Here is a 72,089-nt window from a genome sequence, read left to right on the forward strand (position 1 = left end):
CGTATATAATCGACTCTGGACCAGACAATCCAGTGATGAACAGCATAAGCATCAATCTATGCACTTGGGAACCGATGACATGTGTGAAACAGGTAAGCGAGCCTGACCACCCGATCCCGTTAGTCACCTCTTAGGACAAGCATAGTTTGCCCTACGAGGCGACTGGCGGGATCGGGTAGTCAGACTCACTAACCTGGTAAACACATGTCATCGGTTCCCAATTGCGCAGATCGAAGTTGATCACTGGATTGTCTGGTCCAGACTCGAATATTTACAGATCGCCACCATACGGCTGGAATATTGCTGAGTGCGACGTTAAACTAAACTCACTCACTCACTCACGTTGTACTTGAGCCTGATTCAAGCAACCAATATTCTGTTCCTGTGGCTACATGTACAATTAATGCAATACTGAAAGTCATGGGTCATATAAGGTGAGGTACCAAACCGCCAGTACACAATGTTTATGATCTAACCCACACGACCACCGCTTCTTACGCTAAACTAGTAGCCAAGATTCTCTGTGTAGCCTTCTATTACGTGTAAATTGGCTCTTTCATACCTGTAGAGTAAAGAAACTGAAGCCGAAAATTATTCATGTCCAGGTGACGAAAGAGTGGACGAACACATGTCTCTGGCAAGTATGCACACCATCTGGCTGCGGGAACACAACAGAGTAGCCAGGAAGCTTGCACGTATCAACCCTCACTGGGACGATGAGCGGCTGTTCCAGGAAACCAGAAGGATTGTTGGAGCCATGATACAGCACATCACGTTCGTCGACTTCCTTTCACTCGTCCTCTCACCCAAGTTTCTCGTCAAGTTTGGGCTCCTTCCATCGACTGGTCCGGTTAATATTTACAATGACAGTGTTGATGCAAGTATTCACAATGCCTTTGCTACAGCAGCCTACCGCTTTGGACACTCCATGATAAGATCCTTCTTTAGTCGTCCAAACAGGGGATTCAAGGGTGGAGAAGATCTTCAACTAAGAGACTCATTTGGAAATACGTCCATTATTATTTCATCGGATGGTGATGCTATAAACCAGTTAACAAGAGGATTGCTGATTGATAGAGCCAATTCCGTTGATAGACACGTCAGCCCTGAACTTACAGACTTCCTCTTCCCAGATGATGAAGGCAACAGTCTCGATCTGATGTCCTTAAACATTCAGCGTGGCCGTGATCATGGTCTACCAGGGTACAATGATTGGCGGAGGTGGTGTGGACTTCCGGAAGCTGCAAACTTCTCGACAGGTCTTGGAGGTCTTGTGGATCATCCTGAAGACGCAGCCTCTTCTCTGGAAACGTTGTACAGGTACGAGTGTGTCCCCATGGTATTTTTCCATGCGTTTGCATGAGTTTAAAACGGCACCCACCTGTTAGGTAGCATACGCCCTCCCACCTGCTGTGATCACTGTTTGAAAGTATTCAAAACCTCATGCTTATGCTGTTCGCAATCCATTGAACTTCATGGTCAATATCATGAGCACCGATCTACGCAAGTGGGATACAATGAACCTGACCATCTGATCCCGTTAGCGGCCTTTTAGATTGAGAAGACATTAGAGATGAGAACTGAAGGAAAAGACAAGTTTCACGATTGATGGCGGTCTCTTTGTAAAACTGAACAATTCTCAATCTGTTTCTGTATATGGTATTAATTTATTAAACTGAACACTGTTCCCTCGTCACACCAAAGACCTCAGTTCGATATTTCCCACATGGGTGCTATGTGTGAAGCCCATTTCTGATACTCCAACAGTTAATAGTTAAGTAACTGGGTTTCAGAACTCCCGATGACATCGATCTATTCTCCGGAGGCGTGTCTGAACGCCCTGTTGATGGAGGTCTCTTGGGGGAAACTTTCTCGTGTATTGTCGGCAGTCAGTTCGAATTGCTGAAGATTGGTGATAGATTCTGGTATGAAACTGATGATGCAGCGGTCGGGTTTACAGTAGGTATGTATTTGTCATGTTCACAATATTATTTTGGCCTTGATGACCCAATGAAGAAGTCATTTTTCAACTGTAGCTCACTTAAAAGTGTAACGGTTCTACCCTCCCAGAACAACTTGCCGAGATCCGGAAGACGTCTCTCTCCCGTGTGGTCTGCGACAACACCGATACCGTCATAATCCAGCCTAACGCCTTCAAGAAGGCTGGACCAAGGTGGGTAAAGGAGGCCCAATTTCTGAGTACAATGTGTGAAGCCAATGTCTGATGTTCCCCGCCGTGATATTGCTGTTATAATGCTAAAAGCGGCGTAAAACTAAAATCGTTCCCACAAAACTGTAATGTAGATTCCGCTGCCAATAAGTGATGTATTCTTTCAAAATTGTGTTTCAAGGTAGTGGGGTAGCCTAGTGGTTAAAGAGGCTTCCGAAAGTCGGAGTGTGATTGCTACCATGGTCATAGAGTAACACATTAAAGCCATTTCTGGTGTAGGGGCGTTGGGATGGCCCAGTGGTTAAAGCGTCCATTCGTCACACTGAAGTTCGATTCCCTACATGGTTACATTGTGTGAAACCAATTTTCTGATGTTCCCTCCCGTGATATTGCTGGAATATTGCTAAAAGCGGCGTAAAACTGTACTTACTCACGCACTCATTTCTGGTGTCCCATGCATTGAAAGTGCTGATTTTGCGCTAAAACAAGTGCTGCTTTTGTGCTAAAACACACTCACACATTGCGTGTTACAGAAACAGAATCAGATTATGCCGACAGCTGCCAGAGGTAGATCTGTGGGCTTGGCAAGATTCGCAAGGCAAGTGTGGGTCGGAATGTGGGTTTCGGCAGTGGGGACCCTGGGGTCACTGTGTGCTTGGATGTCGCTTCAGAAGACGAGTGCGCCGCTGTAGAGCCTGCGCTTACGGAAGCCTTTTCCAGTCACAAAGGTGTCGCCCGTATGTCGGGTACAGATACAGAGGAAGATGCAACCGGCTGTATAGCTACTTGAAACTCTGGTACTGAAACGTGGCCTCGTACCAGTCTCACGATATCTTGCAGCTAAATAAAGCAGCTATGTCTTAAATCTAGTTGTTACATTTTTTCTTTAGACAGTGGGGAGCCTCGGGCTTAAAGCGTTCGTTGGTCACGCTCCAGACACGAGTACGATTGCATATGTGAAACGTATGTGTCCCCTTTCGTGGTATACATGCAGGATATAACATGACCTGCTGTCATTATTGAAAAGTAAGCCCGCTTCCCATATATGAAATGCCTAAGGCCCGAAGGCGATCCTCCGTAGGCCAGTGGATGAAACCGCCGAGCATGTAAGCGAAGGGTAATGGGTTCGAAACCCGGTTTCGTCACTGTCATAGTTTACGATCATATTCAGTGATGGCAAGACAAAGTCGTATCAGTCTTCAAAACAAGTAATTATTCAAAGTTCCGGAGCACAGGGACGTTATTAAGATAATGCTCGGGACACAGGGACATTATTAAGATAATGTCCGGGTCAGAGGAAACATTATGAAGCTAATTGCCCGAGAAAACGATATTGTATCAGTTTTGAGGGATATTACGAAAAGAAGTGTCCTCTGAAAACAATAGAGTGACGTCATTATAGGTCCATAATGCGGCATTATAAGTGACAAGGAATTTGTAAAAGGTGACTGAAAAGAACATGGGCTAAAGGGACGAAACCCATTCCATACATGGGAATGTATGGACCATATCGACACCGATGATAACGCCTGTCATAAACATATGCAAATGCTAGTGAACTGCTAACTTATCAATATCTCATTGGTGGAATGCAAAACTGAATTTGTGAAAACATATGGAAACAAATTAGAATGGCCCCATTCTAGCACAGATAACTGTCAAACAAAGTCGCATGAAAGGGTATTGTTCCCAATGACAAAGACTCGGTGCTGTTTCCAGGATGACAATAGACAATTAACCTGTGAAGATCCGGGTTGGAATTGATCTTCAGTTACCCATTCTTGTCGGAAGAGGCGACTAACGGGATCGGGTGGTCAGGCTTGCTGACTGAGTAGACACTTGTCATCGTCTCCCAGTTGCGTAGATCCACGCTCATGCTGTTGGTCACTAGATTGTCTGGTCCAGATCCGAATACTTATAGACCACCGTCATATAGCTGGAATATTGCTGTACGACGTTATAATATAATATAATATAATATAATAAGGGTATTTATAAAGCGCTAGTTCCACATCACTCAGGGACATGCTCAAAGCGCGTATGACATCTGTGCATATGCACAGGGCGGACAACAGTGGATACAGTTAGTGATAGCGTTGGAAGAGATACGTTTTTAGTCCAGATTTAAACAAAGATAGCGTAGGTGCACTCGAGGTTAAATGGGGTTGCTGCATGTGAGAAGGATCGAGCCCCAATAGATTTCAGTTTATATACTGGTACAGTCAAGAGCAGTTGGTCAGCTGATCGGCTTGTAGTGGGCAAACATGTCCTGAAGATAGACAGGGGCAGTGTTTTGAAAAGACTTGTTGACTAAAGAAAGGATCTTAAAGTCAATCCTTTCACGGATCCTGAGCCAGTGCAGTGACTTTAGAGCTGGGGAGATGTGAGAATGGAGCTTAGTCCTGGTTATTATACGGGCAGCCCTGTTCTGTATCCTCTGCAGTCTGTTCAGCTGATCTCCTGATATTCTCACGAGTAAGCTGTTACAGTAATCCAGACGAGAAAGTATGAGCGATCTAGCCAGAGTGGCTGTGGTTTCAGTAGTAAGAAGATGACGGATTGATCCTATGTTTCTCAAATGAAAGTGACATACTTTGCAGAGATGGTTCACTTGCATATCCATAGTAAGAGAAGAGTCAATAAAAACACCAAGATTTTTTACATGAGGCGAGAAAGGTATGAGAGATTGTCCAATTTGCAGCCGGGATTTTTGCTGTCTAGAAGGTGGAGCGATGATGATAGCCTCTGGCTTTTTGTCATTTCATTTAAGCATGTTGGTTGACATCCAGGATTTGACATTGTTGAGACAACTTGCCATGTTATGCAAAGATTCCATCTGACTTGCTAAGGTGGGTCTGAAACTGTCTACCAGCTTCGAGTCATCGGCATAGAAATGATGAGCCACATGCTGCTCTGATATCAAGTGTCCCAGAGGTCTTGTGTACATGGTGAAAAGGATCGGACCTAGCACGGACCCTTGAGGGACACCACAGGCCAGAACTTCACTGCGGGACATAGCTTTATTTATTTGGACAAACTGTTTCCTATCTGTAAGGTATGATGAACACCACTCCAGGACAGTGCCGTTCAAGCCATAGTCATGCTCCAAACGACTCAGCAGCATTGCGTGGTCGATGGTGTCGAAAGCGGCTGATAAGTCTAACAGGACTAACATGGCGATGTCTCAAGAATCAACAGACATTTTTATGTTATTCATAACACAGTTTAGAGCCGTCTCAGTGCTATGTGCCACTCTATATGCGGACTGATAGTTGTCCATCAGATTAGACTTTTGAAGATGTTCCACGAGCTGTGCTTTAACAACTTTTTCTAGAATCTTTGTCATGAATGTCAAGTTGGATACCGGGCGGTAGTCTCTCGGGTGGACGTAAAACTAAACTCACTCTCACATAGACCAATATATGTCAGTATCACTACTAAGGTTTGTGATGAGGTCCAGGTCCACTCCTTGAGATGTATCTGTGCCAAATCCTTTCTTGTCCCATACACCTATTCTCCATACAAAAGACGACCAAGCATTGAGGGGTTCAGAAAATGTAACACAAAATCCCTGTTTCAAAGATTAACCATAATCTGTAGTAAATCAATGGAGAACAGTCAAATATATTTTATTCAGTGATTATATAAGGCAAGCTTAATAAATCTCAACATTGATTTCCACTTCTTGATATTTAGCAACTTGAGTTAAGCCATATTAAACTCCAGTCTATTCACACTGCAGTCTGTACTTAAGAAAACACCATGGGGCCCCATGATCCCAGGTAAGATGGTATAGTTTTGGTTGCTAATAATCTATGTTCGACTTTCATTTATGCTAAGTAAACCTAACCTGTGATACCTTACTTAACGTTTCACAGTCTTTTGTCAGGTATTAAAAATAAATAGCTACTTCACATTGCAATACAGCTACAATGTTATTAATAATATGCAGTATTTTAACTCAATCGTCACTTGATCCTTGGGGCATTTGTTACGCAAACAGAAATTCATCATAGTTTACGACAAATTGTCAAAAATGAAACTAAAGCAAACTGCATCAAAAATGCTTGAAAGTACGTAAGCCTAATGCTGACACTTTTGTAGCATAAAATATTTTTTTTCGCCACAATCCTCGTTACTTTCGATGATGTACTCTGTGCTTCGAGCATTTTCTCCTTATTTCAAGTTTATTTCAAAAATTTGAAATTTCGACTATTTTCTCGCTACTTCAAGTTTCTTTCAAAAACTTTAAATTCCGAATATTTTCCCCTTATTTCAAATATTTTTTCGTTGCTTCGATTAATTTCTTGTTACTTCGAAGATGTACTCATTCACTTTTAAATATATGCATACTTATCTTTCTTCAGACGTTAGGGTCAAGTTGCTAAAATGAAAGCATATGTCATAATCTATTAACCGAGAAAACAATATTTGAAAAACTATAGTTCCTCACTCCAACTTTGTAAAATGTTGGAGTGTACAATATATGTATGTATGTATGTATGTATGTGTGTGTGTGTGTGTGTGTGTGTGTGTGTGTGTGTGTGTGTGTGTTTTGGTTTTTAATATATATGTATGTATGTATGTGTGTGTGTTTTGGTTTTTAATATGTATGTATGTATGTGTGTGTGTGTGTGTGTGTGTGTGTGTGTGTATATGTATATATATATATGTATATATATCACCATCCTCTTGAGTACCAGCTGTTCCCTTCTCCTTACTGACGTGTTTCTCTATGCATATCAATCGGAATTTTGCTCTCGGATTGACAAAAAAAACCAATCTGGCCAAGTTTATTCTAAGCTTCTACTATATCGATGATCAAAATTCGTTCAATAACCAATAAGTAGCCAATTCCCTTTCATCAATTTACCCTCTGAACTTAAAATTAAGGAGAGAATGATATTTTTTCATAGTCAGATCTATCCTTAAAGATTTAGAAAATATATTAAACAATCTCCACAAGGCTGTGTAACAAAACTTTTCAATGGTCAGCATACAGGCGCGTAGCAAGCCATATTTCTGTGTAAGCCGGAAAGGTTCCAAAGCGTTTACTTATATTTAGATGGCAGTAAGCATTGGTTTTTAAGTAATGGCATGCCATCTCTATTTGTTAACATTTCTTTTGGCCGAAGGCCTCAGAAAGTCCCTATTACTTGAACCAATCGTCCAGATTCACGGATAGAGTTATAAATGAATTGTGTTGATGGATATAAAAAACTGTCCAATCCAAATTCGTCAAAAGGAGCCTAATCATGCTCGTATTTGAGTATAGCCTCGAAGCAAAGAATTTTGAGCGAGAACGGCGATGTAGCGGCGATTGAAGGGCGCTTCTGGCGGTTTAAGTATTTTTCTTGCTTCTCTCTAAATGTTTTGTTCTTTATTCTTCTCTTGTTTCAGATGTGCATCCATTGTTAGCGACACGACGAATACTGACGTTCAGCTCATTTTAGTTTAGTTTAAGCACATTTGTTTTCATGGCAGAAATAGATGGGTATAAGAAAAGTCTGTTGAAGGAGCAATCATAAGCTCCGAAACTTTGTGTTATCCACAATAAAGACATTGACATCTATAAATCTGACTTTCTTACGCTTTCCACTTCTAAATGCCCTTCAAAGATTTGATTGGTCATAAGTTGTCCAACCTCCCAGGCCTTTCCCATCAGTTACATATTAGCGGTATACATGACCAGAATGCGAGGAATATACATATAGAAAAACTTTACAATCACTTTACAATCAAATTCGTTTAGTACTGCTTATATAGGTATGGACACATTTTGAAATATTCTGAATCTCACTAACAGAGAGACCTGCATTGCTATTATAAATTGAGATTAAGTATATCGGTACTCAGATGTGTGAGATCAATTATTCTTCAGTTATATATTACTTAGTTTGCCAAACAGATCCTGCAGTAAACATATTCAAGAAAGCCCATGCAAGTCTAGATTATGTAGCAAGTCTTTCAAGAAAGACCCTGGGCTTCTCTGTATTATGGTAATATAATTTAGGAACCGTTTCTGTACAACATGTTCATATCAGTGACTAGATGCCATTTCATCATTTCTGAGAATTAAACTCGTGTGCTCACGGACTCATTGGTACACGTGAAGGACGGGTTACAATATCTTCAGTAACACATGCTTATCAGAAGAGGCGACTATCGGGATCGCGTGGTCAGGATTGCTGACTTGGTTGCTACATGTCACAGGTTCCTAATTGCGCAGATTGATGCTCATGCTGTCGAACACTGGATTGTCTGGTCCATACTGGATCATATGCAGCATGTAGCTGGAATACTGCTGAGTGCGGCGTAAAACTATACGCACTCATGCATTCATTAACCTGCGTAATATATTGTAAGTTTGAAACATTACAGCTTCCATTACAATAATGGAGGTTGGTACATTTTTGGGTGGCGGGCGGTCATCAGGAGATAACGGTGATCCTGTTATCCCAGTCGGCAAAGTGTCGATAAATGGCTTTAACTACTAGGCTACTCCACCGCTCTCCTTTAATTCGAGTCAAATCATACCATATGCAGTAGAGCTGGAACGGGTCCAAATCTTCTACCCATGTACCCCATCCCTATTACCCTACCCGGATACCAGTTATGTTAATTCTTGACATCAAACTTCTAAGAAAAGGCAATACATTGTTCAGTTCGGAGGCTAAAATTTCGAGTTTTTCAGTTTCTTAATCATAAATTATATTCAAAAGAGGTGAATATAAATACCGTGTAAATCTTAAAAGACAACACAGGTAACCTTTTAATCATTAAAGAATAATACTGTTTAATCTATTAGGCGCATGATCATAACGGGTGGGGGTAATTCAAACTAGCACCCGGGTCCAACTTTCTACCCACTCGTCCCGGGTATCCGTGTTACCCGTCCCAGCCCTAATATGCAGATGGACAAAAATAGTTTCCAATACCTTTCTGAGCTTTCATTTTAGCTATCACAAACCGGTCAGCCTGTTCAAACAAGCACCATGTTCTCCTATTTTCCCGCCTGGACATACTAAAATCTACAGGGGGGGACTTTGCTCTGAAGCCATACTCTGTAAGTGGCGGGTGTTACGGTTTGCTGGGCATGATTTTTGCGAACACCTGGTGTCATTAGTGCCCTTTATTGATCCAATCAAACATACCCATACCTATTTTACCGTGACACTACAAGCAATATGTTTCGGAATAGGTTTCTCATGTCAAATTATGTACAAGCTTGTCACTGACGGTGGGATAGCCCAGTGCTTAAAGTGTTCGCTCGTCACGCCGAAGACACGGGTTCGAATACCACATGGGTACAATGTCTGAAGCCCATTTCTAGTGTCCTTCACGTGATATTGCCGGAATATACTTAAACGTCGTAAACTGTACTCACTCACTCACTCGCGATCGTGTCGAATTACCACATCGTGCTGTTAATGCTGACCCAAGCGTTATTATTATGCAAACACTACGAAATCTAGCTATTTTATTAGTTGCGAGGTAATCCGACGCATTGTGGGCTAACTGCAAGCTGAGACCATCCCATCGCTGTTCGTCATCATTAATCATTTCACGCTTTAATACCTCCATTCTTTGACCTGAAAGTGCATGTTATAAATCTATGTACTTCTTCTCGAAATGGACTGCTTACCAAGCACTGTCTTAAAGTAGTGAGTAATTGATGACGCAGAAGGAAAGACAATATTACAGTGAAGGTACATTGTCGCTAATTTGTTTGTCGCACAGATGTCAATAAGAGATTGTTACGATAACGTGCCACTGAGGTTATCCCACTGGTGGAGAATTCTGTACTCTGTGGTAGGTTGGCAGAGTGTGATCCACAAAGGTTCGAATCTCTATTTGGATAATAATTTTCAAAAATATAAATCTAGACTTTTGCAATCGTATAATGTTTTAGATGCTATAATTTGCATATATTTCACATTTGAACGAAGTCGGTGAAGAAATGGGTTTTTTTAAGGCAATTCTGTCGCTACACTCATTACATTGGTCAATGACGCTCTGACAAGTTTTTGTGTCATCCCTCGCAGAAGGGTGACAACTGGAAAAAATATTACCCGCTGCTACGGTAGCCTCCGAACTCTCCGCTGAGAAGCTGCATCGGTAACAATCTTATGGCGTCATAATATGACGCATGCGATTAACAGTTTTTCAGTCTAGTATGTACACATATATTTTATTTAAACTATTTTATACATACCCTTATACAACAGATAGTACATTCAACATTCTACACTTCCTACATGCAATATTTGTTAAACACACAGTGTGTACATCCGGATAGAATGTTTGTCAACACGTAGTATCTACAACATTCGTTGACAGAGAGTATGTGCAACATTCTTGAACATTTTTGCGTGCAGTATTCGTTAACATATAGCATCTACAGCATTCGATAACACACAGTTTATACAACATTCGTGAACACATATAGTTTATGCAAAATTTGTCAACACATAGTTTATACAACGTTCTTGAACATAACACGAGTCACTAAATTGTATACGTGACATCCGTAAACCTATTGTATATGTGACATCCGTCAACCAATTGTATATATCACATCCGTCAGCCAATTATATATGTTACATTAGTCAACAAATTGTACATGTGACATCCGTGAACCAGTTGTATATGTGTCATCCGTCAACCAATTGTATATGTTATATGTGTCAATAAACTGTAATGTAACACCACTCAAGACATTTTACATGTAACATCAGTCAAAAATTGTACATGTAACATCAATCAGCAAATTGTACATGTAACATCAATCAGCAAATTGTACATATAACATCAGTCAACGCATCGTCACCTGCCATCCCGCCGATGTGATTCAAATTACTTGATCATCTAGAACACGATTCGGAAAAGAGGATGAAGCTGCCAGATGCAGGGTTGGAGTAATGCCATTCGGCTAATGCTAATTCAGTCAGAGTAAGCGTTGCATGGGGTTGTACGAGGTGTACAGACGCGTAACAGCTGTATAACGTGGCAGCGATAGCGCATATCCACGCTGCACTCCATCAGCTATTGAATTAATTAAACACTTTCTGGTGATGCTTGTCTTAGATTCAGTCAACTTGTTATGTATCTTCTGAAGATCTCCGAGTATGTGGATGTTTTATAGCGAAGTGTTCTCCTGCTTTGTTGCTGTTAGCTTGAACTGTGGTAATGGATTCTGATCTGAGACGAAAGATGGGGTCACCAGGTTTACCACAGCCATGGTGGTTATTGCGAAAAACAGGTGAACATTTCTGATGTATACAGTGATGTCATCTGTTGCAATTGTTATGTGGTGGCATGTATTAGGTATTCTTTTGAAAGGTAATAATCTGGAAGGAGTACGTACAGTCAAAAGCAAACAGTAGTGCTCAGGAACACAGATCTTGATTAGCCTCAGAAACAGACTACTTTTGGTGTAAAGGGGTTAGCGCCCCTCTCAACTTTCCCGCGTGATCTGAGACAGCAACGGCATCAACAGTATCACCCTAACACCTTCAGGAATGCAGACACATGGTGAGTTAGGTGATCCAGTTCTTCTTTGTCCTAGACATTCCCCCCAAACCCCACATACCTCCAAGACCTAATATGTATAACACACAGACTGGACATAAATGGTTCCTTGTTAGCGAGCGTATGATGTACGCAGTATGTATGTGGTGCGGATGTAGTAATGGCGTAGTGAAGATGCACTGTGGATGTTTGGAAGCAAAATGTATGCATTTACTGTGGACTTAGTGGTGGGTATAGTGCTTGCAGTGAGGGTGTAGTGACAGGTGCACTGTGCATGTGGTGTGTATACCGTGATGGTTGTAGTGTGTATGTGGGGATGGATGTGGGGATACATGTAGTGTTAACATACTGTGGATAATAGTGTTGATATAGTGTGTGTATGGTGTTGAAATAGTGTGGACATAGAATGGATGAAGTGAGGATGTAGTGGTGGCCGTAACTATGGCTGTAGTGGATGTGGAGGCGAATACAGTGTGGATGTGGAGTGGATGTAGTGAGGATGTAGTGTGAATGTAGTGATGGCTGTAGCCATGGCTATAGCTTTGGATATCGTTGATACGGATGGAGTGAAGGTTGCTGTATGTATACCGAGCATATGTGGAGTAGATGTAGTGTGGGTGTAGTGTGGAAGACGTGTGGATATCGTGTAAATGTATGTGGATGTAGTGTGGATGCAGTGTGTATGTAGTGTGTATGCAGTGTACGTGTATGCAGTGTGTATGTAGTGTGGATGCAGTGTGTCTAACCTGTGGATAAGGTGTGCATGCAGTGTGTATGTTGTTTGTAGTGCGACCTGTTAATGAATGTCCCTGAATAAGTGCTATCAGAACGCAGGTTGCAGGCTCCAATACGGCATCGGAAGTGTTGCCAAATCCCATCAGACTGCAGGCATCTATTGGAAATAACAAATATGTCATATTTCTACTCATCTGATTAATTAAGCTTTTTTCAAAGTAAACGATGAATACGTATTTCGTGGGGTTTTTTTTCAGAAAGAAATACCATCCTTCTCCACAGCTGTATGATGCAAACCTTAAAAATATCACGGACATAAACTGATGTACGGACACCCGAACCTGTAAAAACTAAGTAAGGTTCACCAGTTAGAGGTATCGTGCACCGGTTTTGTGTAATTAAACCCTACCTACATTTATTGGGGAACCATATGTTGCCCAACCCAGGTACTGTTGGCAGTCAGTGAAACAGTACATATTCAATGCGTTCACTTCCTGGACCTAGATTTCGAAGTTCTTTCGTTTTAAGATGGTCGTTAATGCTATACATTAACTTAAGACTATCTCAGCGCGGAGAGAGTTCCGAAAATCTCGATCGTGGTCATGTAATGTAAGGATTGGTAGCGCCACTACATTGACGTGGACAATACAGGATATTAAAGGAACATAATGTGAGTGAAAATAAAATCAGATTTTTCATTTCATTTCAACTTTTAAAGAAACATTTGCCGTCATCAGGTATAGCGATTGAATGCAATGACGTCATAAGCTGATGACACATAACCTGATGGAATTGCACCGCCACTTTATACTGCACCACGTTACACCGCACCGCACCGCACGTCATACCGCACCGCACCACGTTATACCGCACCACGTTACACCGCACCACGTTACACCGCACCACGTTACACCGTATCACGTTACACCGCACCACGTTACACCGTATCACGTTACACCGCACCACGTTATACCGCAACACGTTACACCCCAACACGCCACGTTACACGGCACCACGTTACACGGCACCACGTTACACAGCACCACGACACGTTATACCACACCATGTTACACCGCACCACTCCACGTTACACCGCACCACGTTACACCGACCACATTATACCCCACCGCACCACGTTATACCGCACCGCACCACGCCACGTTATACTACACCACGTTACACCGACCACGTAACACAACACCACTTTACAAGGCACCGCACACCACACTATACCGCACCACACCACGTTACACCGCACCTCACCATGTTACACCGCACCGCACCATGTTACACTGCATCGCACCGCACCATGTTATATCGCACTGCATCACGTTATGCCGCACCACGTCACACCGCACCACGCTACACCGCACCGCACTGCACCACGATATACCGCACGCAACCGCATTACACCGCACCACACCACGTTACACTGCACCGCACCATGTTACACAGCACCGCACCACGTTATACCACACCACGTTACACCGCACCACTTTATACTGCACCATGTTAAACCGCACCACGTTACACTGTATCGCACTATGTTACACCGAACCGCACCACGTTATACCACACCACGTTACACCTTACCACGTTACACCGAACCGAACCGCACCGCACCGCACCGCATGTAACTTCATATAAGTGTACACTAAAACACCTTAAAGAAGATATACTTTAATCCAGAATCAGATTATAACGATACGGTTGTCTCCTGGTGTTTGTTTGTGCGTGTGTCGAAGAGTTTCAAAGCGTGGGTGTTTAGGGAGTGGTTTAATTAATACTTTCGATTGTAAACACTTGATAATCTCACTTAACATTGTATTTGGGACATTTAAAAGCGGCCGTTTCAAACTCAAATAAATCAAGGTGTGGCTGAATTGACTCATTGCAATGTAATACACTTGTACAGGTGTACAGCCTGGGACTGAAAGATGGAAACGTGTACTTATACAACAGGTAAACGTTAAATATCCACTTCCTGGTCCACAACCGATGTAGAACAACGAAGAACAAATAACTGGCTCTCTAGAAGTTGACGCCTTCATCGCATCTACCAATAACATTTCGTAGCTTCAGTTACGTCTTGTTCGTACGTACTGGATATACGCAATTAAACATGAATCTATATGGTAAGGCGGAGATGCTTGATTGAAATTTTAGCTGACCCGGTCGCCTGTTTAACATAAAGGTAGGGATTGTTCTATATAAGTACCCTACGCAAGCGCAAAAGAACGTCATAATTTTTGAAATAATCGGGTATTTCCTTAAGTTTCGCTGTGATGCTAATACCCGGGCTTAACAGCTGAGGATACAGGTCGATGGTGACGTCGATAGTAATTTTTAAAGCATTGTCACACTTGAATATGTTCATTTTATTACAATACATGTAGTACATATTTGTTGCTCAGTACATAAGAATGGGGGGCTGTGGGGTAGCCCAGAGGTCAAAGCGTTCGCTTGTCACGCAGAAGACACGGGTTCCATTCCTTCCATATGAAAACCATGTCTGGTATCCCACTCCGTGATGCTGCTGGAATATTGTTAAAAGCGACATAAAACCATACTCACTCACTCACATCAGCAAGATTTTAATTATTGAGGAAGTTGATGATAACAGGTGGAATTTAATGATTTTGCTTCTCATGTTTCTGTATGAAACACTGTTCTACTTTTAGTTTCTCTCTTTCTTGTCACTCTCCTATGTTTCATGGGGCTCTTCGGTTTGTTTAAACAAATGATGAGATTTTCTATAATTCTTCCTGTCTCAAAGAAATACTGTGACGTGGTTTCGTGGTCAGCTGATCGACAGTGTTAGCTCGTAAATGCACCCAGTGTTTTCAGTCAGCTGTTCTTTTCACACAGTCGTTTTATTTCATACACTATTGATAATATGATCCAGTTTATGGTTGTGGAAGAAATTGGTATGTATTTTGAAACCGTTATACTATTTTAGCCAACCGGCGGCGTGAGTTCTTCAGGAAAGACTTGACCCACCTCAACCCACATCATGGCGTAATATAGAATGTAAATGTAAAAAGGTGAAGGGTTATAAGTAAGAACTATTTATTTTCGCTGTCATTGCGCCATACATCGCGATTGATCAGGGGCGGATTGTCTGTCGTCTGCCATTCGGGGCCAAAATGGACCAACACGGACGTGCTGAAAACGAACTATTCGACGTTTCTCATAGAGGTGTAACACAAATTGCATGTAACGAATCAGAATTCTACAGCCACATTAATTCCTTTTGTATCATGAAAACCCGGCAAACTAAAGCATCCCATCAGCGAACGTAACGAATAGTGGGAGTGAGCCTAAACCAGGATAAATATACCATTTAAAAAGTAGGGAATTTTCCATTTTGCGAGCATCATGCCAGTGACAATACATATGGGAAAAGTAATATTCATACAGATGAAACGTTTCCAAAGGAATGAAATATATTGCCCCATTTCCCTTAATTTCTCTTCTTCATCTGTTTCCTTGGTAACAGCATCAGTATTTTATAGTCTTATAAAACCAATATCCCCTATTTTTCATGATAAAGTAGGCTGAAGGTTAAAGGGGGTTTACTGACGGTCTTTTTTTTATACTCGTGTTTATTTACGCAAACCTTGGTTTACATAATAAACCATTTACATAATAAACTCAGTTTTTCGTAACATGATGATATTAAATGTAGATTTTCTGATGGATCTGTGGATCCATCAAATTTCCACAGACTCGCTCAATTCTTCTCTTCATGAATGTCACGCTCTATACATGTGCCTCATGTGACGTATGCGTGACTGTGTGACACGTATCGAGCGTATGTCGATTAGCCCACTCATTATGAACCTTGCTGGGCTGGATGGTAGGTAGTCAACGTTGCATGCAATACCAAGATGACGAGTTAAGCTGTTCATTATGGTGCATGAAAAACGACCACTCTTCTGGAAATCCCACTTCGTCATAATACCCTATGAGCTGATGATTTCCCATGATAAATATCCTATCATTTCATACACAGTGCGTCCACTGGATTTAGTCAACTTTACTAAATACGGTAGTAAATGTATACTCTTCAAAAACGAAACTATACATGTTGTTTGGGTGTTTACTTACTGAGTAGATATAAATGATTCAAACATGACGTCATTGCTCAGTTATAGTAAACTCGTTACTTTACAAATTTCCAAAACATGATTATCCAGAAAGTGAGAGAGTGAGTTTAGTTCCGCCACTCTTTCCATTCTTGTCGTCTGCAGCGGCTAAGACAATGCATATGGAGTATCTTGATGTGTTTTTGTCAGCTCAAGGTCATACACAATTACATGATGCACGTGCATTACATGTAGGGTGCATTTTACCGATTCCTTACGGATGGGAGCTTAACGTTACTTTTTTGTTCAGTTTTTCAAACGTTTTGTCGTCTGCAATCATTCCCCACTTGTTGGGATTCAGTGTGGGTTGGGTTGTGTCAAATTTTTTCCTAAAATTCAAATTTGTCCTATGGATAGCTTCGTTTTTTGGAAGAGTATATGATCCAAATGGTGCATTTTAATCTTGAAAACTGTCAAGTGAAATACAAGTGTTAAATACATTTGTTTCAAATGTGAAAGAAATATTTCCCTATTTCCTTCCATGCCGTCAAGTATCCATTACATTATGGAATTCAAGACCAACTATTCACACAGAAGGTATGCGCTAATCTATATTTTAAGCCGTTTAATAACTGACGTGGCACCCACGATATATTCTGCCCATCCCATGTGCAGTCATTAATCATTTTTCAAGGGACACAATTGTTTTGTTATTTACGGACTATATCCGTCATGTCGGCTGTGCTCCATGCGAACATATGTTCAAGCACAACCGACCTCTGTGCTCTGTATTCTGTGTTCTGTGCTCTGTGCAGATACCAGGAACTAGTATTGGTTACGTCGAGTCAGAGAGGTTATCCACCTCACGTGTTTGTATAATTATACGATGTGGAGGAGTGTTCATCCAATCACAGACTGGCACGTCCAGGTAGATAATTCCCCTACATCAGGTATAAATGTGTGAGTTACGTGTTTGATCAGGCAGCCTGGAAGGAATTTTAAGAAGGTAATGTATCGTTTTAATTTTGCTCTCGTTGTAAAGTAAGTTGAATGGTTCTGTATCCTTGTGGTTTTAAAGAGAGTTGATTGGTTCAGAAGCCTTGTGGTTGAAGAGTTTGCTCTTCACTCGGAAGGTCCGGGTTCTAATCCCCTCACGGGTACAAATGTAGGGAACCTAGGTATTGTTTTAATTTTGCACTCCCTCTAAAGCGAGTTGAGGAGTAGTTCTCTAGCATAGTGGCTAAAGCGTTCACACACACACACACACACACACACACACACACAGTGAGAGAGAGAGAGTGTGTGAGAGAGTGAGAGAGAGAGTGAGTGAGAGGGAGAGAGAGAGCAAGATCTTTATTCTAAAAACACACGTCACACGTAGATCCATGTAACGAAGTCCATCCAGGGATAATTTCACGAATGAAGATGAAAAATTCTAAACCTCGTGCATGAATACCTTCAACTCAAACGGATAACTGTCAGTTTAAGATATGGTTAGTTTCAAATTCCTTTGTTTGTCTCCAGATATGGACTCAAGGTTCCTTGTCCTCGTCGCGGCTGTCGTGGCCATGAAACAGTCTGTGGAAGCCCAAGATAGAGCTTCGTTGGCGGATTTTGTCGAACAACAAAAAGATCAGCAGTACCTTGAGGCTGGTAAGTAAACGCTGTTCTCTAAATATATGTCCACCGTGAACGGTTCTTTCTACCATTACTCCGCAAACATTTTCGCGAAGATCCGGGTTAGAATTGAACTCGTGACAATCTGGATTAGAATACATCTGCAACAACTCATACTTGTCGTAAGATGCGACGAACGGAATCGGGTGGTCAGGCTAGCTGACTTGGCTGACACATGTCATTTTATCCCAGTTGCATCGATCGATGCTCATGTTGTTGATCTCTGGATTGTCTTGTCCAGACTCGACCATGCACAGACAACCATCATGTATAGCTTGCCTATTGCTGAGGTCGGTGTCAGCAGCAACCAAAGACAAAAGGTTGTCTCTCGTAACTTTAGTGTTTAGAAATATAGAGCGAGTGAGTTTAGTTTTAGCAATATTCCAGCTATATCACGGTGGGGTACACTATATATCTGTCTATCTGTCTATCTATCTATCTATCTATCTATCTATCTATCTATCTATCTTACAGTCAGACAGTGAAAACAGTCGGTTCCTGAAATGACAAAGAGGGACAGCTATTTCGCTTAATTTAGTGTAACAACAATCAATATGCTACAGTCATTTCATGAAATTTCATTTAATGTTTTGAGGTGTGACTGCTGTGGACACATCAAGTGTCAAGAAAACAGGTGTAAATGCTTCAAAGCCAAGCTTAAATGCAACAGTCGCTGCCAAAAAAGTTTCAAATAAGTAATGTTGAATTTGTGATCCAGTTTTTAAGATTAAGGTATTAAGTGAAATTTCATGAAACTGAAATCTCATGACTGAAATATTCACGAAATATTCACGAATATTTCACGAAATGACTGCTTTTACAATGTTTCACGATAACTATTGAAAGAAACATCTACCGTAGCTGTACTGTTTAGTAACTAACATTGTGAGCATCGAATCTACGCAGTTGGGATACGATGACATGTGCCTTAAGTCAATTAGCTTGATCACCCGATCCCGTTAGTCGCGTCTTACGACAAGCAGACCCGTGAAGGTCCATGGTTGAATAGGCCTTCAGCAACCCATGTTTGCCATAAAAGGCGATCATGCTTGTCGTAAGAGGCGACTAAGGAGATCGGGTGGTCAGGTTCGCTGACTCTGTTGATCGATGCTCATGTTGTTGGTCACTGGATTGTCTGGTCCAGACTCGATTATTGACAGACGGCCGCCACATAGCTGGAATATTGCTGAACTACGATTGCGGTGTAAAACTAAACTCACTCACTCACTTACGACAAGTATGGGTTGCTGAAGATCAGTTCTAACAAATAGCTTCGCGGTGTTGTTTTGCCAATTAGACAAATTTAAGGACTGAGATTTAGGGAATGATTCATAAGCAGCCAGGATGTATTCCCAAAGGTAGTTATCTCGGCAGGGACCATGCATCTTTTCAAGTATACTTATTACCGTCTATTCAAACCCACCATGCATATCTTATGTATATCATCCTATGACCCGTGAAAAGTCGGATTAGAATACATATTCAGCAACTCATGCTGGTCGTAAGAGGCGTCATTTTGTGTACCAACAATCAGTACAATTCAGTCTTTTCATGAAATAAAATTTCATGTATATGAACGGAGGACGGGGGCTTGTGAGGTGTGGCTGCTCTGTGCAGGAAGATGCAATTTTGATTCAGTTCTGCAGATTAAGTTATTGAGTGAAATTCCATGAAAATGAAATTTCATTTAATAGAATGTTTTTAGTCATTTCACGAAATAACTGATTTCACCATCTTTCAACATAACTATTGAAAGAAGCATACATAGCTGTACTATTTAGGAAATAGCTTACAATGTAAATACACAGAATGATCATTATGAACTGTATAGTGATTATTCGCCTGTATTCAAATTATGTTTTCACATATTCACACAGGGAATAACGATTATTTCGAAGGAGATTACAGGTGTAAAAGGAAGATGGTTGTTAGTGAGCGAGTGAGTTTAGTTTTACACCACTTTTAGCAATATTCTAGCAATATTCAGAAATAGGATTCACACATTGTACCCATGTGTGGATCACTGAAAGATCAGTGATGAGGACAGGTACCAGGTGTTCACAAATGGTGCAGGGTGTTCGCAGCTGTACAGTTCAGCAAAGAAGATCTACCATTAGAATGAAGGCGAATAATTGATACTATCTCTCATTCATGTGTCTAACAACTACATGTCTCAGTTTACAGTATATGATATGCTAAGTGCTTACACAACCATTGTCAATACAAAACATAATTAACATTGCCATACTAGTGAAAATCACTTAGGATACCTTCCAAAACGTAGGGTGTACTTGACGTATTTTGTTCTGACAGTCATCGCTTTTGAAGAGCCTAATATCAATGATTAAAATAAGTCTGATAATTGTCTGACGTGGACTTAAATTTGAATATCGCGCTTCAATACCTTCGACTTAAAACCAGGAAGAGATGTCTAAAAGGTGTTTCCCCATGTCTCGCATCAACGCATCTTAAAAATCTGAAACAGCATATCAAAGGACTTCTGACTTATGTCTAAATACCAACGCTGCGGTGTGGTAGCCTAGTGGTTAAAGGGTTAGCTCTTCACGTCGAATGTCCGGGTTTGCCTCCAGACATTGGTTCAACGTATGGAATTGGTTTCTGGTGAATCGGTTTCCACCGTAATTAATAATGCTAGAATATTGCTGAAAGCTCTTAATGTGAACAGGGCAGCCTAGTACTTAATGCGTTCGCTGGTCACGCCGATAGCCCAGGTTCGATTCCCCACATGGGTGCAATGTGTGAAACCCATTCTTGGTGTCCTCCGCTGTGATATTGTTGGAATGTTGGTAAAGATGGCGTAAAACTAAACTCAATCACTCAAAAATTTGACCAGCCAACAATTTAACTAATCACATAAAGTCATAGAAACAAATAGAGGAACGCATGAGATTGCAGGTGTTTATATATTTCCAGAATTTCACACACAGTGCAAAGCATAACTTGTGAAGAAACCTAGAAAGGAAGAAAGGAACAATTGTACTATGTGTTCTCTGATTTGGTTCCATGAGTATATTTCACGGATGAGCGTTGCATATCAGCATGATTTTAGGGCAGTCTATGATTGTTTTACATTTCGATGACACCATAGCGTTGCATATTACATAGTATGATAATGTTTTCTACTGTCTTTCGTTAACATTTCCTTTTGATCTGAATGTATTCATTGCGTATTCAAAACGTGTTTTAGGCACGATGTGGCTAAAATACTGACATCTGGGTTCGATTCCCATGTGGGTATAATGTGTAAAGCCCATTTCTGGAGACTCTCGCTGAGATATTGCTGGTGTAAAACCGTACTCACTCACTCGCTCACTCGATGAGATTCTGTCGGTGTCACTTTAAGTTTTAATTCGCTCACTTCATAACTGACATTGTAAATATTGTCTCGGAGCCATTCAGTACGTCTGAGTAACACAGAGTAGCGTTTTATTGCAGGCACGTTTTTGTAGGAAATTTCTATCAAGACTTTTAAGATGTCTCGTCAGCATGTTGCCTTCCAGCCATTGTTTTGTAACATAATATTTAGTTAACGAGCGATGAATTTACTCAGCGAGGTGGTTCCTGGTCTTTAATAATTATTGAGAGAGTACGTTTGTAAGATACACAAAGGGCACACTTATCGTTTTATGAAAATGTCAAAGTGACTGGCGTCCTCAAGCTGCTACCCACATTCACTGGGTGAAGATCCGGGTTAGAATTCTTCTACAGCAACCCACGCTTGTAGAGGTGACTAACCGGATCGGGTGTTCAGACTTGCTGACATGGTTGACACATGTCATCGTATCCCAACTGCGTAAATCGATGTTCATGATATCGGTGACTAGAATTTCTGGTTCACACTCGATTACCTACAGACCGACACTATATACAGTAGCTGGAATATTGCCAATCGCGGCTTTAATCAACCAACAACAACGCCAACGATTAACTCTTGCCGTTGTAGCGTTTAGCAAAATAGAGTGAGTGAATGTTCGTTTACGCCGCCTTTAGGATATTGTTTGTATTTGTATTTGTGTAATTACTCTTGCAGTATTTTATTCACAACGTGAACAACCGATACATTGATAACACAGTATGTGCATTAGAGAACCTTTCGGAAAAGATCACAGGACGAACTAGAATATTACAAATATAGAATTAAAACTAACATTACGATGTATTAGTATGAGTACTAGTATTATCAATATTTATCTCCTTGTACCTACTGCGCCTTGAAGATACGGGTTAGAATTGATCTACAGTAACCCAAGCCTCTAAAGAGGCGGCTAACAGGATCGGGTGGCTCTGCTCGTTGACGCATGTAATCATATTCCAAATGCTATGGTCGATGTTCATGCTGTTGATCACTGGATCGCTTAAATGTTGATTAAGCTGATGCTTGCACAAGTCTTCCAAGCTAATGTATCTTTTTCGTACATAATGAACCTGTTACATTAAGGATTAGAATATTGATTTTCAGCAAACCACGCTTGTCGTGTGAGGCGACTCATGGGATTCGGTGGTCAACTTGCTGACTTGGTTGACACATGTCATCGGTTCCCAATTGCGCAGATCGATGCTGTTAATCACTGGGTTGTCTGGTCCAGACTCGACCATGTACAGACTGAAGTCATATATCTTGAATATTGAAGAGTGTGGCCTTATTCAACCAGCAAAACAATATTATCAAAAATTACACAAGCAAACTTGCGAAATTCTCCTCTAACCATTTCTGCCGCTGTGTTTCAGGGGTTGACCGACTAGGTGGAAAATCTACGTCGGAACAACATGCTGCGTTCATCGCCACAAAACCAAAGGCAACAGAGCTCGGTCAGATATACAGAAAAAAGCTTTTGGCGACACTTGCTGCCTCCACTGCTTCGAGACCCACCCAAGTGTAAGTTCATCACAAAGGACATAACATTTATGCGCAAAACAGTCAACGGTGTTCTTACTGTTACCTTCTCATGAATGTAATGCAGTTAAAAAATTGTTATTATTCAGGACAAAAAAATAAAGTTAGGGATATTGGTATTTTTATGAGTGATATTTTATCAGTATATTAATGAATAAATGCATCATCTTTCATAATTTCAAAATTACAAATATCTCTAAATATTTAGTATATATTATAGTGAGCGAGAGAGTTTAGTTTTACGCCGCTTTTAGCAATATTCTAGCAATATCAACGCGGGGGACTCAAGAAATCTGCTTCACATTTTTGTGGGGAATCAAATTTTCGGAGTGACCTGCAAAGACCTTAACCGACAAGCTATTCTGCCGGTGACTGAAGGAATCTTTACATCTAAATATACAGTACGTCTCTTTCGTCTCTACTATAGTCGTTTACCTTTAGCCAGCCACTGTGTGCATTGTATTGTCTTGAACAGTGAAAGAAAGGAAAGGTTTTATGCCAGTTTTATGCCTTGTAGGTATGGTATTCGAGTTCTATTACTGCCCTTTGCCGACATGTCTCATGTTTAGGAGATAAACACACTGTGTTGGAAAATCAGAGGTATATAACGAACTTATAATAGCTCCAAATTCGATTGACATCCGAACGCGTAGTCTGAGGTTTTAATTAAAAAGATACAGATATAAATGTCCTACAGATATAAATGACTTACATGTATAAATGACCTATCAGTCATACTATACGATTAGCATGGTGACATATGAGCTTTGAGGTTTGGGTGTGGCCAATTGACTTTGAGCAAAACTTTTTAAAAACTCTTTATTATCTATCGATTCAGCTGGTTTCATTTTCTTTTCTTTTCTTTTTTTTTTGATAGTTTAAGCTCTTTGTTTCCACATTTAGGAATCGTAATTCAAAATCAACGACTCTTATTTTGTTGATGGCACTGGGATGGTGAGGTAGTGCAGTGGTTAAGGGGTTCGCTCGTCACGCCTAAGACCACGGTTTGGATCCCCACACGTATACAATGTGTAAAGCCCGCTTCTGGGGTGTTGATACACGCGGCGTAAAACTCACTCACTCAGTCATACTCCTTCGTAGAATCCTCTAACCCTTTTCTGTTTAGTTTTAAACATTTTCCAAACGATTTAGTCACTCTTTTATAACTGATGTCAATCCAGCAGTAACAACTGCACCAACTCCATCACGTGCAACATAACCGGCAAGTTCCGGACAGCCGACGGCAGCTGTAACAACATCCGACATCCTGACTGGGGACAGAGCTTCATCCCAATGAGGAGGTTTCTTTCATCACAATATGGCGATGGTGAGCGGCGTGCATGGTGTTGTTACATAGTGTACCTAGTTTGTGTGCAGGGGGCCGTGAAGATCTGAATGCGAAGTGATCTTCGGTAATCCATGCTTGTCGTAGGAGGCACCTTACGGGATCGGGTGGACAGGCTCGCTGACTTGGTTGACACATGTCGTAGTATACCAGTTGCGTAGAATGATGTTCAGGCTGTTGGTCACTGGATTGTCTGGTTCAGATTCGATTATTTACAGACACCCGCCATATGGCTGGAATATTGTTGAGTGTTGTTCAAGATTAAACTGACTCAAGCACACAAGTGGATATCGTCGGTGATCTGCATTACTTCGGACGTTCCTCCCACATAAAATTATCTGTACTAAAAGTGTCACATGTTATTGCAGGTATATCATTGCCCCGAACTACCGGAAGTGACGGGAGCCCGCTTGTAAGTCCACGTCTTGTGAGCACCACCCTTCACACCCCGGACGTCGACGCCACGTCACAGAGTGACGTGACACACATGGTCATGCAGTGGGGTCAGTTCCTGGACCATGACGTCACCAATACCCCTATTGAGCGAGGTCAGCAGATATTGCAGCTATTGGTTTGTTAGACGTTCGGTTATGATGCATTTTACATATCTTGTTCAGAACTGTACACACGTGCTTTCCTCACAATCGGACTTTCAAATTCACAATCATGTTCACTCGCTTCTCTAGAATTGCTGGGGGAGTTTGGTACAAGATTCCCGTTGGCATTATCAGAATAAAGGTCTTTTATTTAGGAGATAAACAGGAGATACTCAATAACACCCGGAAATTGGTCAACACATGATGTTTATCGACAATGTGAACAAAAAAGTAAACCAAAGGGTTTTACTGTCTGCACTCATTTACATCGAGTACGGGTACAGCATGTGAAGTGTCATCAGCTGGCCGTTTCAGCTGGTTCCCATAGTAGCATCTGGAGCTGCTCATTTGATTTGAATGACGTCACCACTGTTGATGACACAACAAAACAATTGTTTGCGATGTTTCTACGTGTCAGTACGCAGCAAACAGTCTTGCAGTTTCAGGGAATCAAATACCATTTGATCATGCTTTTCAACCAATCAGATTACAGAACACAGTGACTTTTGGTTTATATTTTGAGTATGAACTGTTTTCTTGATATTTTTTATCTGGTTGACTCCCATTTGCCCACCCTATTTGGCCAGGAGCAGCATCCAACGAATATGACAAACAAGCATCCTGAAAATGTATATCCACTAAATGATTCTACCGGAAGTATAATTACACTGAACAGCAAAACAAAAGCAACGCTGGCGTTTTGTCAAGATTTTTAGTAGAAGGCATAAATATCAACGCTTACTTTTATGACATTTCATTTTTTTCGAAAATTGCGTTTAGTATCTCTAAAGAAATGGCCATAAAGTGTTTTATGGCGATGCGATTATAGAAAACGTTTGCCACTAAATTATGTAGCTATTTTACCACCATGTTTACCTTATTCCGCCAATATTTGATTCGTTTGATAATCTTAGGGTTAGGTTTGGGCTGGCTGGGTTGGGGTGAGGATTAGGTTAGGGTGGAGAACGTATGCTATAGCGACTCCCTTTTATGGACTAATACACGTAAAATCAGATGAAAACGTACATTACAATAACAACGGGTTGGGGGACACCATTGCCAACGCAAAACATATCCAAAAATGCAGAAGACCATCTATGAACTTCCCCTTAACCTCACAAAAAATCACATGCCATTGGCTTGACAAGAACGTTTGTCATCATCCGTTGGGAAATATATTGGTAAATATAACAGTATACTGACAGGAGAAAACGACAAAGGTTTGGAGACATCTTCTACTTTCCAGAAAAGCAGGTCTTTATAATGAACCTTTAAGTCTAGTAATGAATCAAATAACAATATACAATTTTCTTATGTACAGGCACTGATGGAGCTGCCATAATCTGTTGTGAGGATGACGTTCAAGACGGAGCCTCTTCCGCTGCCTTGAATCTCGCTGAGAGGTACTTGTAACTTTGAATTCCCTTTGATAATCATTCGTAGCCTTGAATCTCACCAGCAGGTACATATTACCTTGACTCTTACTGTGAGGTACCTATGACACTAAATACCCCAAACAGGCACCTGTAACCTTGATTCTTACAGACAGATACCCTGTAGCCTTGAATCCCCTGTTTAAATAATGTAAATATTATGATTTCTAGGGATGTATAAACGTACGATGGAAAACGATACAATATACAGAAGAAGAATAAGCTTGGAGGATCAGCTTCATTTCTATGTTCAGCTACGCATGTCGGTGTGACGATATGGGTTATGATAGTACACTTTTCGTTAAAATATCCGCCAGACATCAGTGCTTCAACATTGCTGTACCGCCAGGAGATCGACGGTTCAACCGCACATGTCTCAACTTTGTCCGGTCAGTGCAGGTTGCCAACGCAAACTGTGAAACAGGTGAGTCAAAGTCAGGGCGTCAGAGAGAATAATGCGTTCAGGGTGCCAGGTAGAGGAGTAGAATGTTCAGGTATTGATGGAGGCGGAGGAGTAACAGATTCAGGTATTGATTGAGGTGGAGGAGAATAAGGTTCAGCTATTCACGGAGGTGGAGGAGGAGAAGGTTATGGTATTGGTGGAGATGGAGGAGTAGAAGAGTCAGGCATTCATGGAGGTGGGGGAGTAGAAGGTTCGGATATTCATGGAGGTAGTGGAGTAGAAGGTGTAGAGTATTCATGGAGGTGGTGGAGTTGAAGGTGTAGAGTATTCATGGAGGGTTAACGGTTCAGGTGTGCATGGAGGTGGGAGTGTCATAGACTCTACTGCCGAAGTATATTAGCTGAATATGTGGAATGTGACCATGAAGTACATGGATTTCGTCCCTGAAGGTTAGAGAGGGGAGAGAAATAGGCTCAAAGCCTCGTGGACGGTGGAAATATAATATGCTCAAAGATTCAAAAGCGATTTGGGTGTACCATGTTCAAATATGGTGGGAGCATATGTTAAAAATGACAAGGGTGGTTGGATGTTATAGGTAAAGTGCATTTAAGGATCTCACCTGTCGCCAAATCGTGTTATGAAATCCACATCTTCTACCAATATGGGTTCCACAAAATCAGGCTAAGCGATCTGCGGTGTAATGTCTAGTTGGAGATGGAATGTCCTCGATATCCCAATCTCTTGTGGATGTTTCTGATCAGACCCAACAACGTCATCGGCTTGTAGTTCCAGGAGAGCAACTGAACCAGCTGACGGCTTACATAGATGCGTCGCAAGTGTATGGTTCCACCGAGGAGGAACAGGATGATCTCCGTGCTCACACTGGGGGTAAGTCATACGACAACCATAGCCGACAGTTGATATTTTTACAAAGACCTGGTGTCATCAATTTTAATTGATCCACCTATACACTTTTCTCTAGTTGATTTGTCTCAGCCAAACGGTTTCATTTTACTGATATCATAATACACTGGAGGTGCGTCCTACAAGCATAGCCGATGGTTTGGTCTTTCCCGAACACCTGGTTCATGACTGACTGTCTTCTACTAAATACAGTGTATGTCAGTGTGTCTTTGGATTGCAGATGCAAGGACTCCTTTCAATAATTCCACACTTTCAGGTTTGTTGAGAACGTCATCTGAAAATCCGGAACTGCTTCCAAGAAACTCGGTTACGGAATGTGTTACTTCCACTGAACCCAACTTTTGTTTCAAGGCAGGTATGTATCTGACCTCTTCTGACTAAGCATCTCGTCACCTGGGTGAAAACCACAGCTGCAATGTTGCATGATTAAGTCGGATCTTGATTAGAATCATACATTTGTATCGTGCCCAAAGGACACAACTCTGCAAAGCGAATTGTGCCACATTACGACTGAGCCCAACGTGGCCCCTTCGTCTGTGAATATGAGGTGGTTGAATAGGCCTTAAGCAACTCATGCTTGCCACAAAAGGTGACTATGCTTATCGTAAGAGGCGACTAATGGGATCGGGTGGTTAGATTCGCTGACTTGGTTGACACATGTCATCGGTTCCCAATTGCGCAGATCATGCTGTTGATCATTGGATTGTCTGGTCCAGACTCGATTATGTGCAGACCGCCGCCATATACCTGAAATATTGCTGAGTGCGGCGTGAAACTAAAATCAGTCACTACATCACTCACTCATGATATGTTCACTATAGACCTATACTATCCTGTTACCCTTACAGTCTGACCTGCTTTAGATCGTGTGCCAATGATTTCTACAATGGTGGGTATTTTTGAAAGGTTAATAATGCTATGCAATAAAAACAGGAAAGCCTAAAAAGCCTCGCCTGAGTCTTCAATTATCCATGTCCAGGTGACGAAAGAGTGGACGAACACATGTCTCTGACGAGTATGCACACCATCTGGCTACGGGAACACAACAGAGTAGCCAGGAAGCTTGCACGTATCAACAAGCACTGGGACGATGAGCGGCTGTTCCAGGAAGCCAGGAGGATTGTTGGAGCCATGATGCAGCACATCACCTATGCCGAATTTCTTCCACTCGTCCTCTCCCCCAAGTTTTACAACAAATTTAAACTCCGTCCATCGAAAGGTCCTGTTAAGATTTATGATGACAGTGTTGATGCAAGTGTTCGCAATGCCTTTGCTACTGCTGCCTACCGCTTTGGACACTCCATGCTTAGATCCTTCTTTAGTCGTCCGAACAGGAGATTCAAGGGTGGAGAAGATCTTCAACTAAGAGACTCATTTGGAAATACGTCCATTATTATTTCATCCAATGGTGATGCTATAAACCAATTAACAAGAGGGCTGCTGGTTGATAGAGCCAATTCCGTTGATAGACATGTCAGCCCTGAAGTTTCTGACTTCCTCTTCCCAGATTCTGAGGGCAACAGCCTTGACCTTATGTCTTTAAACATTCAGCGTGGCCGTGATCATGGTCTACCAGGGTACAATGATTGGCGGAGGTGGTGTGGATTTCCAGAAGCTAAAGATTTCAAAACACGCCGTGGAGGACTTGCTGAACATTCTGTAGAGGCGGCGGAGGCTCTAAAATCGTTGTACAGGTGCGTGCTCGGACCATTGGAGATTGAATCATAATTTTAGCGTAATATTATCACTACTTCTACATAGTAACAAGGACCATGAAAAGAACAGGAATATGAAGGTGCAGAGATTCTATGTCCATCCTCATGTCAAATTTCAATTCATGATGTAAGATGTGCCCCTATTGTAGATCTCCCAGCGACATTGATCTGTTCTCTGGAGGCATATCAGAACGCCCAGTTCCTGGAGGCCTGTTGGGGAACACCTTTTCTTGCATTGTCGGCCGTCAGTTCGAGCTGTTCAAGATCGGCGACAGGTTCTGGTATGAGACGGATGACAAGGAAGTGGGGTTCACATCAGGTACGCAAAATATAAGTTATCATATTCAGTGGGGGTTGACATTTGGAATAATCAGACCAGCGTTAGGTCTGTCCCAAGAAGGGTCTGTTAATTCCCAATGTTAACTTCCAAAATGTGATGACGCATTTTAAAATGTGATGACGCATTTTAAAATGTGATGACGCATTTATCTTACCGAACGTTCCAAGCTATCATCAATAAAACGGCTGATCGAGCGCAATCAGTGGGACGTGAATCGCTTAGAAACAGTGTTAGAAAGACATATAGGAGTATTAACCCTCCCTTAGTGCCATATAAAAGGAAAGGAATATAACGACGAAATCAACCCTCTCCTCGATCAAGATTTCCCCACGTCAAATATATTTAATTGTGTCAATAATTGTGCGTTCCAAGTGTCATAACTCATAACTCAGTGGAGGAGAATGTTGACAGGAAATGATATTCAGCCAATCGGAGGAGCTAGAGTCGGTTTAATGCAACGTTGCATTAGTTCATTCGATCATTCGATATAATTATAACCAAATACGTGAATTGTGATAATTTATGATAGCTTACCTGTGGGTTGATAGTTATCATTACTGAGAGAGGTGCATTAAGTTTCTTTTTAGAAAAATTAGGTGTGACTTTGTGTCTTTAACTATATGCTGCCTCGCAATGGTTGTCCTCCATTAGATCAGTTGACGGAACTCCACCACGCGTCTCTCTCCCGCGTGGTGTGCGACAACACCGACACCAAGAAAATCCAGCCGAACGCTTTCAAGAAGACTGGAAAAGGGTGAGTTTTACGGGCACACCCAAACTATGAACGAACCAGAAAAATAAAACCATAATAACATTCAAAGATTATGCAAACATTTGATTTTACTGATGCATTGACATGGTTTATTATGATGCAGACTTTGCTGGAAGGTGGTATCATTTAAATTGTTAGTGAATGAGAACGGTTTGGGGCTGTAGCGATGGTCAAGCAGCATCACTGTTGGGTCAAGGATGAGAGGCGCGTATGGTAACCATGTAGGGAATAGCGAACGCATTAACAACTAGATTCCCCCTGGGGTATTAGAGTACTTGGATTCCAGTTCTAATTTTAGAGTGAAAAGTGCATGCAAAGCTACCAACATACATATTTTTCGCGTGTTAACATGTTGGCAATTGAACCGAGATTTCTGTGCGTACCGAACGCATGATCAACTAGATTTCCCTTGCTGTTTCCTAGTACCTATGTTGGCTGTCAGCTCTAATTTAGGACTGACAAAGGCATGGCTTAACAGCAAAGCTACGTATGTCGGGGGTCTCATGTGGGAATAAACCCCAGATTTTCGGTTCAACAAGCAAACGTTCTAACAACTGCCCTAGCCAACAGTGCTCATACAACCTTAGCGCTAAAAATACCTCAAGTCTGTGTTAATGTATGGGAGTTACGATCACCTTAGCGCTTAGATTACCTCAAGTTTATGTTAATGTATGGGAGTTACGATCACCTTAGCGCTTAGATTACCTCAAGTCTATGTTAGTGTATAGGAGTTACGATCACCTTAGCGCTTAGATTACTTCAAGTCTTTGTTAATGTATGGGAGTTACGATCACCTTGGCGCTTAGATTACCTCAAGGCTATGTTAGTGTATGGGAGTTACGATCACCTTAGCGCTTAGATTACCACAAGTCTTTGTTAATGTATGGGAGTTACGATCACCTTAGCGCTTAGATTACCTCAAGTCTATGTTAGTGTATAGGAGTTACGATCACCTTAGCGCTTAGATTACTTCAAGTCTTTCTTAATGTATGGGAGTTACGATCACCTTAGCGCTTAGATTACCTCAAGGCTATGTTAGTGTATGGGAGTTACGATCACCTTAGCGCTTAGATTACTTCAAGTCTTTGTTAATGTATGGGAGTTACGATCACCTTAGCGCTTAGATTACCTCAAGGCTATGTTAGTGTATGGGAGTTACGATCACCTCAGCGCTTAGATTACTTCAAGTCTTTGTTAATGTATGGGAGTTACGATCACCTTAGCGCTTAGATTACCTCAAGGCTATGTTAGTGTATGGGAGTTACGATCACCTCAGCGCTTAGATTACCTCAAGTCTATGTTAATGTATGGGAGTTACGATCACCTGAGAACTTAGATTACCTCAAGTCTATGTTAGTGTATGGGAGTTACGATCACCTTAGCGCTTAGATTACCTCAAGTCTTTGTTAATGTATGGGAGTTACGATCACCTTAGCGTCCAGAACGTCTTCACCGTGAATGCATACTGAAAATGATTTTGGTCGTAATTATTACAGGAACAACCTGACGAAATGCGGTCAGCTACCCACAGTGAATCTTCGTGCCTGGCGAGAGATTCAACAAGGGGTATGGTCCTCCTGGTCAGCTTGGTCAGCCTGTAAACGCGGACGGAGAACTCGGGTCCGGTCATGTATGAAGAGAGGTCGGAAATGTACTGGGTCGAAGAGACAGAAAGAGGCGTGCGGCTCAGACTGTTCGTTCCAGCAGTGGGGTGGATGGGGCAACTGTGTGAAGGGATGTCGCTACCGGAGACGGGTCTGTGACTGTAGTAGCTGCGGCCACGGCAAAGACTTCGACACCGGCACTTGTAGGATAAAAGGGAAGCGTGTTCCCAAACGTACGTGTGTACAATTGTATGGATACGTGAAATTGTGGTACTTCCACACATATTTGTCGAAATAAAGACTATTCGATTTCCATTCATGTATTGAGGTGTCGGGTCTCGTCATTGCCACACACGTCCGTGTGATGAAAGGAGGGGTGGGAGCGATGGGGTAGCTTAGAGGGGAAAGAGCTGGCTAATAAGGCCGAAGGTATGGGTTCTGTTCTTGATATGGACAAAAAATGTGAAGCCCATTTCTGATGTCTCTCGTAGTTTTACTGCTAGAATGTTGGGATGGGGATTACGTCAGGGTCGGGGCTCGAGGGTAGGGGTTCTGGGTTCTGGTTCTGGTTCTGGTTCGGGGTTCGGGGTTCGGGGTTCGGGGTTCGGGGTTCGGGGTTCGGGTTCGGGTTCAGGTTCGGTGTTCGGATTTCGGGGTTCGGGGTTAGGATTTCGGGGTTCGGGATCGGGTTCCGGGATTCGGGGTTCGGGGTTCGGGGTTCGGGGTCGGGGTCGGGGTCGGGTTCGGGGTCGGGGTCGGGGTCGGGGTCGGGGTCGAGGTCGGGGTCGGGATGGGGGTCAGGGGTTGTTGGTTGAGTAGACAGTAGGACAGGGCGCGTGTGTGTTGTATATGGTTCTTTTATGTAGGTCGTGTCGAAATAAAGCAGATAGCTAATGTTTCTTGATATTATGGGGTGTGTTGGTTTTATTGTTTGATTCCGAATGTATCTATATTCATTTATGAATTGTTTGCCAGTGATTGTCCACCGTCACAAACACATACAATCCAGCCATATATTTACATGACTAATATGTTAAATAATACATTTCTGGTGTACCTTGCCGTCTTGTTGCCGGAATATCGCTTAAAGCGGCGTAAAACAAAACTAAGTAAACAGTATATTTGGAACATATGCTTACAAATACCTACTCTATCATACAAACCGAGTGTATAGTGGATGTACGGCAGAAAATATATCCCTTATTTCCAGCACCCGGTGTCTTCTTTGATTCAGTCATGTACACTTGTATTGTATACCTTCAGTTTTGTCCTGCAGCTCAATCTCTTCCAAGACTGTTTTTCTCTAGAGTTCTTGATATGCATTTAGAAGTTGGAAACATGAATACATTCCACGTTTTCATAGATAACTTCTTCTGTTCATTCATTATACGACATTTAAAGACACGTTCTTGCTGATGCCTCGCATGATGAATAAATAGCAGTTATAAACCATAACAACATTAATTATTATTATTAATGTTTTTCTCCGGTACGGTATTTTGACGTTGAATGCTTTCATATGACCGCCTTTAAGGTAACTGTAGAAATACACATGTTTAGATCTACATGGTGTTTAATTCATGTAAGTAAATCTGAAAACAAAATCACAATAGTGAAGACAACAGTTGGCTTACCCATGTGCCAATGTTGTTGTTTTTTTGTTTTGTTTTTTAAGCGAATGCATTTCCTTGTGTACTGCGCGTCTCTGGAATAAATCATGCATATTTTAGTAGTGCTTCTTTAATATTTTCTCCGAAGACTGGCTGACGAGTTTGATTTTACGCCGCTTTTAGCAATCTTCCCGCAACATCACAGCGGCGTACGCCAGAAATGGTTTTCTCCGAAGGCTTGGTTCACTCTGTAAAATATCCATTTAGCAGTTATCGTCAGTGTGGGTGTGAAACTCCAGTGGCTGTTTCCTTTGGGTTGCCTGCGTGTTTTTAACAGCGTTGAAATCCTCACTCATCAATACCCCAGCTACATGGCGGCGATCTGTAAATAATCAAGACTGGACCAGACAATCCGGTGATCAGCAGCATGAGCATCGATCTAAGCAAATGCGATAAGATGACATGCGTCAACCAAGTCAGCAAGCCTGACCAGCCGATCCCATCAGTCGCCTCGAACGACAAGCATGGGTTACTGAAGACCCGTTCTAATCCGGATCCTCACGGGCCCAGTAGAAAGTGTGGACAAACACTCACAGAAACGATCTTTCATATATTTCTGTCAACATGACTAACTGCCCGCAGGATTCGTATAATTTCTGTAACGTTAGTACGTTCTAAGCTCATTGATATGTCCGCTTTCAGCAATATTCCAGCAACATCACTGCGGGGGACACCAGAAATGGGCTTCAAACATTGTACCCATGTGGGGAATCGAACCCAGGTCGTCAGCGTAAAACTGTAACCATTAGACTGCCCCACCGAATCCACATCTGAGATGTATCGCTATTTCTGAGATGTATCACTATTTCTGAGATGTATCACTATTTCTGACAGGGATCACTGCATTGCTGGTATGGTGTAACTGTATTGTACAGATCCGACTTCCGTGGTGTATAGACGGGAACCAGCCTCCGTATTATCAAAGGCTTATGCTAGGCGTTATAACTTATGTCTCGACGTGGAAGGAGGAGATATTGACTGAAGCGCCATTCAATGACCACTGTGTGGACGTTGATCACATCGATTCTGCTGTTTTCTTATCCAAATGTGTGGCGGCAATACTGTTTGTCTGGGTTAAGTCTGTTCATATTTTCACAACTCGGATACCTGAGTTGACAGACTTAGTAATTTACAAGTTTCAACCAAAAAATCCTCGATTGCGAAACACGTTAAATACATTTATTGTGTTCTAAATCAACTGACACGTATTTAGGAGGTTTAAATGAGAGAGTTTAGTTTTACGCCGCACTCAACAATATTCCAGGCCTGTGGCGGCGTTAGGATGTTTAAACGGTCACACACTACAGATATGTGTTACACTAATTACTTTGAAGCGAGTGAGTGAGTTTAGTATTACGACCCACTCGCCATTATTCTAGCTATGTGCACTGTAAATAATCGAATGTATAACAGGCAATCCAGTGATCAACAGCATGAGCAACGACCTTCATAACTGCAATACGATGACGTGTCAACTAAGTCAGCGAGTCTGACGACAAGCATAGATCACTGAAGATCAATTTTAACGCTCCTCATCGGTAATTCTTCCGCCCGTATCCCCCTAAATTGTCCCGTCTGGCATTTTTCCGTCTTACTGAAGAGACCCGTGAAGGTCCGGGATAGAATAGGTCTTCAGCAACCCATACTTGCCACAAAAGGCGACTGTGCTTGTCGTAAGAGGCGACTAACGGGATCGGGTGGTCAGGCTTGCTGACACATGTCATCGGTTCCCAAATGCGCAGATCGAAGCTCACGTTGTTGATCACTGGATTGTCTGGTCCAGACTCGATTATTTACAGACCGCCGCCATATAGCTGGAATATCACTGAGTGCGGCGTAAAACTAAACTCACTCACTCTTGCTGAAGTGGTGTTTAACCCTTGTCTCTAAACTGGTGTGGGTGTTTCACCTTGTCTCTAGATTAGTTCAGGTAATTCACCTTGTTTCCAGACTGGCGCAGGTATTTTACCTTGTCTCCAAACTGGTGCGGTTCACTAGCAATCACAGCTGACAACAAAAACATGCTGCACAGACATTTCATGCAGCGCTTTCTTGTTGGTCAAGCTTCTTTTCAACTCGTGCATACTGCGCGGGATCTTTGTGCGATTTATTGTAGCCAGAACAATCAAAATACAGCTGATTCAAAGTCACATACGAGCCTAAACAAGCACCACAGAAGGTAAGAAAACGCTTAGAAGAAAATAGATTACAACTCGTAACCGAAAACCCATAACAAATACATCTCAATTAAATTATCAACCCGTATTGTGCTCGTAAGTAGGTCATTGCACACCTTACTTTGTTTATTACTTCCGGCAACAAAATTTATTTCGTACCTTTTCGAATGGTCTCATGATTGTCAGTTGACATTAAGGAATACGGTAAGACTGCCGCCCGTATCCCCCTAAATTTTAACGTTGAGGAACAAATTGTTTGAGGGAAAAATTTCCACCCGTAAGCCCGTTTTGTTTTATCATTCCATAATAAAGGACAAATGTTTATTTATCAAAATTCCTTAACACTAACCATTACTCTAACCCCTCCTCTTTTTACAAAGAATTTGTCCACCTGCCACGGTGTAATATTCCAACACCGAAATAAGTCCATTGATTGTCTTTTAATACCTGTTCCAGTTTATTGAATGTATATTTAGGGTGAGGTATGCATGTCAGGTTTTAAATTTGGCTTTTGATTGGCGTAGGGGATACGGGCGGAACTCGAATAGTGATGTTGATACTTTGAATTGTACATTTGAAACAGGTACATGCCAATGATTGGTGTTGGTCTTCAGGAACAGGTGATTGATTTGGCAGCTAACGTCATCCAGTGGTCAGACTCGCTGACTCGTTTGTCATCGATGATTACACGATGCCATAGAAAGTGGTCAAATGCAACATATGTCATATTTGGGATTTCACTTTCTTAGTAAAGTACAAATTCTAGTACAGCTGTGGCTGTGGCTGAGTGGGCTAGGTGGCTGACTTTGTGTGCTGGCGATTAGGTGCCTGACTCTGAGGGTGCGGGTTCGAATCCCGGATGGGACTCAACCAAAAAAAAAGTACTAGAATTTGTACTTTACTAAGAAAGTGAAATCCCAAATATGACATATGTCGTTTGTCATCGTAGATTGATAATTCAAACATATATGTTCTGTTGACCATTCTGGTGTCCCTGTCTGTGTGTCATTATATAATTGTCTCTGTTCGAGTGATAGATGTAATTTTCGTTCGACGATACCTGTATGGACCATCTCCTCCACAACAAACCATGAGCGAATGAGTATGATTTTACGCCGCTTTCAACAACGGTCCAGCTTCACACATTGTATCCATATGCGGTCTAAGACAAGAGATGGATCATATCTTGACTTCAAGCATGAATGCTGTGAACCCTGAGTTGGGTAGATGGGTAAACCTGAACTCACACACATACCCGACCATATATATGTAAATATACACACACATATATACATACACACACACACAGACACAGACACAGACACACACAGACACACACAGACACACACATACACACACACACACGTCATATATATATATATATATATGACGTGTGCTCAGCTTTGTATTCCAGTACTTCGTCTCCAGACATGGAATTGAGGTCCCACCTCCTCCTCGTGGTAGGCGTGGCGTCCTTCATTTCAACCGCTGCGGCTAAACGTAAGGATGTGTTCACGGTTATAGGCGAAATAAAGCGAGACCTGAAGTTCCTGGAGTTTGGTAAGCAAACATTATAACCTTTATGTACGTCTCACACAGGTTCTTTTCAACATTACGTTATCGGAAAGAGTTCCGCCCAATACGCCCCTCTATTTTAACATAGAATATTCCCGTCTTCCCCGGTATAATATGTCAACACTGAAAAAAGTTCACTTATTGGTTTATATACGTGTTCTAGTTCATTGAATGTAGATTTAGGCTGAAGTATGCACGTAAGTTTGTAATTTTGGCTTTTCATTGGGGGGTGGGGGTGGGGTGTACAGTCGGAACTCTTACTACGTTCTCAACAGCATTCAACATTCACCAGATCATGCTAAACAAACAACCCTGGAATCTGTATTTTCAACATAATATCCTCAACGAATAACTCTTGAACCTGTTTTTTTCAAACATTCTGAACTAATTTGTTTTCACCATAACATTCTGAACTAATAACTCTCGTTCATTTGGTTTCCCCATAACATTCTCAAAGACTAACGCTCGTTCATGCATATGTTCATCATAGCTAGAGGTGGGTATTTCAGAAAATTTTCATTTTGCGATATATTGCGATGCAAAAGCATATATTGCGATATGTACCGCAATATTTTGCAAGACGTTTTTAAAGCAAGAAAACTGCTTATAATCGAGTTAATGCTTGATTTAGAAAGTGAAAACACAGAATCACCGTTTGATTAAGCTTCTAATAATACAAACTTCTAATAATGACGAATCTGAATGTAGATAATATTTGGCACAAATGAAATGTGGAAGAGAATAATTAAATATGGGACATACCCTGTTTAACTAAGTTCGGCCTAACTACAGTTCCAGTTGTAGGGAGGTAGGAAACACGAATAAAGGACTTTACTGAAGATAGATAAGTCCAAAGCGACTTATTTGGAACAGGCTATAGCTTTATGCAAATTAGTGTGCGTTGATATTTTATTGCAAAAAGCACTTTGTAAATGTCCATTTTGAAATTAGAGTCAGGTTCATTGTAAAGGACTGAAAAAAATAGCTGAAAAAAATAACTTTCATGCTGAAACTATGAAGGATGGAACGACCAGGGAGCCTCATTATCGCTATGAAACTATAAGTAGAAACAGGCAGGAGGGGGACGTCCTCAAAAGAAAACCAAGAAGCAGAGGTGAAGCAGACGATGGTTGTGATCGAACAAGATATCGGCCAAGATATGATAATTCTACAGAGAAATTAAAATAGGGAAGTACACGCCACGTCCTAACATACATATAGCATTATTCAGCCCTTATCAAGACACATGAAAAGGCAAACAATATTTTTGAGAGGACCCTTGTGGTAGGCAACGCATTCATTTCATGTCAGGTGATTCCACCGTCATACCCGCCTGAGAGGCCTAATTGTCATCTAAAGTATGATCTATTTTTTTTCAGAGCTATTCGATCCCGTAAGTCGTCTCTTGCGACAAAGAATAGTCGCCGTTTATGACAAGCATGGTTCGCTGAAAGCCTATTCTACCCCGGATCTTCACTTGTCAACACTGATATCAGATCATTATAAGGAGTACCAAAAATTGGCCATTATATCCAGTACCGAAAAGGTACTACTAAAACTATGCACGAAATGAAACTATAAAAAAGAAAATGTTACGTCTTTTATGTATGTTGAATAATTACCATCAGTGAAGATCGGGGTTAGAATAGACCACCAACATATTCTTGTTAGAGGCAATGTGTGCGATGACCAGGATCATATAGTCATTGCTTATTTTGATGTTCATAATATCGATTACTGGTTCATTTGATGTGGTAATGTAGTCTAGTGATTAAAGAGTTCGCTCGTCGCGTCGAAGGCAAGACATGGGTACAATGTGTTAAGCCCATTCTGGCGTCCCCCACTGTGATATTGCTCAAATGTTTCAAAAAGCGCCGTAAAACTAAACTCACTCACTGCCTCATCTGGTCCGGACTACACTTTTACAGACCTAGAATCTGAGCGCCGCGTTTTACAGCAGAGCTAAATATTTCTGTGTGCGTGTGCATGTACGTGCGCATGCGTGATCACACCTCTGCAGCTGCCATTTTGCAGGCATCGACAAACTCGGTGGAAAGACAGCAAGAGAACAACACGCGATGTTCATCGCAACAAAACCGAAGGCAATAAAGCTCGCTCGGAAATACAGGAAGAAGCTTTTGGATGAATTACACATCCATTCCGTTGAGAAAGAAGTTCTTAGGTAGGTCCATGACAAGATTCCTTTACTGGCTGGCTGGCTGGCGGGCTGGCTGGTTGTTGATTGATCATCACACTATGCAGACGGTGACATATGCTGACATATGTCAACCAAGTCAGCAAGCCTGACCACCCTATCCCTTTAGACAGGCCACAGTGTGATATTGCTGGAATGTTGCTAAAACGGTGTAAAACTAAACTCGCTCACTTTTGATCGGTTTGGTTTACTTAAGACCATTGCTAATCCGGACCTTCAAGGGTCCTCCATCTCATGAAGATAAACATTTAATAATGTTAGTTCTGAACTAACACGGCTTAATGTTAGTTTCAATTTCATGTCTGTGGTATTCTAGTTCTTTCGTTGTTCTTTGTCTACAGGTTTTAGAATCCATCTTTCTGTATTATCAGTGTATAACTGACCCGTGACGATCAGGTCTTCAGCAACCCATGATCCTCACAAAAGGTTGGACTTGTCGTAAGGGGCGACTAACGGGCTCGGTGGTCAGGCTTGCCGACTTGGTTGACATTAGTCATCGGTTGCCTACTGCGCATATCCATGCTCTAGCTGTTGATCACTGGATTTCTGGTTCAGACTCGATTATTTACAGACCCACCGCCATATAGCTGGAATATTGCTGAGTGCAGCGTAAACTTAAGCTCACTCACTCACTCATCAGAGTCATGACTTGTTTCATTATGGCTGATATACTGCCGATGTGACCTCAGTTAACAAATGGGACCTACAAAAGATATGTGCGTGTCTGTTTATTAACATGTATTGATACGCCGAGTTTAAAAATCAACACGTTCCACCCACCGAGGCCTTTTATGGACACTGGTTTGTATACATCCTTGTTCAAATTTCAAGTCCAAATAAAGAACCGACATGTTCACTATACAAATATATTCCGAGGTAGCTACAAGTATTCACACAGAACCTTCAATGTTGAAGAACGTTTATTATATTACATATTCATCTTGAAGTTGAAGTTTGACTTGAAGTTTGAAGAAAAATCAGACGTACAGAAGTCAAAGAATAGTCAGAGAGTTAGCCTAGTGGTTTAAGCGTTCGCTCGCCACGCTGAAGACCCGTGTTCGAGTCCCCAAATGGGTACAATGTGTGAAGACCATGTCTGGTGTCCCCCTTCGTAATATTGCTCGAATGTTGAAAACTTAACTCACTCACTCTACAACTGACCGATGCCAATGTTTCCAGTGCAAAATGTGGCAGCAACTTGACTTGCACCAAGACTGACAAGTACCGGACAGCCGACGGCAGCTGTAACAACATCCGACATCCTGACTGGGGACAGAGCTTCATCCCAATGAGGAGGTTCCTTCCATCACAATATGGCGATGGTGAATAATGCTTTGGTGCATAGTTTTGTTTGATTGTTTATATATGTTTATACTTTGTGTTAAGAATGCCGAAACGTATTTGTGTTGCATTTACTAAAGCCAAACACTGTCAGTGTCGTAAAATGTCCAATTGAGTAATTCAGTTTGCCTGGTTTTTCGTTCGAAGCTTCAACTCCTCTGTTTCGTAATCTCGATTTTCTCGTCATTTCAAGTTGGATTAAAACAACTCAATTTCGAACCTTTTTATTGCTTCGATTGTTTTCCCTTTAGATCATATTTATTTCAAACCAGTAACACGAAAAAAAGAAAGTTCGGTAAAAAGAAAATAGTCGAAATAATGAAAATAGTACTTTGCTACCAAAGTGGTACCTTAAGGTACTCTTGCATATCCAGTCTCGTTAATACACAGGGTAAGTTTGCATCTGCCATTGTTGGGATACCTTCCCCCCAATAAGGGTACTCAGTCAGGTGCAGTGCCTACGTCAGGAGTGATTCACCTCATACTAAAAACATCCCCTCAAACTGTTCTGAATCTGAGTCACTGATGTCTTTTCAACATGGAATCTGATTATATGAGCGAGCGTGCAATGGGAAAACCGTAATGCCCTTGATCTTCTCATGCCAATGTTCTTGATAAAAAATGCGTGTCTTTACTCCTCAAAACGGTTGTGCACTTTTGATGTGCATGACATTTACGATTAGTCCTGAAATAAAGGTTTTGGCATCTATGGACCTTATTTTGGGTCGTTCAATCGCATGGCAATAATGTATAAATATTTTTACATTCATGACTTACCCCCCACACCCACACCCACCCCCCACCCCTTCTCCCCTCCACACGCACGCACGCACGCACGCACGCACGCACAGGTGAGTAACAAGAGATGCCAGGTGAAAAACAACTTGCTTACATATGATTGCAGGTATATCATCGCCCCGAACTTCCGGACTTTATGGAATCCCGCTGGCTAGTCCGCGTCTTATATGCACCACTCTCCACACCTCTGACGCCAACATTAAGTCAGAAAATGACGTCACACACATGGTCATGCAGTGGGGTCAGTTCCTGGACCATGACATCACCAATACCCCTATTGAAAGAGGTCAGCAGATATTGCACCTATTGGTTTGTTAGCATTTTACACAATGTCATCTGGTATGTTGTTAAGGATTGAATCTACATTCGCAAAAGAGTGTTTGAGGTGGGATTAATACAATGTGGATTCTTGAAAAAGAGATCACAACGGAACGAGTTTTGTTAAGTCTTAACATCTGACTTTAAAATGTAGCACATCAGTACCCAACATGTACACCTCAATTCCTTAATCCATGGACTGTTGTTTCCAAACATGGCAAGAATAACTACAGTCATGTACCAATCTTCAGAGGCTAGTCAAAAGTGAATGATCATCTAAGATGCACTGAGAAACAACATACGAACTGTTGGACCTTATCAGTGATATCTACTTAAATTCAGAGACAAAACAAGTGACAACAAATAGGCATTCAAATGTGCACGCGATAGATGTGGAAATGGTTTTGTCCAATGGTAAATTTTAAAAAGAAGCGCCAAAAGCCTCTCCACATCTCTCCTTAAAGCAGTGTCGATTCTATATTTGTTTCTGCAGTATTACAGATGTACTATCTTGGAAGTCTTATGATTCCATAGGCACTGACGGAGCTGCCATAACCTGTTGCAAGGATGATGTCAAAGACGATTCCTACTCCTCAGCTTTAAATCTCACTAGCAGGTGCCAGCAGTATTGAGTCTATAGCAATTGTAGCCTTGCACCTCACTGTGGGGTACTTGTAGTCTTGCATCTCGCTGACAGATGCTTGTAGCCTTGAATCTCACTGAGGGGCACTTGTCATCGTGCATCTCGCTGAGAGGTACCTGTAACCTCGCATTTCACTGAGAGGTACCTGTGGCCTTGCATCTCGCTGAGAGGTATTTGTACTCTTGCATCTTGCGGAGAGGTGCGCGTAGCCTTGCATCTCCAGTGGTACTTGAAGTCTTGAATCTCACCAAGAGGCACCTGTTGTCTTGCATTCACTGAGAGGTACTTGTAGCCTTTCATCTTAATAGGTACCTGTAGTCTTGAATCTCTTTAAGAGGTACCGTGCCTTGTACCTCACCAAGATGTACATGTAGCCTTGCACCTCATCAAGACGTACCTTTTGGCAGAATCGAAAGAACAGTAATCCATGAGAGCAAACTACCATGAACATATTTCAGTAAAGACGATTAGGAATTATTTGCACAAAGAAAACATACCGGTTTGAATAAAAATATTATATGTAAACGGTATGGCAGATAGTATATACACGTACAAGGTTAAATATGAAGGATTCAGATGTACGTATGGACAGTACAATGATTTAGTGTTCGTACAAAGAGAACGTCAGTTCAAAGACCAATAAGTGTTATGTGGATGTCATGTATATCCCAGTTTTAGGGATCCGAGCTTTTAACATCATGATTTAGGAGTAGATATTTAGGGTTTACTTTAGATGTGCTATAGTACGTGTATGAGAAATGTGGACACACTAATCTAATTCCCGTGTATATCCGCCAGACATCAGTGCTTCAACATTGCTGTACCGCCAGGAGATCGACGGTTCAACCGCACATGTCTCAACTTTGTCCGGTCAGTGCAGGTTGCCAACGTAAACTGTGAAACGGGTGAGTCAAAGTCAGGGTGAGTCAAAGAGAATAACGCGTTCAGGGTGTTCAGGTATTCGTGGAGGTGGAGGAGTAGAAGCTCCAGGCATTCGTGAAGGTGGGGAGTAGAAGGTTGAGGTATTCATGGAGGTGGTGAAGTAGAGGGTTCAGGTATTCATGAAGATGGAGGAGTAGAAGGTTCAGGTATTCGTAGAGGCAGAGGAGTAATAGGTTCAGGTATTCATGAAGGTGGGAGAGTGGAAGGTTGAGGTATTCGTGGAGATGGAGGAGTAGAGATATTCATGAGGGTGGAGGTGTAGAAGATTTAGATATTCAGGTTTAAGTATTCATGGAGGTGGTGAAGTAGAGGATTCGGGTATTCATGGAGGTGGAGGAGTAGAAGGTTACGGTATTGATTGAGATGGAAGGGTGGAAGGTTGAGGTATTGATGGGGGTGGAGGAGCAGAAGGATCAGGTATTCATGGAGATATGAGAGTGATAGGATCAGGTACTGGTGATGGTGAGAAAATGATTTTTTTCCTGAAACGTAAAACACAGCACGAATAAAGATCAACCTCACTTGAGTTTACAAAGGTAAAGAAATATATGAACAAAGCAACAGAGAAATAACAAACATAAGAATTTCTCGTCCGAATGCCGAAAAAGGTTGGTGGGAGATTCGGAAAGACAGTGTTACATGTTCAGAGAGCGTAAGAGATTCGGAGAAATGAGTGTAATAGATGCAGAGCATCAGAGTAGCCGAACTGTTGGCGGTGGAAGTATAAGATGCTGAAGCAGCACTATTGGTTCTGATCATTACAGATGGTGATGGCGTTAAAAGTGGACTTAATCATCGAGGGGGGAAATTTGTAGATTTATGCCACGGGTTATTTGTTCTGGGTATGTGAGGGGCCGGTTGTAATATTCATGTGTTTCTCATCTCGGACATCAGGCGAGTGAGTAAAGTTTTGTCCCATTTATTGAAAGGGACACAGGACACCAGAAATGGGCTCCACACATGGTACCCATGCTGGGAATCAAACCTGGGTCTTCAGCGTGACCATTGGGCTGTACCATCGCCCCGCACCTCATATGACGAGAGAGCTAATGGGCAAAGAAGATCAACACAAAAACCGTTTTTCACGCGTTGCGTGACTTACTTTAGGGAAGCTTAAAATTTAGGTCTTATTAATCGTCGTTAAGGTTAATTAAACATAATGCATATCACCATCCAGGTTTCAGATATGAGAGTGAAGTACATGTCTAGCATGGCGTCAATAATCATAGGTGGTGGTGGTGCCTGGGGGAGATAGTCTATATTTATATCGAACACCCGCCAGATGTAAATGTAGTGTAAAACTCAATTGGAATTGGTGAAACTAATGCATCTACTTCTATCATTCCTTCCACCAAATATTGCACGAAATGATCTATGAATCATGATGTCAGTGGATTTTATTTATATTTTTTATTATTTTATTTATTTATTTTTATTTTTTTTAAATCCCGAAACACCTACTCAACCTTGTCATAACCTTGTAGTTCCAGCAGAACAACTGAACCAGGTCACAGCTTACATAGATGCGTCACAAGTGTATGGCTCCACAGCAGAGGACCTTGACGATCTACGTTCTCACACTCGAGGTATGTCATGCAACAAGCATAGGCGGCAATTGGTGCTCTCAAGAATACCTGGTGTCATCCACTTTAAATGATCCATCTACACAATTTTCATAATATTAATGCTATAGGAAACAAAGTGATAGAACTCCCCATTATTTCACACATATCACATGGCTGCGAAGCTGGGAAGCAGTTCATCAAGCACACTTCAGACACTGACTTAAATCTTCCGAATTGTCACCAAGATACTCGGCTTGTGGCCACTGCCGACCTGTGAAGGTCCTGGGGTAGGACAGGCCTTCAGCAACCCATGCTTGCCATAAAAGGTGACTATGCTTGTCGTAAGAGGCGACTGACGGAATCGGGTGGTCAGGTTCGCTGACTTGGTTGACCACACATGTCATCGGTTCCCAATTGCGCAGATCGAAGCTCGTGTTGTCTGGTCCAGACTCGATTATTTACAGACCGCCGCCTTATAGCTGGAATATTGCTGAGTGCTGAGTAAAACTAAGTTCACTCACTCACTGTTGCCACTGCCGTCCTTGGTGTTCTCGTCAAAGACTCCAACTGGTATCATGCTGTGAGGATACTTTAGTGATCGGTCTGCTGTTCAGAGTATCTTCTCTCACAAAACGAGGTATGCAGGCCTTGGTTATCAAGTTTTTGCTTTCTACATGCATAAAGGTTTGATACAGCTGGTGGGTTGGACTTTCATTAAGCATCAGACCGGGCACAGTTCTTCTGTCAGCCCCTGCTCACTTCGTACCAGATTGGTTCCGTTTTCAAATCTGATTCTCAGGGATCAATATTTTCATAGCCTTGATACGAGAAGTGGATGTCTTCGTTTCCTGCTTTTTGAGATGCATTGTACGAAATGTTACACTTGTAAACAAAACGCCATACCCTTTGACTGGATTTTCTTGTTCCAAGGTCCAAAGTTGACTTCCCAAATGACTTTCAATGATGTAATCTTTATTTTTCATATGGTTCTATCCTTTTCTTTAGCATTCTGACAAAAAGAGGAACTCGCCCAATTTCTCTCTTCAAATTATTCCAGCTGGATAAAGATCAGGATATGTTGGGATTCTTTACAACATGTTGCCAACACAAGGAATTCCTTATCATCTTCTGACAAGAAATTTGGTTCATCAGCCACCTTGTCCAAAATTAGGCTTCCAGGCGCACAATCAACAGAATTGCACTTTGGTGATATAGTATTGCCTCTGTTGAAGTGTCTGACCACGTTGATTCTTCTGGATGCAAATGTCTGAAAGACTTCGCGTATCAGACATATTGGCAGTTCAGTAGATGGTAAATGAAGTACTACCGAAAGCGGCGTTAAATAACCAACACAATACCTACACTGGACACAAACATTACCTGACTTTCTCCAAATGCACACGCCAACCACAAATTACAAATAACAATGAACAGAAAACAGACCAGTAATGAAGCCGACAAATTCTGCATGGTTCTACTCAATGTTCATTTGTACAGGACATTGACCTTTGAGGATTTTCATGACGGTACATTTCCTGAATATGAACGGTGCTTTGTGGCATACATTTTAGAGTGAATGAAATAACTATACTGAAGATCAGTACAATGTTCTGCTGACTTTCTCCAGACTTCCATACCAGTGCATTGAGGTAAAGTTTGTGTCCAAGTGAGAAGACAACTGTAACGATCATTTCTATAAGGAATGTCCATTCCCAATCGTTCCTGAATGATTTTGACATACACTTTATTCCAGCATGCATGGTGTTCTGGTTGGTCGTCTTCTGGTGGTTAGAGGGCATGTCCTTCTGTTTTCGGAATACAGACATGGGAAGAAAAATCTATACTGAGTCAAAAAAGTAACTTCTCAAAATGTAATTTTAAAAATAATAATTTTTCTCTGATACATCTATGTATCCGAAATGGGATCCCTGTCGTTCGCCTATCCATTCGTCGTGCAAATGACATTAGTGTCAAATCAGGTTTTGCACGTGCAGTCGATCACGTGATCTTTGCACCGAATTTTTCTTCATTTGCATGTGTTTGCATTGGCCTCAAGAATTGAAAAAAAAATTTAAACCACAGTTCTAACGGTACTTTGAATGCCACGATTGTCAAATGTGCAACGTGAACGTGCCGTGGGCATGTTGCAATCCAAGCGGGAAGATTAGTTATTGACATTGTAAGAGCATTGGGATGCAGCCATCGAACTGTGTATGACTTGCGAGGTCGTCTACAACAAACTGGCACAGCTCCTAATCGCCCCAGGTCGGGTCGTCCACGTGTAACGTCACGAGCAGAAGACCGTCAAATCGACCTACGTCACCTGCGTGACAGACTGCTGCCAGCTACACGAACCAGGGCTGAGATGTTTAGAGGTCGACTGTCCTCACAGACCATTCGAAATCGGTTGCGGGCTGCAAATCTCCATCCTCGACGTCCATATTGTGACTTGACATTCTGTATACCCATGTCTTGGAACAGCGGTGTAGCCTATTGGAACTGACTGTGGCACTGTCAGTGTATCGAGTACATCACACAGATCTCAGCAATGCAGTCATAACAATTTAACCATCTCTTGTTCTTTTATAGTGCCCTGAAGAAAGAAAGTGAAGTTAGTATATATAATGATTCCACTGTACATGCTTTCAGGTTTGCTGAGAACATCATCTGACAATCCAGAACTGCTTCCAAGAAATTCTGTCCCGGATTGTGCCACTTCTACTGAACCCAACTACTGTTTCAAGGCAGGTATGTATGTTGACACACACATTCACGGATGTGGTGTAATGTTTTGCAACTTTTGCTTATCTTGCCATCAATATGTTCATATGTCTCTGGCCTTACTTGTGAGCTTTATCTTTCTGTGAAGAGTTTTTTAAACAACGAAATAATAAATGCATTAGATGTTCGCCGCTTTAGTGAAACCCACAGGCATGGATGTTGGTGCATGGCCAGTCAGAAACAAGTTGAAGTTAGATTCGAATCCAGTCATATATTTCTGCCATGCTCAACGGTCTCATTCCTGCAAAGCAAAACGGGTCACCTAACAAACTCCCAAGTGCTCCCATCTACGTGGATCTGAGGTTACGATGTTTTCGTGTTGCCGATGGAAGTTATCCAGTGAATGCTCGCATTCTGCTTTGTCCTGTCTAATTTCAAAGACTTCATTTAAAGAAAATGTCGAAAGATACAACCCCCGAAAATTCTCCGCTCAGATTCTTCTACCTTTGGTTTTTATTTATGTACAGGTGACGAGAGAGTGGATGAGCAAATGTCTCTGACGAGTATGCACACCATTTGGCTGCGGGAACACAACAGAGTAGTCAGGAAGCTTGCACGTATCAACAAGCACTGGGACGATGAGCGGCTGTTCCAGGAAACCAGAAGGATTGTGGGAGCCATGATGCAGCACATCACCTATGCCGAATTTCTTCCCGTCGTCCTTCCACCAAAGTTTTATAACAAATTTAGACTTCGTCCATCGAAAGGTCCTGTTAATATTTACAATGACAGTGTTGATGCAAGTGTTCGCAATGCCTTTGCTACTGCTGCTTTCCGCTTTGGACACTCCATGATAAGAACATTTTTCAGTTGTCCAAACAGACGTTATAAGGGTGAAAAAAATATTCAGCTGAGACATTTATTTGGAAACACATCCATCGTTATTTCATCATCCGGTGACGCTATAAATCAATTAACAAGAGGGCTGCTGGTTGATGGTGCCAATTCCGTGGACAGATACGTCAGCCCTGAAGTTTCCGACTTCCTCTTCTCAGACGATGAAGGCAACAGTCTTGATCTTATGTCTTTAAACATTCAGCGTGGCCGTGACCATGGTCTACCAGGGTACAATGATTGGCGGAGGTGGTGTGGACTTCCGGAAACTCATGGTTTTAAAACAGACGATGGAGGGCTTCTTGATCATTCTGACGATGTGGCGAAAGTTCTAGAATCGTTGTACAGGTGTGTGCTCTGACCATTGGTGTTTCAGGTTGTGATTTAACGTATGGGGTTATAGTGGGTGAGCTGGCTAAAGCGCTTGACTAGTGATCCAACGATGTTAAGGTGTCAGGATCGAGCCAATCTATGACCGGGCGTAAAAACCTTGTGTACAGACTCTTTCAGTGTGGTCACACCCCTAATGTACAGTACACAACACAACGTGCACTTAAGAGAACTCACAAATCCGTTCGCATATGACTAGATGGTGGTCACATGAATATGTTGTGACTTCAGCATGTGCTAAGTGCGCGGATATGTGTGCTATATACATATCAAATAATAATGACACTCTGGGTAATGCAGGAGGCTGCAGTATTGGGCAGCCTTCATATTTTCCGGAAAATTCTGATTGTACCGGGATCACTCGAACTCAATCTTCTGCATGACATCTTTAATCTGGAAAACATAATAATTTAAAGTCACATGTGCCGTACTGAAACCATAAGGACCATAAGAAACACAAGAATATTAATGTGCTGAATAGGTTTAAGATTTTAGTATAATTGCAAATCAAAGAAGATGCTGTTTTAGATATCCCAGCGACATTGATCTGTTCTCTGGAGGCATATCAGAACGCCCAGTTCCTGGAGGCTTGTTGGGGAACACGTTTTCTTGCATTGTCGGCCGTCAGTTCGAGCTGTTCAAGATCGGCGACAGGTTCTGGTATGAGACGGATGACAAGGATGTGGGCTTCACATCAGGTACGTAAACTATAAGTTATCATATTCAGTAGGGGTTGACATTTGACATTATCACACCAGCGTTAGGTCCGACCCAGCAAGGGTCTGCTAATTCCCATCTCGAAAAGGGAAAAAAGAGCGACATAAGTCATGCCCCCAGAGGTTGTTTACGTCTGAACATCGGAAGCATCCGGAGGCATAACTTATCGTCTTTTGCAGTGACGATCCTTTCCTTAAAAATATTCTATAGCTCCGACAACACCTCATACCTAAACGCATTCAACACGGATGGTCAAAGATGGATAATTATAAAAATGAAAACAGTAGAAACTGGACACAAAACTCACTGAGACGGGTGCTCCTTTCCAGTGAGGGCATGTTTTGATGTGAGAGTTTCAGGACCTACAATTCACGGAACGGAGCCGAGAAATCTCCGGAGATGGCTTAGCGTGTTTCATTTCCTTCAGTTATTTTTATTTTTATGTATTTATTTTTTTTTTGGTGGTGGTGCGGCGGCTGCTTGTGTTATTTCAAGAAAGCTACCATTTACTGATTGGGTTTATTCGAATTTCAATCTGGCTCCTAATGTCCTCTTCCCTTAGATCAATTAAAGCAGCTCCATCACGCGTCTCTCTCCCGCGTGATCTGCGACAACACCGACATTCGGAAGATCCAACCGAACGCTTTCAAGAAAACTGTAAAAGGGTGAGTTCTGTGCGTACATACTTGGGTTGTCTGGAAAATATACTGAAGGAAGCAAATGAGGAATCACATGAAAGGACAAGTGTTCCTTTATTGTTTTCAAGGTCTCATCAAAAGCTTTGTATCGCACAACGTTTGAAGAAATCTGAAAACAAATTAAGGGAACACTTGTGCTTCCATGGAATCCCTTATTTTCCCCTCAGGATATATTAATTGAAAAGACATCGCCAGTGAAAGGTGATATTCTGGTACAACGTTTGGTAAAACCACCGTTATTTTCATAGATAATGTAGAGAGTCTTACTTATGCATTGATACACATGATTATGAGTGAGTGAGTGAGTGAGTATAGTTTTACGCCGCACTCAGCAATATTACAGCTATATGGCGGCGGTCTGTAAATAATCGAGTCTGGACCAGACAATCCAGTGATCAACAACATGAGCATCGATCTGCGCAATTGGGAACCGATGACATGTGTCAACCAAGTCAGCGAGCCTGACCACCCGATCCCGTTAGTCGCCTCTTACGACAAGCTGAGTCGCCTTTTATGGCAAGCATGGGTTGCTGAAGGCCTATTCTACCCCGGGACCTTCACGGGTCACATGATTATGATATCGGTGCAGACTTGGCTGGGAGTATGTATTACCAGACTGGTGAGTGAGTGAAAACGGGTCTGCGCTGTAGCAATAGTTTATCAGTATCATGACTTAAGACAAGAACGAGGTGTACCCATGAAAGTTCTGACTAGAGCTGGCCTTCAGTAACCCATGCTTGTAACAGACGACTGACGGGATCGGGCAGTCTGGCCCTCTGACGTGGTTCATAGCATAGCATAGCATAGCATAGCATAGCATAGCATAGCATAGCATAGCATAGCATAGCATAGCATAGCATAGCATAGCATAGCATAGCATAGCATAGCATAGCATAGCATAGCATAGCATAGCTCTTTAGACAGTCTGGTCCAGACCCGATTTATTACGGACCGCCGCCATAGAGCTATGATGTTTGCTGAGTGCGGCATGGTGACATTCACTAGATTTTCTGTTCCGACTCGATATGTTTACAAGTAACATCGTAAAGGTGTAATGCTGCTGACACAAATTTATGCTTATGATATGATTACATTTGTATAGTAATATTATTGTATTTGGGGACCATTCCTAATTTATGGCTAGAGGGTGAGTATGAATTGTATGGAGTAGCATGTAAAATGTGAATGACACCCCACCCCCTATGAGTTATGTACAAAGTAGAGGCCCCATCAAAGATCGTCATTTACCACGCTTTCCCATAATTTGTAATCATGGTCTTTTAAATCTTAAAACGTATAAACTAAACCCAACCTCCCAAGAACAAAATGGGTGCCCTCTTCCCTCTTAATAAATCACCCCAGCCATAAATCATGAGCGGGTTTTTTTAGCATATTTCTTAGGAATGTGAAGGGTGTTTTGTTGTTTCTAATCATCAACTACTAGTCCTTATGACAAGTATGATTGTGGTTGTTACAGGAACGCCCTCAGGTCGTGTAGTAGGCTGCCCAGAGTCAATCTCCGTGCCTGGCGGGAGAAACAGAGGGGTGTCTGGTCCTCCTGGTCAGCTTGGTCAGCCTGTAAACGCGGACGGAGGACTCGGGTCCGGTCATGTATGAAGAGAGGTCGTCGGAAATGTACTGGGTCGAAGAGACAGAAAGAGGCGTGCGGTTCAGACTGTTCGTTCCAGCAGTGGGGTGAATGGGGCAACTGTGTGAAGGGATGTCGCTACCGGAGACGGGTCTGCGACTGCCGTAGCTGCGGCCGTGGAAAAGACTTTGGCATTAACACCTGCAAGATCAAAGGGAAGCGTGTTCGCAAACGTATGTGTGCACAATTGTATGGATATGTGAAACGATGGTACTTCGACCTTTGATCAAATAAAGACTGTTTAACCTTCCGGTGGTGTGTCGTCACGGTCATACGGTGGGTCGGTGGGGATAGTTCAGTAGGTAAAGCGCTCGCTAGTCAGGTTGAGGGCCTAGGTTCTATTCCCGAAATGGCAATGAAATGTGAAGCGTAGCTTAGTTGTTCAAAGCGTTCGTTCGTCACGCTTAAGACCTGTGCAGATACGGGATAAGACAGGTCATCAGTAACCCATGCTTGCCACAAATGGCGACTATGCTTGTCGTAAGAGGCAACTAACGGGATCGGGTGGTCTGACTCACCGACTTGGTTGACACATGTCATCGGTTCCCATTTGCGCATATCGATTCTTATGCTGTTGATCACTGGATTGTCTGGCCCAAAATCGATTATTTATAGACCACCATCATATAACGTGCATATTGCTGAGTGCGGCGTAAACCTAAACTCACTCACAGAGATATCACGTTGTACATTTGCCACGTTTTCGCAACGCCAGTTGTTCAACAAATGAAATCTTTCATTCAGCCAAGTGACTCTGTCCCCATGTTCCAGTGCTTCTCTGTACTCCGGGGATAATGGACGTCTGATACGTCGTTTTTTCCTGTGGGTTTTAGGTTGTTTCCGACAGTTATGTTGGACAAACCATTCTGCGGAAGACTGTTTTTCACACGCCACTTAATATCAATGGGTGAAGTTATTTTGAGAATAACTGTATCCACACATGGTTTTAAGCTTATGAATGATGTTATAGCTTGACGAAGGGAGATAGGGAAGAACGGTTGAGGCGTCCACTCTTAAAGTGAAGACCCGGGTTCGATTCCCCACATGGGTACAATGTATGAAAACCATTTTTGTGCCCTCCGGGATGTATCTGGAATATTGCCAGAAGGAGTGTAAAACTATCCTCAATCTCTCTATCCTGCCCTTGTTGACTGACGTGGGAGAAAAACGATATTGATAGAAGCGCCATTCAATGACCACTGAATGACCGCTGTTCACATCACACTTCAGGCTGAAATATTCCGATCCAAATGTGTGGAGGATGTTTCTGGATTACGTCTCCTCTTATTTCCACAACACAATGATAAACAATAAACAATAAACAAAAACACTGGGATAAACAATACAAAAAGCATGACTAAGAATTCCATGAAATACACTCGCTATGTTTTCTGTAAGAATTAACAGTCGCGTACGCCGTTGGTTTGAATCGTCACATATAATCAATATGAGGTCCATGAATTAATCGCTTTGAAGTGACACCCGGTGTGGTATCTTACATAAACGTATAGTGGAAAACGACAATCAGTTGATCAAATGACTGGATGAGGAAGATAACACAGTACAGAATCACTTTTTAACGCTGAACAACAAAGACTACTCAGAACATGCACTTAATATCTAAAATATATTTGTTCTAAAATATCATAGAATAAGACACACTCAGTGCGTTTATATTTTATAATCCATAAATTATATAGTTCACTGTGGTGTATACTGCACAATAGCGTGTACAGGGTATGATAAAATATATTCTAAATGAAAATATGCAATACGTTTTAGTGTAAATATAAAACAGGTAGGTGTGTGTGCATGCATGGAGAAAGAAAGGGGGATGTGATCTAATTAAATCGATGCCATGCAAAATAAAACGCAACACCTTTTACCTAATATTATGGAACGCAGCATTGTGAAGACAGCGGTAAACAATTATACTTTGCAACCTTTCTTCCACATGTAATATCATCTTTCTATATCAATTTTTTGATATTACTGACAATAATAGGACATGCATACAAATATTACACATGCACCTACCTGAACTTCTGAAAATTAATGATTTCTAAATGAATACATTTCATATATTAGAAATTAGAGTAGCAGAGACAACGACCAGTGAATGAAACAGTGTTAATTATTCACTCCACTGTTGGAATAGACAGAAGAATTCCGGATTAGGAGAAATATCGGAAGCACAGGAAACAAGAAGTACAACTGAACTTGATAGATGAGTCCTGAAATCATTTAATAGGTAACAGATAACTATGAAATCAATAACAATGACTTCAGTTGACAAATTTTGTTTTTATGAAACAAAAAGGTAACAAGTAGTTAACATCAAATGAATGGAAAACCTTGAAATCTGTCGATAACAAATAAACAGTAATGAAACCATCAATAACAATCTTGCAATCATTTAATAAGAATCAAATAACGATGAAATCAGTACCAAGTATTTCTATGAACACAAAACATTATGAAACATATATATAACAAGTAGTTACCATCAGATAAATAGACGTATGTGAGTTAATCTTGATAATCTTGAAATCAGCTAAAAACAAATAAATTATTGACAAAGTCAGTTAATAAATAAATACTGTTGAAATAAGTTAATAAAAAAAATGATACACATCATTTAATAACAAATAAATAATAATGAAATCAGACAATAAATAATGATAAATTCAGTTAATAACAAATAAATAATAATGAAATCAGTTAATAATAAATTGCTCAAATCTTGCCAGTGGCCTCATCTCCCATCCGTGTGTCAACAGTTCAGAGAGGGATAGCGCGTTTACTTCCGCCTCAACACATTGATTAGGGTAATGGAAAAGTATCGAGTTATGGCAAAGGTAATGGCCGCTGTATTAATCCTTTAACACATCCTTCCCCGGGCTTGCTAGTGTTTAGAGAGGGGACATCTGATCCTCTTTGTTCTGTTTCAAGTATCTCTCATATTGGGGCACGCGGGCCTCGGGCATTAGACCACTGGGGGGTCAAGAAAAATAAGGATATTGTGTTATTAGAGCAAGTATTATTGAATTACAGTAACTTGGCGTCGGTAGTAAATGAAGCACACCCCTCTCCTGCCACCCTCATCTCAATCTGGACACCCACCGGGGGTCAGCACCTGTCACTCTGAGGCGGGGTAATGCACAGTGGACAATCATCCCCTGTCCGTCATCGCGACGTTTGCCCTATGGTCTCACGAGCATACAACTACGGGCTCTTACCTGAGACATGTTCAACTACAGTGGCATTTGGTTAATGCTGACACATCTTATTTGATTTTGTAACCTTGCCAACGAATAATGTCCCATCTAGGATTCAACTGGCCAGTGGTCAGATCATCGGGGCTACAGCAGACGTGATCAGGCCACACAGTTCTTGCAACTAATGCTTGTAATGGGACTGACGAAAAATCATTTTGTGTCCTAGTGATGGTCATCAGTGGTCACGTAGCCAATGGTCATACGACCAACGAGTGCGTCAATCAAGCCACATATAGCCACGAAATAGATTGCGGCATACACGTCCCGCACGGACAGGACAAAGTCCTGTGGAATCACGTCTGACCCACAGTACATATCACGGCATTTATTTTTACCTGAATTGGCAGCAGGACAAGCACCATCAAATACGTCAGGAGAGGAAGCACCCCTATAAACGTCTCGGCAGGGCTTTAGTCACCACTATATACGTCTAGGCAGGAGGAGAGGCACCACTCAAAACGTCTCGGCAGGAGGGGAAGCACAACCACATACGTCTAGGCAGAACAGGAAGCACCACTACAAACGTCTTGGCAGGAGGGGAAGCACAACCACATACGTCTAGGCAGGAGAGGCACCACTCAAAACGTCTTGGCAGGAGGGGAAGCACAACCACATACGTCTAGGCAGAACAGGAAGCACCACTACAAACGTCTCGGCAGGAGGGGAAGCACAACCACATGTGTCTAGGCAGAACAGGAAGCACCACTACAAACGTCTTGGCAGGAGGGGAAGCACAACCACATGTGTCTAAGCAGGAGGAGAGGCACCACTCAAAACGTCTTGGCAGGAGGGGAAGCACAACCACATACGTCTAGGCAGAACAGGAAGCACCACTACAAACGTCTCGGCAGGAGAGGAAGCACAACCACATACGTCTTGGCAGAACAGGAAGCACCACTACAAACGTCTCGGCAGGAGGGGAAGCACAACCACATGTGTCTAGGCAGAACAGGAAGCACCACTACAAACGTCTTGGCAGGAGGGGAAGCACAACCACATACGTCTAGGCAGAACAGGAAGCACCACTCAAAACATCTCGGCAGGACGGGAAGCACAACCACATACGTCTAGGCAGGAGGAGAGGCACCACTCAAAACGTCTTGGCAGGAGGGGAAGCACAACCACATACGTCTAGGCAGAACAGGAAGCACCACTACAAACGTCTTGGCAGGAGGGGAAGCACAACCACATGCGTCTAGGCAGGAGGAGAGGCACCACTCAAAACGTCTTGGCAGGAGGGGAAGCACAACCACATACGTCTAGGCAGGAGGAGAGGCACCACTCAAAACGTCTTGGCAGGAGGGGAAGCACAACCACATACGTCTAGGCAGAACAGGAAGCACCACTACAGACGTCTCGGCAGGAGGGGAAGCACAACCACATACGTCTAGGCAGAACAGGAAGCACCACTACAAACGTCTCGGCAGGAGAGGAAGCACAACCACATACGTCTAGGCAGAACAGGAAGCACCACTACAAACGTCTTGGCAGGAGGGGAAGCACAACCACATGTGTCTAGGCAGAACAGGAAGCACCACTACAGACGTCTCGGCAGGAGGGGAAGCACAACCACATACGTCTAGGCAGAACAGGAAGCACCACTACAAACGTCTCGGCAGGAGAGGAAGCACAACCACATACGTCTAGGCAGAACAGGAAGCACCACTACAAACGTCTTGGCAGGAGGGGAAGCACAACCACATGTGTCTAGGCAGAACAGGAAGCACCACTACAAACGTCTCGGCAGGACGGGAAGCACAACCACATGTGTCTAGGCAGAACAGGAAGCATGACTAAAAACGTCTCTGTAGGACAGGAAGCACAACTTCAAACGTCTAAGGAGATCAAGAAGCACCACTACAAACGTTTCGGTAGGGCAGGAAACACCATTACGTACGTCAAAACTGTAGATGAAGCATCACTACATACGTTTAGCCAGAAATGGAAAGCCATGACAATCACATCCTCAGTATAGGTAGTCATATTCCGCTGTAGTCCACATACTATGTAACCGACTGTGATCTTGCATCCAGGATGTGACATCCCACTACACTGACAATATGTTGAAAATGGTTGATTGTTTTATGAACATCGATATCATTATCACCAGCGAAAAGGTGCTGCTCCAGTTCGTGCAAACCACGCACAGGTACACTACACACCAGAACACCAAATCCTGATATGTTTAAATGCAAGTACCGTCCAAATTACCGTCATGTCCATACGGGTAAATTGCTGACTGCGGCGTAAAACTAAACTCACTCACTCATACGGGTAACAAACTGAACAAGGCTGCCTTAATTGTTACCGGAGGATTCCAGAGGATGGTAAGATGCCTGGTGCCTGAGGTGTGCCCACAACATATCTCCACAGGTTTACACAACTTTAGCAACTAAAATAATGTCAGCGTTAAGTCAGACGTGGCACGTGTCCTGAATGCTTAGTTGGAGTGATCTCCCATTCAGCCAGGTGGCGTGCGCATATTCCGTTGCGTGAGTACCAACGTGGTTCTGTTTGCATGATCGCCCTGGCTTAGTGATGCTTCTACCCGCCAACCAACGCCACCTCACCATTATGGACTGAGGTCAGCACAAGTAATCAGATCGACAGTTTATCCTGAAATCTGACGCAGCAGGCGTGCGTCCATAATGCAAGGTTGTTATGTTCGAGTGATCATCTGTTACCTCCCTTCCCTACTCTGGTCACCAGTCGCCATCTGCCGCCCTCGGTACATGGACCGTGCATGTCTCGGAAGTCTTACGTCCGTGTAGAGCACTGTAACAATTCGCAAAAGGTCATCATTGTTTTGGAATGTACTGTTGTAACTTCCTCTACATGAAATAAAATCAGTTAAAATTTAACATGTTCGTCTCACAGTCTTCATCTACTTGTCAATCTTTCATCTACTGACGCTATCACGAACGCACTGTCAAATGAATGGGCGATGTCGTAAGGACGTAGTGTGCACTGAATGAAGCACGTTTCTCTATATGGGTAGTGTCGAAGAGACCGTGTATGCAATGAATGGAACACGTCTCCCTTTATGGGCGATGTCGTAAGGACGTAGTGTGCAATGAGTGAAGTACGTTTCTCTATACGGGTAGTGTCGTGGTGACGATGTGTGCAATGAGTGAAGTACGTTTCTCTATACGGGTAGTGTCGTGGTGACGATGTGTGCAATGAGTGAAGCGCGTTTCTCTATACGGGTAGTGTCGTGGTGACGATGTGTGCAATGAGTGAAGTACGTTTCTCTATACGGGTAGTGTCGTGGTGACGATGTGTGCAATGAATGAAGCGCGTTTCTCTATACGGGTAGTGTCGTGGTGACGATGTGTGCAATGAGTGAAGTACGTTTCTCTATACGGGTAGTGTCGTGGTGACGATGTGTGCAATGAATGAAGCGCGTTTCTCTAGATGGGTAGAGTTGTAGATATGATGTGTGCAATGAATGAAGCGCGTTTCTCTAGATGGGTAGAGTTGTAGATATGATGTGTGCAATGAATGAAGCGCGTTTCTGTAGATGGGTAGAGTTGTAGATATGATGTGTGCAATGAATGAAGCACGTCTCTCTAAGTGCATAGTGTCGCAAGGACACAGTGTACAACGAACGTGTTGATAAGAACGTTTGCTTTGTTTGTTTGTTTGTTTGTTTAATGCCGCATTCAGGAATATCCCGGCCATATGTCTATGGTCTGTAAACAATCAGGTCTCGAGCAGACAATCACCATCATTAGCATCGATCTACGTAACTGGTTACGATGGCATGTGTTAACCAAGTCACCAAGTCTGACCGCCGGATCCCTTTGGTCACCTCTTAGAACAAGCATGGGTAACTAAAGACCAGTTCTATCCCAGATCGTCACGTGTAACAGGATATAATATTGTGTCCAAACGATGCCACCTGATGATGTAGTCTTCATTCTTTACACAATGAGTGTTTGCGAGAACGGCATCATTACTTATTAAGTGCATCCTTTTACACGACCTAACCTGTCGAACCTAACAAATCGAACGGTGGCTATTTAATCGATATGTGTCGATTAGTAGCGTATGCCCATAATAGGTTTGTCTGCATTGATCGGAATTATTGTAGTGATAGAGATTAGTTCTACGACACTTTTAACAATATTTCAGCAACATCACGGCGGGGAAACACCAGAAATGAGCTTCACATATTGTGCCCATGTTGGGAATCAAACCCACGCCTTCGTCATGATGAGCGAACTCTTTAACCACTAGACTACCCCACCGCCCTCGGAAATTATTGTAACAACATCTAGATAGTACAACGTGCTTATAAAGAACTCAAAAGGATAATTGGTGTTTGCGGTGGTGTTTGTATGCGGAATCTATATTACTTCTTGGATTGTGTGTAGCAAGCAAACAAGCATATGCAATGTACATTTGTTTTGTTTGCATCAGTGAGTGAGTGAGTGAGTGAGTTCAAATTTAACGTCACATCGCCAATATCTCAGCCATATCGTGACGTCAAACATACAAAGACAAATGTGTTTTGTCGTACAAGCATCATATTATTGTCTTGTTTATATCAGTTAACATGTATATGTTGGGAGGTGGGGCTGTCAGACAATCCAGTGATCAATAAGATGAACATTGATCTGTGCAATTGGGAACCCATGACATATGTCACCAAGTCAGCGAGCCTGACCACCCGATCCCGTTATTCGCCTCTTACGACAAGCATAGTTGCCTTTCATAGTAAGCATGGGTTGCTGAAGGCCTATTCTACCCCAGCACCTTCACGGGTCGTTGAGACAGAGGAGAGAGCTTGACAAGATGCCAATAAACATGCTTGTCTTTGAAACCACGCCACGGTCAGCATGTATTGCACGTGCTTAACCGCCAATCCACCTGTAGCAACCAAGTGTATTCGTCCAGATTACTTGCCCCGCCAGCTTGTCACAAACGCGTTCACTGCGCTGGCTCATCTAATACTTGTCAAGCAGTAGTCTGTGAATCTTAAAAATTACTTGGCCTTTCTTTTCATTTAAATTAAGTTCCTTGGCTTTTATGAAAATAATATAATTTCAAGACTCCAAGGGCCAGTGTTATTGTGCCTATGTAGGGAATCAAACACCGGTATTTGACCTGACAAGCGAACGCTTTAACAACGACCGTACCCCATCATTCCTTGATAGCCTTAAAGAAATATACATTGGTATTTTATCACACATTCAAGACTGAACCCAGTTTTGTCACCATTTATTATTCAGTATTTATGGTAGTGACATGATCTGCACATTGAAGATTTAAAACAGTTATATAAATATTAATTGTTTGCAATCTTTACTCAATTTCGTTTTCCATTTATTTAGCAAGTTTCAGTTTCTATTCCCTGGAAATTCCGTTTGAAGTCACATTTAACATTTTTGCCCAATAACAGTAAAACACACGGACAATATAGATTAATAGCATTTAGTACTCAAGACTAAATGCCTTTATGACAGGGATGCGAAGCCTTAATTATATTTCCCACCTCCGCTTCGTCCTCCGCGTACGCTGACATGCTACGTCATGCCCCAACGTCATCAATTTCGCGTACAACGTCATGTGACGTCATATGCCGTTAGCTTTAACTTAAGCCGGTATCGCCGCCATTACACCATTCTCTTGTCGCTCTTCATCTCACCCGCCCGCTTCTCTTCAACATTTCACTTTCTCTTTGTTTTCCCCCATTTCCAGCTGTACATATCAGTGCCGCCATTCTTGGTAAGTATGTATATTCATCCTACGGGAATAAAACAGTCTAGGGTAACCGGGTGCTCGTGGGTTGCTGTTATATCTGGCTACATGTCGACATTTTGCACGGTTAGGGTCTTCTGCTTTACAGCAAGGATCAGGTATATCCACTCTGCTTTACAGCAGGTGACTAGGGTCTGCTTTACAGCAAACAGTTGTCTTGGCAACGGTAGTTGCCCTGGCTCAATATTCTTTTACATTCGGTGCGTGGCAGCGGTAGCGCCATGGCAAATGTTTCCTCGTAACGTAGTTACTACGGCAGCGGTAGCTGCAGGTGCATTTTCATTACTAATCCAGCAGCCCTCGAGCACCCCCATACTCTAAGCCATTTAACTCACGTACGTCGTTGTTATTTCTGCCTTGTGCATGGTATCTCCTGTTATAATAAGTACACATTATATTCCATGATATTGGGATGCCAAAATAATTACCATAATTATATAATGTGTAACAAAATAAGACAGCAAAATGAAAACCCAGGAGCAACAGCTAGTATGCTTTCAATAAATATCGAAACTGTCGTGTTATCCAAGTTTGTGAATTAATTGCAATCACTAGAAATTATTTATAATCTTCCCAAGAGATGGAATCTAAACACAGGTCTAGGCGCACAGTATATTCCGTCGGGTAACTGAAATTTAGGAAAGCGTCCTTGTGGGATAATATCTGTATTCCGAATAAAAAAGAGGCCATACCAAGTATATTCAGGTTTCCACATTTACAACAGTAGTTTAAACCGGGAATAATCAATACATTCTCATCATCTTTTTGTATTGACTACGAAATTTGTCCAGCTATGATTTGTTGGATAACTTATACGAGTGTGCACTAAATTTAGAAACCTACCCTTTCATGTCTGTGTGTACACAACTGTCTGTTTTTGTGTTTGTTTCATATTTTGCATTTTTGTAACAAAGCAATGTCTCCTCATATATGAGATGCATACCTAAGGTCAGTTATTTAAACTGTAGTGTAAGTTCCATTACCAGAAGTATAAACGATATTACCTACTGTCAGAAAGGCTTATCAATGTCCTAACACCGACACGCTGCCACCATCCCACCCCAGCCCTACCTCAGCAACCGATATTGGCATGAGTACATTTATTGATTTTAAACGTCCTTATCGATAATCGAGACTGTTCTCTGGTGTTGATACAAGATCTGTTTTAGATCAGATAAAAAAATAATAAAATATACGGATAATTATGAAAATGAAAACAGTAGAAACTAACTAATAATGGTTGTCACCCTGTTCAATTTTTCAATTTTTAGTAATGGGACCGGGGAAGGGGGTGTGTGGGGGGTGGGATGGTGGGCGGAGCAACCGATATTGGCATGAGTGCATTTATTGATTTTAAACGTCCTGATCGATAATCGAGACTGTTCTCTGGTGTTGATACAAGATCTGTTTTAGATCAGATATAAAATGTGATCTGATGACTGATAAACAGCAGTGTTCGGCAGTAATAATACCTTAATTTCCCTTGTCTTTACAACATTTGTGACCACTCACAGATGTTGCACAACACGGAGACACTGGGGTTAATTCTATGGAGTCCAGAACGTTTCAGGTGTTTTTTAATTCATAAAACATGACACATGTCTACACCATGTGTCCCCTGAAACAATGGGCTTGATTCTCAGTGATACCCGTCTTAAGCTTGGTCATCATCGTGCTCATCATGGCTTTTATATCAAGTATTCCATTCAAGATAAATGATGTATAAATTTTGTGACTGACGACGCAATAATGAGCCTCTAATGCTTCCCTTTCTCGCGAAGTAGTGAAAGGAAAGGATTGTGACGTCATATCAACCAGCTGTGACGTGTCAAAAGGAGATAGTCCCACCAAGGGTTGTAATCAGCCAATCAAAGCGACCCATCGCAGCAACTGGGTTCTGCGGAAAGATTAAACCAGAATTATGTGATTTAGGTGGTGATACGTGCCAGAGCCGACTATCTCAACTTCCCATCATTTCGTGGAGAGAATTGACGATGGCGGATCCCGTCCACAATTATTAAATCTGCTGGTTTGAGATTGATGCGAGTTGGAGCGCCGTATCTTCCTCATCTCCGCCAGGGATAGCAAAAAGCGGATGGCAATATTAGAGAATCAGTTGGAAGATCTGGCTATTGTTCCCTGGGTTTTGATGCTCGGAGCGGAACGTAGCTAGCCATTGTGTCGCCTACGACACCCGTCACCAGGTGACGAGTGCCTTTATTAAATCAAGTAAACCCCTTATTTCATCTTTAATCTACTTGCTTAGACGGTAAATCTTGGAATAGTCCTCATCAGTTCGGCATGGGGGGATGTCTCTCCCGACTTCTTGATGTACTCCCCATGCTGGGTTTGCATACAGATGTACATGAGCTAGCTTCGCTTCAAGGCCCAGTAAATGACTTGCACATGTCTCTATTCACAATGCATCAAATACAGTTTAAATCATAAATATAACCCTCAAGTAGATGTGCACATATACGCCTATTTCACAGTGAATATTTGCATATAAGCTGATTAAGCACATCGTGTCAGATATATGTTCGTATGACAACTGAATAAGCACAACTTGTCAGCTGTATACATTCAAATGACAGTCGATTAAGCACATATTGTATTAACTATAGTTGTTTGTATAGTACCAGGTTAAGCACATCTTGTCAGCTGTATATGTTCATATGACAGTTGATTAAGCACGTATTGTAATAGCTACGTATGTTCCTATAATAGATGGTTTAGCAGATATTGTCAGCTGAATATGTTCATGTGACATTAGATTGAGTACTTATTGTAATAGCTATTCGTGTAACAGATGGTTAAGCACATGTTATCAGATATTTTGACAGACTGACTAGTTACTATTGGGAAGTTTCAGAAAGCTTTAAAACACCACAATATACTGACTAACTGGTACTATGCCAATGTTTGGAATCAAGCAATCAGTGATCAGTGTGCAGCACAATACAGATTTTTCAGTCTAGTCATTTTCAGACACAGACTTAAATATTTACAGTGACTTAAATATTTAGGCATCGTGTAAAATGTCTTGAATGTTTTACGCATGGGCAGATATACCTATAAACTTTATTTGCAGAGTGACGTACACACACACACACACACACACACACACACATACACATATATATATATATGTATATATATGTATAGATGAATTTAATGTGTATAAGATGAAAAGATGAATTAATCTTGGATATGTGTCAGCCTTAAGACCTTTGTTTCGATCAAAATACACTTTTTCTCTTTAAGGGAGAGCCGAACAATAGCGATTCACAAAAATAGGGTTTTTTTCGGGATATTTAGCACATACAGCGAACATTCCATCCAATTTAAAGGTATTTTTCAAGTATTTTGGGGACGAAATATTTTGAATGGGGATTCTACATGATTCTGTTTTTCGTATATCAGTTGTGGAACAAATGTTTACATCGGCAATGATTGAAACAAAAGTTCATTTATCAGTTACTGACATCTGCACATTACGTTTTATGAGATATCAAACATATCATTTCTGTCTACGCCGTGGCAGTATTTGGAGATACCATAAGTACAAAAATGTTGTGCACAAATAAATAAATAAATAAATAAATAAATAAATAAATAAATAAATAAATAAATAAATAAATAAATAAATAAATAAATAAATAAATAAATAAATAAATAAATAAATAAATTGAAAGAACTGTCGTTAAACTTGATAATTTTATAATTCTCTCTATAATTCAGTGATTCCTACATCAGTGTGTAAACAACTGCAGAAAATCTGCCGCTCTGTACTTCTGCGTTGGCTCATGGTCGTTTGCAACTGCATGAATTTAAAATCATTTCAAAAGTAAATGTGAGCCGAAGAAAAACCAAACATTATATTTAAAGATAAGACGTCTGTGATACTTATCAACTGCTGTGTATTATGGAAATTTATTACTTTATTTCAGTACTTGTACTGTGCTTGTAAAGTTTTCCATTATATTTTTTCAAAAGAAAGTCATGACATTATATTCTTTCCGTGATGGCTAAGCGCCAGAATATTATGGTTTTTTGACATGCTTACTTCAGATTCAATTGACAATGATATATATGATAAAAAAAACACCTGTCAGGTGTGGTCTTTGTTGGTTCCGTGGCTGTAATTTATTCCAATGTTGATCACTTTAGCAGTGATTTTAAGCATTCAAACACCACCTAAATCAATATTTTAAAGATGAAATTAACCATATATATTTACATTCCTTAATGTCAGCACCGACGCTGTGTCGTCCTGTCGCGTCATCGACTGGTCCACGAACGTCTGGAGACGTTGACAACGAGCTTAGCCATCACGGTAGGTGTGTATGACGTGATTGAAACTAGACTCTTTCTCATCTCGCGTAAAATTTACATGATATACTGGTTTTACTTGCCAACATCTGCCGGATTACATCTCTGAGGGGTGACAACGATGTCCTCGCTAGATCACTCGTGGGTTTTTATCACTGGATAAGGATGACACGGAATTCCTTACGAGTATCTACCGGCCTTTGATCAGTGGAAGTTTTTTTCCGGTGGCGCTGTAATGTAGTAAGCGAGGGGACTATTAGCGACCCTCCCCCATTAGTCTCCGGCATCCAGCGGGCCCCCGGTACCATCCCGGCCCTACGCTAGGATTATAAGTGTCTGGTCTTCTGATTATAAGATTACAGGACGGACGCTACTCTTGAGTTTTACGCTTTTTCTGGTAAAAGAAAAAAATCTCTTGAATTTTAATCGTGGCTGGCATCACAAGTATTTGATAGCAGTTAGCACGAGAATTAACTGCGTGGACTTTGATTCTCGGAGCGTGGCGTGATTTCATCAGGATTGACCTGAGTCTAGGTCACACGGGGCACTCCTTTAGCCTATGAGCACATCCAGTAAATATATATGGGCGTCTCACTGTCTTGACGGTCACTCTAACCCTTACGTTAACTGGGGTGAGTCCACCCAGCAATACATATTCTAGATGCTTGATTGACATTTTAGAAGATGCTTTTTTACCAACACAGGGAATTTTGTGGGTTTCAACTTCTTTTTATTCTTTGATACAACGTTTCAGGGTGTATTTCTGGCCCCACCATCAGGTACAACTAATGCGCTGTTCATTAATTGTACTTGATGACGGGGCCAGAGGAAGCCTTGTATCAAAGAATCTTAAGAAGGGGAAACCCGGAAAGTTCTGTATGTTCCACGAATACACTCTATTAGCTGCACATTAATGGATAATTTAGTACACATGGTTCTTTGTGTAATATGTTTATGATATAACTGGATTAGGGTAAAAATTGAAAAAGAGAGGTCTCGCATCCCACGTCAGGGTACCACCCTGTTAACTCCAATGTCGAACTCTCATCCTATTGATCCCTTAGACCTCATCCCTCCACCCCCTCACCCCCCACCCCCACCCTACACCACACACACACACACACACACACACACACACACACACACACACACTTTCTCTCACTCCATCACCACTGCCCACTTCCCCAAACACCCATACACAAACACCACCGAAACACGTACCCCCTACCGTACACCCAGACCCTAATCCATTCATACCACGGCCACCACCACACCCATGCATGCTGGAAACAGATAAATTCCCTTCTCCGATCTTTAGATCCACGCAATTCTCACGGATTTATTTCCCTACCCACACTTGAAACATGCGAGCGTTCCTCACCCCACCTCTCGACCTCCGCTGCCCACGGGTCGGTGTCCCCACCCTAGCAGTAAATCAGAAAGAGACCCCAAATCATGATTTACTGACTGTGGAGTGAAGATCGCTCCGTAATGGGCGGTTCCGCTGAAACTAGATCCGATGAGAGAGACTTAATGTAAGGACTTTGCGCACGTTTAACCTGCAGCTCATCACCTGATACGCTTTCAGGCGACAAATCTCAACGTGAGAAGAGACTTTCTTACGGAGTGACAACCATAGCCCTTATAATAGCATTGTCAGAGCCTCATGAAGTTTAGGTTGGGGAATGAAAGCTGATGTCTGTTGGAGTTTACAGCTTTTGATAGACATTTGTGGAGCCTACAGTCTCAACCTTCAATAAAGCCATAATTGTATCCACAATATGTCACCACATAAACAATATCGTTTAAAAGTACCATTATTAAGTTTCATTTTAGGACGAATTGTGTCCAAAGCAATAAACCGATAGAAGTGTTTTGTATGTAGCGATAGCTCTGTTGATGACTGTGGACGCCGCACGAGAGTTTACTTGAGCCAGGTGGCTGTATGGTTGCAAAGCAGGAAATGTTATTTTTGAACAATTTTCTCTCTTTAAACATTTGTCAAACATGAAAAAAGTTAAAGTGCATTACATTATCATGCAAATAAGAGTACATCAGCTGCAAATATCTAACGTGTTGTCACAGTAACCCAATATACCAGATGGCAGATCATGGCCATTTTGACCATCGTTAAAGTGCTTACATGAGATGACTAGCATGTTTCCAAATCCCAATCAGATAAAAGGCGTCAACGTTTTAAGATGAATTTTGAGGAACCTGACTTGAGAGAATAGTATTTGTGTGATGTGACCGTTCTGTGGTCAATCATGTATCTTCCATTAGCTGTCAACAGTTATGTGATCACGTGAACAGGCGCTTCTTGTTATTCCACAATTAGCATCACTGCCAACATGCCGTAGATGATGTGCGCAATATATCATAACACTACAATGCCACAATATGTCATCAATTGATATCATAAAATTCTCTCTTCACATGACCTTCACTGATATCACATGAAGAATATCCCTGTTGCAAAATGTCCACAAGTGATATCATACCATGGTTACCAGTCTCTTTCCGTGTCCTGCATTGATATCACATGAAGGATACCCCAATATTCCCTCATCCGATATCATATCATTGGTACCGATCTTCACGTGTCTTACACGGATATCACATAAAAGGTATCTCTTTCGCAATATGTCCTCAGCTGATATCATATCACATATAGCGCTCTCTTCACGTCTTTTGTTCACAGCAGATAAAGTGTACCCCGTCATAAATGATGTCATATGAATCTAAGAGTACAAGTCTCAGACCGTGTCCTACATTACTATCACATTACACAGGCCGTTAGAAAGTGTTACTGAAACTTGGAGAGTGATCAACTTGCTTTGGTTCAAATCCGGCCATCACAGTATTCGATATCTTATACATTAGTTCAATAATTTTTCTGCCTCCGTTAGCGTCTATAAACACATTTTAATGGATGTCTGTTAAAAATCACCTTCTATCTCCAAAAGAGAATAAATAATTCATAAATTTAGTCAGTACTATATGTCCTTTCTAAAGAGGTTAGAATACATAAAATGTAAAGCTCAGTCAAAACTTGGATTTTGTTCTATCATTCTCTTTCTCATGTGCTTTCGATAACCATTTATGAAAGATAACCAAATTCTCGAGGGTAATACGCTCTGATGTACATCTTTTGTAGCAATGTTAGCTCAACCGATAGGCGAGGAATACCTCTGCTACAAAGAGGCGTACAACATATGTCATGTTTGGAATTTCACTTTCTCAGTAAAGTACATATTCTAGTACTTTTTTGGTTGAGTCCCATCCGGGATTCGAACCCGCACCCTCAGAGTCAGGCACCTAATCGCCAGCACACAAAGTCAGCCGCCTAACCCGCTCAGTCACCGCGACTTCCACAAAAATGAAGGTCGCACAACTGGTAGTCTAGACTGCGTACTTTGTGTACCCCTCTGATAAGTGTGAATTGGCACGGCTCCCACGGCCGAAAGCTATGAGTACACAATGTCGTTTTAGAAAGTGGTCAAATGCAACATATGTCATATTTGGGATTTCAATTTCTCAGTAAAGAACATTGTGTAACCAAAGAGGCGTACGTCACACCGTATTACCCGAAAGAGGAAAGTGCTACGTACGTATCTTACCGCCATGTTAAATGTACAAAATATCATTTTGTTTTATGTGGAAGATAGCTACCAACTATATGACATGTCAACAAAATGGCGTCTGACTCTCGACTGGATTTTTTAAATCAGTGAAACATATTCTGAGAAACTTAAAACTGCTATCAAAATAGTTAATTGTGTTTAAGTTGTTTGTGCAATCGATTCAATGTTTGAAATAGTTTAAATAAAGCAGTGGATGGTAAAATAAATGTGTACTTACTGACCTCAAAAACAGCTAATCAAATGTGTTTCGAATCCGGATACTGCTTGCGTCATATTATGACGTCATACGATAGTTAGCGATACAGCATGGCGGTTACCGAGGCAACGGGTAATATTTTTTCCCAGTTGTCACTCTCATGTGAAGGGTGACACGGAAACATGTGAAATGAAGTATTTTACATGAAGATGAAATTAACATTTATGCATATATCACGAAATATACAAATCTTTCGCAACCTTCGGCACCGTCGATACCAATGAGTTCATTATTTAATGATACTGCAGACCGAAGTGTCTGGGACTAGTCTGTTGTAGCATTTTATGTGTATCCGTTTGTGGCGACCCCGTTCATGTATTCATTATCGCGGTGTCTGAGTGCCCCTGACCCGTCGAAATTCCCGATAGTCTATGCCTGTGTGTCTCGAAATGTCCGTCCCTATAGTCAGAGGTGATGTGTCCGTGTGTCTCGTCCTAGTATATAGAAAAGCTATTTTTCAAACAACTCCCATCTAGTATCTAGTGGTACTATATCCGTGTGTCTCAAACACAATCCCGTCTACTATATCTAGTACTGCTATATGCGTGGGTCTCAAGCAACCCCATTCACTATATCTAGTACTGCTATGTCCGTGTGTCTCACACAACCCCATCTAGTATATCCAGTACTGCTATGTCCGTGTGTCTCACACAACCCCATCTAGTATATCTAGTACTGCTATGTCCGTGTGTCTCACACAACCCCATCTAGTATATCTAGTACTGCTATGTCCGTGTGTCTCACACAACCCCATTCACTATATCTAGTACTGCTATGTCCGTGTGTCTCACACAACCCCATCTAGTATCTAGTGCTCCTAAGTCCGTGTCTCTTGGCATGTTCAGCTGGTCGGTCAACCGTAAGCATTTGTACACCATAAAAAGGGTTACCAACCCATAATTGAATTAAATGCATAATAGATCACCCGATGAGACGATTGCTAATCTAATTCACACGAGTATCAGCCAGCACCGAAGACACGATGGCTGTCAGCTTTCGCACGCACTGTGTTTTCTGTAGCCTTAGGGAAGGTCTATTCAGTTATTTGCACATTGTTTGTCTCTTACATTGTACGGTCTGTCCAAGTCTCTAAAATATTCTAATCTATATCTAATATCTGCCTTGTGTTGTTTATATCCGTATATGAGCCGTGTCGTGACGTCAAGCGGGTTGGCAACGTCCGCCCTGAGCGACTTCATTGTTGATCAACCGGCCAACTGTTTTGTGCCGGTATCTCCCGATTGTTAACCCGTCTCCGGGGAATCTAGTCACACAGCATTAATAGCGTGTTGCATGAAGTATTCAACAGAACACAAACTCTGTTCGTGATCAAACGACGTCGACATCCGCCATTGCTGACCGTCACCCGTGGACCGTGGAAACTGACCACAGTGGTTGATGGGGAACTGTCATGATATTCCTGTGTTTTCACATCGGATACTGCACTCCACGGTAGCTACTTTTACCCACAAGTCTTTGGAGAATTCGCTTCAGATGTTTTGAAATTATCGACTGATTTTCAGAATTGCGTTTGGGCACAACAGCACAAGCTGTAGTAAAGTCTTTACCTCTGTTTACTGTTGTTGTTTCATTTGTTCATGGATAATCAAATATGTTATAATTACATTTATTACACCTTGTGAAATTAGATGACACTGAAAAGAGTTTTGTGCTTAACGTAAATTATTCCCAAATATATCAGACGGCATACTGGAGCGGCACACGGTACCCAGGAATATGTCTTAGAATGTATATTAGGGCGGCACAACGGCACCTAGACACGTCACAGACAGGATACTGGGGTAGCACAACACTACTCAGAAACATGTCACAACGACACTCAGAAACATGTCTTACACGGCATACTGGGGTGGCACAACGGCACCTAGAAACCTGTCTTAGACTGCATGTTAGGAGTGTACAACGGCACTCAGAAACATGTCTTACACGGCATACTGGGGTGGCAGAACGACACCTAGAAACCTGTCTTAGACTGCATGTTAGGAGTGTACAACGGCACTCAGAAACATGTCTTACACGGCATACTGGAGTGACACAACGGTATTCAGAAACATGTCTTAGACGGTGTACTAGGGTTTTACAACACTACTCAGAAACATGTCTTATGCCGCTTTTTAGCGTGGCACAACGGTTCCCAGAAACATGTATCAGACGGCGTAAGGGGATGACACAACGATACTCCAGAGTGCAACACGCTATTGCCTTTATTCTACGTGTGACACAAAAGTTACACAC

At 41.9% G+C, this 72,089-nt stretch overlaps 3 protein-coding genes across 7 annotated transcripts in view; all 3 read left to right on the forward strand.

Moving 5' to 3' along the window:
* LOC137294946 (peroxidasin-like) overlaps positions 1–3,035 on the forward strand; it is a 12,001-nt gene extending 8,966 nt beyond the window's left edge. For both annotated transcript variants that reach the window (XM_067826166.1, XM_067826167.1), the window contains exons 10-13: positions 606–1,320; positions 1,794–1,963; positions 2,071–2,173; positions 2,704–3,035. In XM_067826166.1, coding sequence (XP_067682267.1) covers positions 606–1,320; positions 1,794–1,963; positions 2,071–2,173; positions 2,704–2,974 — 1,259 coding nt within the window. In that variant the 3' untranslated portion in view covers positions 2,975–3,035. The remainder of the gene's footprint in view (positions 1–605; positions 1,321–1,793; positions 1,964–2,070; positions 2,174–2,703) is intronic.
* A 14,443-nt stretch (positions 3,036–17,478) lies between these two features.
* LOC137295372 (peroxidase-like) lies at positions 17,479–32,571 on the forward strand. Of its 2 annotated transcripts, none has more exons than XM_067826698.1 (13): positions 17,479–17,530; positions 18,049–18,177; positions 22,951–23,098; positions 24,298–24,443; positions 24,830–25,009; positions 26,379–26,460; positions 26,808–26,914; positions 27,680–27,781; positions 28,074–28,172; positions 28,797–29,511; positions 29,682–29,851; positions 30,524–30,626; positions 32,141–32,571. In XM_067826698.1, the coding sequence occupies exons 2-13, from the start codon at positions 18,051–18,053 to the stop codon at positions 32,544–32,546; spliced, it is 2,385 nt and encodes a 794-aa protein (XP_067682799.1). In that variant the 5' UTR covers positions 17,479–17,530; positions 18,049–18,050; the 3' UTR covers positions 32,547–32,571. The 2 variants fall into 2 exon arrangements, with proteins under 2 accessions (XP_067682799.1, XP_067682800.1); XM_067826699.1 differs by having other exon boundaries at positions 24,301–24,443.
* A 3,374-nt stretch (positions 32,572–35,945) lies between these two features.
* LOC137293542 (peroxidase-like) lies at positions 35,946–52,810 on the forward strand. Of its 3 annotated transcripts, none has more exons than XM_067824160.1 (13): positions 35,946–36,097; positions 37,497–37,655; positions 39,705–39,852; positions 41,065–41,207; positions 42,131–42,310; positions 42,877–42,958; positions 43,784–43,890; positions 45,412–45,513; positions 48,142–48,240; positions 48,741–49,455; positions 50,026–50,195; positions 50,777–50,879; positions 52,390–52,810. In XM_067824160.1, the coding sequence occupies exons 2-13, from the start codon at positions 37,526–37,528 to the stop codon at positions 52,784–52,786; spliced, it is 2,376 nt and encodes a 791-aa protein (XP_067680261.1). In that variant the 5' UTR covers positions 35,946–36,097; positions 37,497–37,525; the 3' UTR covers positions 52,787–52,810. The 3 variants fall into 3 exon arrangements, with proteins under 3 accessions (XP_067680261.1, XP_067680260.1, XP_067680262.1); XM_067824159.1 differs by having other exon boundaries at positions 35,959–36,097; positions 37,510–37,655; XM_067824161.1 differs by having other exon boundaries at positions 36,006–36,097; positions 37,524–37,655.
* Positions 52,811–72,089: the final 19,279 nt, after the last annotated feature.

This window comes from Haliotis asinina, chromosome 8 (assembly GCF_037392515.1).
Source record: "Haliotis asinina isolate JCU_RB_2024 chromosome 8, JCU_Hal_asi_v2, whole genome shotgun sequence".
Lineage (NCBI taxonomy): Eukaryota > Metazoa > Mollusca > Gastropoda > Lepetellida > Haliotidae > Haliotis > Haliotis asinina.

Excerpts from the sequence above, each read along its gene's own strand:
- LOC137293542 (XM_067824160.1), top strand. The coding sequence starts at position 37,526 with ATGGAATTGAGGTCCCACCTCCTCCTCGTGGTAGGCGTGGCGTCCTTC. Across the intron at positions 42,311-42,876 it reads CAATACCCCTATTGAAAGAG|GCACTGACGGAGCTGCCATA; the intron begins GTCAGCAGATAT and ends ATGATTCCATAG. Across the intron at positions 45,514-48,141 it reads TCTACGTTCTCACACTCGAG|GTTTGCTGAGAACATCATCT; the intron begins GTATGTCATGCA and ends ACATGCTTTCAG.
- LOC137295372 (XM_067826698.1), top strand. The coding sequence starts at position 18,051 with ATGGACTCAAGGTTCCTTGTCCTCGTCGCGGCTGTCGTGGCCATGAAA. Across the intron at positions 27,782-28,073 it reads TCTCCGTGCTCACACTGGGG|GTTTGTTGAGAACGTCATCT; the intron begins GTAAGTCATACG and ends CCACACTTTCAG. Across the intron at positions 28,173-28,796 it reads CAACTTTTGTTTCAAGGCAG|GTGACGAAAGAGTGGACGAA; the intron begins GTATGTATCTGA and ends ATCCATGTCCAG.